The 72089-nt window shown below is 29.9% G+C and overlaps 5 protein-coding genes and 1 non-coding gene across 7 annotated transcripts; 1 reads left to right on the top strand and 5 right to left on the bottom strand.

Moving 5' to 3' along the window:
• Positions 1 to 12928: 12928 nt before the first annotated feature.
• LOC110652453 (UDP-xylose transporter 1-like) lies at positions 12929 to 16352 on the bottom strand. The gene is made up of 9 exons (XM_058148242.1): positions 16177 to 16352; positions 16040 to 16087; positions 14973 to 15121; positions 14588 to 14772; positions 14162 to 14229; positions 13900 to 14032; positions 13640 to 13801; positions 13255 to 13527; positions 12929 to 13141 (listed from the first exon to the last, which is right to left on the bottom strand). Exons 3-9 carry the CDS (start codon positions 15091 to 15093, stop codon positions 13064 to 13066), a joined length of 1020 nt encoding a protein of 339 aa, XP_058004225.1. The 5' UTR covers positions 15094 to 15121; positions 16040 to 16087; positions 16177 to 16352; the 3' UTR covers positions 12929 to 13063.
• A 3249-nt stretch (positions 16353 to 19601) lies between these two features.
• Positions 19602 to 24983, bottom strand: LOC110642340 (uncharacterized). The gene is made up of 14 exons (XM_021794341.2): positions 24979 to 24983; positions 24681 to 24780; positions 23763 to 23846; positions 23513 to 23617; positions 23096 to 23179; positions 22891 to 23006; positions 22650 to 22751; positions 22454 to 22567; positions 22300 to 22356; positions 22144 to 22210; positions 21819 to 21872; positions 21593 to 21667; positions 20911 to 20946; positions 19602 to 20789 (listed from the first exon to the last, which is right to left on the bottom strand). The coding sequence occupies exons 1-14, from the start codon at positions 24981 to 24983 to the stop codon at positions 20697 to 20699; spliced, it is 1092 nt and encodes a 363-aa protein (XP_021650033.2). The 3' UTR covers positions 19602 to 20696.
• Positions 24984 to 28305: 3322 nt separating this feature from the next.
• On the bottom strand, positions 28306 to 34876 carry LOC110642343 (uncharacterized). 2 transcript variants are annotated; one of them, XM_058148241.1, is made up of 4 exons: positions 34695 to 34876; positions 32149 to 33282; positions 30018 to 30688; positions 28306 to 29616 (listed from the first exon to the last, which is right to left on the bottom strand). In XM_058148241.1, exons 2-4 carry the CDS (start codon positions 33249 to 33251, stop codon positions 28595 to 28597), a joined length of 2796 nt encoding a protein of 931 aa, XP_058004224.1. In that variant the 5' UTR covers positions 33252 to 33282; positions 34695 to 34876; the 3' UTR covers positions 28306 to 28594. The 2 variants fall into 2 exon arrangements, with proteins under 2 accessions (XP_058004224.1, XP_058004223.1); XM_058148240.1 differs by lacking the exon at positions 34695 to 34876 and adding an exon at positions 33397 to 33665.
• Positions 34877 to 45365: 10489 nt separating this feature from the next.
• LOC131181070 (small nucleolar RNA R71) lies at positions 45366 to 45472 on the bottom strand. Its single transcript, XR_009149697.1, has one exon. It is a non-coding gene; the product is annotated as a small nucleolar RNA R71 (small nucleolar RNA).
• A 721-nt stretch (positions 45473 to 46193) lies between these two features.
• Positions 46194 to 47329, top strand: LOC110635006 (uncharacterized). The gene is made up of 3 exons (XM_058149251.1): positions 46194 to 46482; positions 46614 to 47090; positions 47187 to 47329. The coding sequence occupies exons 1-3, from the start codon at positions 46194 to 46196 to the stop codon at positions 47327 to 47329; spliced, it is 909 nt and encodes a 302-aa protein (XP_058005234.1).
• A 10922-nt stretch (positions 47330 to 58251) lies between these two features.
• Positions 58252 to 61621, bottom strand: LOC110642331 (cytokinin riboside 5'-monophosphate phosphoribohydrolase LOG1). The gene is made up of 7 exons (XM_021794329.2): positions 61359 to 61621; positions 60631 to 60728; positions 60494 to 60524; positions 59906 to 60005; positions 59068 to 59138; positions 58620 to 58763; positions 58252 to 58519 (listed from the first exon to the last, which is right to left on the bottom strand). The coding sequence occupies exons 1-7, from the start codon at positions 61590 to 61592 to the stop codon at positions 58439 to 58441; spliced, it is 759 nt and encodes a 252-aa protein (XP_021650021.1). The 5' UTR covers positions 61593 to 61621; the 3' UTR covers positions 58252 to 58438.
• Between the last annotated feature and the right edge of the window lie 10468 nt (positions 61622 to 72089).

The raw sequence follows: 72089 nt of genomic DNA, 5'->3' as shown, positions 1-72089 counted from the left end.
GACTCTAGTTATCACCCAACTGTGACCTTTCAATATTCTAACTCTAGACCCCTAACAAAGAGTTCTCAACTCCTCTGCAGATATAGAACTCTATTTTGGCATAACTGTACCAAAACAGAGGCCATCTGCAAACACCCTCATTATGAAGCACCACGGGGATGCACGCAGCTCTACACAATAATCTCATGTTGGTACTATAATTTGCAACTTATAGAGCAGACATCGAGAACATTGTATAGTTACTACGATACGTCCTGACATACTAGGTCTTCCAATCTCTTATCTCTCTTGAATATACTGATATTATAAACTTACTCTGACTGGGTCATCCACTGACGACTGCCAGTAGTGGTATCCTCACCCTTATATAGGGCAACTGTACTATCAAAACTCACCTTTATGTACTCGTGCCTAGCACCAGATAGGCACAACAGTTAGACCCATACTGATAGGAACATAGCATTTCTTGGAGTATGTATTTCCATGACAGACCTAAACACGTCTGCTAAATCTATTTCACATCTCTATGTACTCTACAAAAATCAAGATACTAACTAAAGCACTCTTATATTACCCGGGGTATAACGTAGAAGCTAGAAACAAGGAGTTACAAAAGAAGACGAAATAGGATCCTATACTCCGCATGTGACAACTCTAGGTGCACATTTTCCCATGAATCTAAAGCCTAAGCTCTGATACCAACTTTGTCATGACCCGATCCTATGGGCCCGATCAGCACTAGGATTTGGGCCAGCATAAAGCCCCCGAGGCTCATAGTAAGCCTTACTGTTCTCAAATCCATAACCAAGGCCCAAAAACTTAGGCCCAACATGTAAATAAAATAAAATAAAATAAAATAAAATATTTTTATTCGGGTCAACCCAACCCGATAACCATAAAAAACTGAAGTAAGGGGAGCCCCGCTCAACCCTGATACCATTACTTACAAATTGTTTAAATATTATATAAATCTTCATTTATTAATATCAAGAATTTAAATTAACATGATTTCTAATAAGGTCCATACTACTACTAACACATGCGGAGTTCTAGATTTCAAATTTAGAAAAATAATAAAATAATTAAATAACCTACGTTAAACCTGCAAGGAAGAAAGCAGGTTATTCTGTAAAAGAACTCCTCCTGTAGCCTGGAAAAATAGGTAAATAGGAGTGAGCGTTTGACTCAGAGAGTAAAATACTAATTTTAACAACAATTTCTATAGCTACTTAGAGCTAATGCATCATAAGGAGTGGAATGCAACAGCATCAAAATTTTCATACACATCACATCATAACAGTAAAAAGGCAATTTGGAGCACTCACACACCCAATAATATTCAAACAGTACATATATGGGAGCTGATCCCCTATACAGTTCTTTTAATCCAACCTCTGCCAGCGAGTGTCTCTCAAGCCAGACTTTCGCTTAATAAACCAAATGCGGGGGTCAGCGAGATCATCTCGAGTCGTGCCTACCCCGACTTATCCATAAAGGACCGGGTCCCAGTGAGTGTCTCTCAAATTGCGTATACTCATCCTATCCATATCTAATACCACACACCACACGCACGCATGCACACTGATCTAAATTACTATAAATAGCATCCATGACACTTCATCAATTAAGAATGCAATATAAAATATGCCTAGTGTTTAAGTACATAGATATATATTTATAAGTGATACATGGGCATACCTAAACGTATAATAATATTGAAATTATAATTAAAATTAATATTTTACTCACAGACTTAAACCGAGGTCACTGTGGTGGCTAGACGGAGGAGGAAAGCTGTCCCAGCTCACCTGACAATTTCATTATAATTATTTAATATAGCTGACTCAATACAAGTTTAAAAGAACCAAAGAAACCCTAAGTCGTGCCGAAAATCCGACAGAGTTCCTCCTATACCTAAGACCTACCCAACTTGCAAAAGGGTTCAAAATACACTTCTATATCTACAAATCACACAATCACAACTCAATCATATCACATGGCCCCTCCTGGGCCCATCCAAACAATCAACAACCACAATTTGAAAAATTACAATTTAGTCCATACAACTAATCCTTTTGCAAAAACTACCCAAATGAGCTCTAAAAATTCTAAAATGCCGCCTCGCTGTCCTTAATAGGGTTATAAGACAATTGCAAAAAGAATTATAATTTTATAATCACCCACGAATATTTTATAAATTTTTATTCTAAATCGGTATTAGCCAAATGAGCAACTTGGAGTTCGGGTTTACCTATGCCAAATCTAACACCTGAAAAGCGTCCAGAATGTCTAAGAATGCTAAGATTGACTATAATATCAACCACGTCCTAAGACGGGCCACCGAACAGCCGGATCTGGCTAAAAATGCGGTTCCGGTGCCGATGACCTATCCTCAATTCGATTGCACCTAAATTAAGTCCAAATTTTGTTAATAATTATCATAAAATTATTTTTAAATTTTGGAAATCGAAAAAGTTCAAAAATCTCACCAACATATCTGGACCGTCCGATTATTGCCTTTTTCAAATGGTGCCCAATCATAGCGAGACCGATTCTATCTCAAAGATTTCGCCATCCTGAGTCCATCGGTAGCCTCGGATTTTGGATCCGACAGTCTGATCGACCGAAAACTTGCCGGAAAGTCCACTGTCTCAACTTTCTCTCTCCCCTTTCTCTCTCTTTGAAATTCGTCGGAACCTCCATGGAACGGAACAACACCGGTCGGGATGGGAAGCCCGTAGTCCCAGGAGTCGAGCGCCACCCTTCCCTCATCGAACGGTCACCGGAACTGGCCAAAAATGGCCTTAGAAGTCCTTGCCGTCACTCTCTCTCTTTTCAATTCTCGTTGCCGTCGCCTTCATCCTTCTTCGTTTCCTGTCCACTGGTGGTCGCCCTGTCACGCTGAAGCCACTAGGGTGGTCATTGGCAGGGGATCTCTCGCCGGCAAGAAGAAAAAGGGGAGGAAGGATGTCACGACCCAACCTATGGGCCAGACTGGCACTAGGACCTAGGCCTACATAAAGCCCCCGAGGCCCATAGTAAGCCTTACTATTCTCAAACCCATGACCAGACCCACAATTTAGGCCTAATATGCATATAAAATAATTTAAATTAAACTGTTATAATTTTATTTTAGGCCAATTTAGCCCAGTAATTATCAGAAACTAAAATTAGGGGAGCCCAGCTCAACCCTATTACATCATTTACAAACTATTTAAAACTCATAAAAAATTTTCATTTGTTAATACAAAAACTTAAATTCATGTAGTCCCTGACAGGATTAATACTACTACTAGTACATGCGGAGTTCTAAATTACAAATTTAGATAATAATAATACAGTTAAGTAATTTTCTCCATAACCTACGAGGAAAGGAATAGGTTATTCTGAAAAAGGTCTCCTCCTGTAGCCTAGAAAAAATAGGTGAACAGGAGTGAGCGTTCGAAGAGAGTAAAATATCAATTTTAACCGTAATCTCTATAGCTATCTAAAGCTAATGCACCTTGTGGAGTGAAATACAACATCGTCATAAATTTCATACAAATCACATCAAAAAGGCAATTTGGAGCACTCACACATCCGATAATGTCAAATAATACATATATGGGAGCTGATCCCCTATACAGCCCTCTTAATCCAACCTCTGCCAGCGAAGATCTCAAGCCGGATTTTCACTTAATAAACCAAATACGGGGTCCTAGCGAAGATCTCAAGCCGTGTCTACCCCGAAGGACCGGGTCCCAGCGAATCTCTCAAGCCGAGTCTACCCGTCCTGTCCATATCCAACACCATACTACACGCACGCCAATGCATGCACACTACTCCAAATTATCACAAACAACACCCATGGCAATTTATCAATTTAGAATGCAATATAAAACGTGCCTAGTATTTAACTATATATATATATATATATATAAGTGATGCATGGGCATGCTTAAACATATAATAATATCGAAATTATAATTAAAATTAATATTTTACTCACAGACTTAACCGAAGTCATTGTGGCTGCTAGGCGAAGGAGAAAGGCTATCCCAGCTCATCTGATAATTTTTATTATAATTATTTAATACATTTGACTCAATACAAATAAAAAAAAGACCAAAGATGTCCTAAGTTGTGCCGAAAATCCGATAGAGTCTCCCCTATACCTAGGACCTACTCAACCTGCAAAAGACTTCAAAATACACTTCTATATCCGCCAATCACATAATCACAACTCAATCACATCACAAGGCCCCTCCTGCGCCCACCCAAACAGTCAACAACAACAATTTGAAAAATTACAATTTAGCTCCTATAACTAACCCTTTTTCAAACACTATTCAAACGAGCTCTAAAAATTCTAAAATTTTTCTCCGCGATCCTTAATAATATTATAAGGCTATTGCAAAAGAAATTATAATTTTCTGATTATTCACGAATATTTTATGAATTTTATTCTAAATCGGTATTAGACGAAAATGAGTAACTTGGAGTTCGGGTTTACCTATGCCAATTCTGACACCTGAAATGCGTCCAGACCGTCTGAAAATGCTAGGATTGACTATAATATCGATCACGTTCTGAGACGGGCTGCCGGACAGCAGGATCTGGCTGAAAATGCGGTCTCAATGCCGGTGAGCTATCCTCGATCCGATAGCACCTAAATTAAGTCCAAATTTAGTTAATAGTTATCATAAAATTATTTTTAAATTTTTGGGAATCGAAAAAGTTTAAAAATCTCACCAAGCGATCTGGACCTTCTGATTATCGCCTTTTTCAAACGGTGTCTGATTGGAGCGAGACCGGTCCTATCTCGAAGATCTCGTCGTCCTGAGTCCATCGGTGGCCTCGGATTTCCTATTCGACTGTCGGATCGCTGAAAAGGTGGCCGGAAAGCCACTACCGTCACTTTCTCTCTCCTCTTTCTCTCTCTTCGAAACTCACCGGAAACTCCACCATTCCGAGCATGGATGATCGGAAAATGGAGCTAGGTTCGTGAGGAGTTGGTGGTAGCTTGGATCGCCGGCGTTGGTGGCCGGAATCGGCCAGAAAACAGTCGACTTCTCTCTCTCTCTCTCTCTCTGCTTTTTCCTTCCTTTTCTTCTCTCTCTTTCTCTTCCTCCCTGCGCTGCCGCCACCTCTCGCCGTTTGGAGCAGCTCCGGTGGCCACTGGGTGGTTGTCCTGCCGACCAGTTTGGGCCCTTGCCGGAGGAGAAGGGAAAGAAAAGAATGGGGAGGGGGAAGTCGAGAAGGATAGGTGGAAGGGGGGGGGGGGGGAGGGCTGCTGCTTGTGTTTTTAATTTTTTTGTTTTGCTTTTTTTTTTAACTTCTAATTTCACTATTAGTCCCTCAACTTTTTAGGGGTTTACAATTAGGTCCAAAATTATTTTATTATGTTAAAGTTTAATAAAACTCTAGAAATGATAAAAATAAATATAGTTTAAGAAAATTTAATTATTTTATTCTCATTTAATAAATCAACTTTAATTAAATTATTTATTATTATTATCTTTCTTTATTTTAAAATCAATTCAAATAAATCCTAGAATATTAATAACATAATATTTTCTTTTTATTTTATTTATAATTTAAAAATTTTGAGTTGTTACAGGAGAGAGAGTCGGGGAGAAAGGAGAGTGAGGGGGGAGGGGGGCTGTATACTGCGTTTTGGATTTCATTTTTTTTTATATAAAATAATATAATATAAAATTAACTCAATAACTAATATTAAAATATTCAATTAATATATTTAATTCAATGAAATAATTAAATTAAATTAAATTAAATTTAATTTAATAATAAATAAAGCCTTCAAATTTAGTTTTGATATGCAAAAACAAGAAAATAATAATAATAATAATAATAATAATAATAATAATAATCAAGTTAGATAATATTAAAAAAACAATATTAAAATACTATATATAAAAAAAAATTTTAAATTTATATTTTAAAAATTGGGTTATTACACTTTGCTTCTTTATCTCTATGGTGGTTGTGATTTCCTCGTTTGGTAGTGCCGGCTACGCATGGTAATGGAGTCCGAGTTAGGGACTCAAATCCCTAATTCATTTGTTAGTTCTCCGCTTGCTCTTATGATGTAAGGCTTTGACCTTTTTCTTTATGAGCTTGGATTTAGGTAGTGTATTTGCTTTGATAAGGAAGTATGGCCTGAAGTTTGTGACTTGATTTATCTTTAATGATATATCTCGATAAAAAAAAAAAAAAATCCCTATAACACTCTCTAACCCTCAATTCCTTTCTCTTTTTCGGTTCTCTTTCCCCTCTCGACATATTAATACCTCTAAAGCCACCACTTTAATCTTTAACCATTCTTTTCTATAATAACCTTATTGCTCATACTTTTTCTTCTTCAATACTAATAGAAGGACCTTCTGACCCACCACCATTCTCACCGTTCTCTCTCTCTCTCTAATGACCTTTATTTAGTGAAGAAAAGGAAGAAAAAAAAATTCCTTTATTCCAATAGAAGGAAAAAGAAAGAATGAAAAGTTGAAAGTCAAATTCCCTATTTTGTAAGAAAAAAAAAAGGGCAAAGGAGAAAAAAGTTGTGAGGATTTGTATAGAGTTATTTTGTCTTCTGCACAAATTGGGCAAAAAAGTATGGATTAAGGAAAACAATTTCAATTTTTCTATTTTCACTCTATGCAATTTTTCCCTTTAATAGTTATTTTTAATATAATTTTATTTACTTAATATAGATATAATATAAAAATACAATAATTTTCTCTTCTCACTTTTCTTTCCATCCAAACATGAAAATAAACAAATAATTTTTTTATTTCCTTTTCTTATAGAAAAAATTATGAGAAAAATAATAATTTTTCTTTTCGATAAAAATTTTATTTTTCTTATAATTCTACTCACTCTTTTATAAACAGGCCTTAAATCTCATACCATCTACTATTTCTCCACAACCCAACAAAATTATTTTTTCCCCCTATTTCCTTTATCTCTAAACAAATAAGAGAGAAAAAGGACAAAAAAAAAAAAACTAGGATAAAGAGAGGAAATGAATTGGGTATTTAAGAATTACAATATCTTCTCTTTCATTAAATCATACAAAGAATTTTAACTAACAAAATATTTTATTTAAATTGGACTGAATAACTTGATTATTGATGAATACAAATTACTGTAACTAATTTTTTTTTTTTATAATATATGGATTAAAATTATTAACTATATATGTATATTAAATTATTTTTTTACAGGAACTATATTTTAAGTTATATTATTATTATGATTATTATTATATTGAAATTTACTTATTTATTTCATTACAATTGCAAGTTGATGCATTGAAGTTGTGATGCATTGAAGTTGTAAGTTCAGTTTTCATAGTTTGTGTGGCTGAGCTAAATCTCTTGTTTTCTCAAATGATGACATGCAACATTTTTTTTTTAAGGGTAGATTATAATTTAGTCTATAAAATTTGATAAATTTATAATTTAGTCTTTATATTTTTAAAATCATGTAATTTAATTTTTAAAATTTGACAAAACTTATAACTTTGTTTTGTCATTAGAATTTCAATTAAATTATCTTTAATTCTAACAAAAATAGCCAAATATTCTTAATTTTATTTCTAATTTAAAAATAACTTAGTCTTTAAATTATAGATTTTATCAAATTTTAGAGACTATATTATAGTTTATTAGAATTAAACTATTTATTAGTATTTAAATTTTATTATAATTTGATTTTTTTTTTAAAAAAAAAAGAGATATAGAGTATGCAGTATGAATGAGATTTATTCTTTAGGAAATATAAAGACTTATGATTGTAAGAGGGAATTTAAGTTTATAGCATGTACATATGACATTTCCTTTTTTTTTTTTTTTTTTCTTTTTTAAGCATCGCTTAGAAAACGACATTACTTGATATGTCTTTTCTAAAAAAAGAAAATTTGAAATTTTTATTTATAGAAATAATAATAATAATATTTTTTAATTTTAAAAATATATAATATATGAAAATATAATATACATATATTGAAAAAAAAAAGAAAAAAAATGAAACCGTAAGGTTAAATATTGATTTTATAAAAATGTTTAATTTAATTTATAAAAATAAATTTATAAATATTTATAAATAATTAAAATTTTCAATAGTTATTTATTTAATTAAAGTACTTAAAAATGGCTAACAAGCAGTTGACATATTTAATATAATATATAAATATATTTATTATTATAATAATAAAAAAGTGTATAAAATTAATTTTTAAATAATAAATTATATTAATTTAATATTTTATTATAATATTATCTAAATATATTTCAATTATATTATATATAATTTAAATTAAATAAAAAAATATTTTAAAGATAAATATTTTATTAAAAATAATAAAAATAATTTTCAAATTTATTAAAATTAATGTAAATAATTTTTTTTTCTTATAATTACAATTTATAAGCTCAACAAAATTTTAAATAAATAGACAAACTTAAAATTACGGTGATAAATTGATTTAATTAGCTTATAAGTTAAGTTAAGTTAAATGTATTAAAATATTTTATTTTAAAAATATTTAAAATTTCTGTTTTTTATATAATAATTATCTCTTTATATAAAATTTGACCCCTTATTTTATTTTATATGAACATTTAAAAATAAAAATTTAAAAATAAAAATGATGGGAATAGAATATTTTGGTAAAATTGGTCTCTCCCGTGGGAGACCTGATAAATGACTGCAGTTTAAAATAATAAAAATATTTTAAATATTTTTAATACAATTTTTCAAAAAAATAAAATAAATAGAAAATATTGATTAATGTTGGAGAATTTAAATTTAGTTTATTTTTAAATTTTTATTCAATTTAACACAAAAGTTTAAATTTAAATTTAATTTTATTTAAAAATTAAAAAATTAAATTTCCTAATTTTTGAGTTTAAATAAAAAAAAATTTAATCTCAAAATTAATAAATTAAATTTTTTTAATTTTTAATTTAAATCAAAAAATTTAGTTCATAAATTTTAATTTTTGCATAAAATTGAATTTAAATTGAAATTTTAGACTAAATTAGATAAAAATTAAAAATAATTAAATTAAAATTTTCTAATAAATATGAGAATAAATTAAATATTTTGTTTTTTTAAATATATATATTTAAATGATAAAATAAAAAAAAATATCTATTGGTTTTATGAGATGAGCTACGTTATATATTTGATAATTAAATATATTAAAATTTTTTTGAAAATAGTTATTATTGGAGGGTGACAACAAAATAAGCTGTTTGCATATGGAAGAAAGGGAAGGGGAGATCCTACCTTTCGGCTCTGAAACGTCCACGTGGGCGGCGTCCCTCACAATTCCTGAAAGTTGCAGAAAAATATATATTTAATCCTTTTACTTTAATGAGATTAACTAGTCTATCCTTACTTTTAAAAAATATATTAATTAATATCTATATTTTTATTATATTTATTTTTAAACCCTTCAATTATTTTAAAAGTAAATTTAAATTTCTTTTAGCTTTTATAATTTGAAAAATATAATAATTTAATTTTTCTATTTTCTCTTTTGAATATATTAATTAATAAAAAATTTAATTTATGAGAAATTAAAAAATAAATATAATAAAAATATAAATATTAATTAATATATTTTTTAAAATAAATAATTAAATAATTAATTTTATTACAATATAAAATTAAATAATAAAAAATTAAATAATTAAATTTTAAGAATTATATAGTGCTCAGCAGTAGTTGACTGAAGGCTGCATTGATATATTTTTAGAGGTTTTGACATACTAAAATATTTGAATATTTATTTTCCAAAATGAAAGGAAATAATTAAAAAAAAAGGTCAACCCTCCTTTTTATGAGGTTGTTCCACTTCTTTGTGAAGTTGGAATCATTTCATTAACAGTTATACAATTATATTATTAATTAAAAGGAAAAAAAATGGCAAATGGTCATTTTTGGAAAGCAGAAATCACCCATCCCATCACATCTCAAACCCTCAAATCATTTTTCAAATTCTTTTAGGAGGCAAATCATTGTTTAAATCTATTTTTGTTTTGTGAGAAAATGTTTTTTTTTAATATTTAAAATATATAAAAATAAATTAATGAAAAAATATTTTAATAAAAAAATAAATTATTTTTTAAATTTTAATTATCTCATTAAAATGTACAAATAATTATATATATATATATATTATCAATTTAATATTGTAATTAAATAAAAAATGTTTTTTTATAAAAAATATTTTCTCATAAAACATTTTTCATAAAAAATATTTTTATAAATAAATTATTTTTTATGAAATAAATAAACTATTAATATTTAATAAATTTGCCTAATAATTGCTTTATATTCAACTACATTAATTATTAAAAATATAATTATTTTTTTAAAAATAATTCATATATAAAAAATAAAATTCACAAAATGTCCAAATTTTTAAATAAAATGTTTTAACTATTTTAAAAAATTAAGATTTTAATCAATGCTTTTCTTTTTGTTAGAATCATTGATTGAATTAGTTAGACCATGTTCATGGCTATAAAATAAAATTATAATAACACAAAATATGTAAAATAATTTTGTTTTTTTTTCCTCCTTGGTTTTGCCCATGAACAACAACATTTTTATTCCTATTTTGCCCTTCAACTTTAAGAATTTTATTTTCTTTCTTCAGATTGTCAATCAACATTTATTTTTTGAAAAAAAAAATTAATACCACTAAAATTAGGCATGGATGCAAAATCAAAGCCAAAGTTGATGATGCTTTTATTATGGTTGATGAAGGTGTTGTGAGTTGGGAAACAACATCAAAAGGCATGCCTCTTGTGTATCATTTATCAATTCACCACCCATGTATCCAATGTATTTGAAAATTTGTTATATATATTTATTTAAAAAAAAATAAAAATCAACATTGAAAAAAAATTATTAATAATTTGTTTGAATTGACTTGCTAATCATGCCCATTTCTATATTGTTCTTATTTTCTCTATTTTGAAGCTAGGAAGTTCTTTTAATCTAACAAAAAAGATATTAGGTGAGTAATTAGTGCCCATGTTATTATTGTAAATAAAAATGCACAATTGTAAAAAAAAAAAGGATTTATTCATTTCATCAATTTATGATTTAAATATTTAATAAAATTAATAATTTACTTTATTAGTATGTTAATTTGAATTATCAAATTATTTTTATTTTATAATTTTATACATTAAAAATATATAAATTTTTTATGCCTGTTTTTTTATAAAATTTTAAATTTTCAATTAAATATTCAACATAATTTTTAAAGAAATATTGCATGTTAAAATTTAGTTATTTAAAAAAAAATAAATTATTATCTTATGATATTTTTAATTTTATAATATATAATTAATATTTATTTAATAATATATCAATTAAACTTTAATTTGACTTAAATTCTTAATTATCAATTGCCTTTGTTATAGAGCCTTGTATTATGTGAATACTATAATAATCCCAATATCTTGTACAAAAAGCAATGTCATTCTCACAAATATCACCAAAAAAATTCCTACCTAATCAAAATGTGTTCTTTAGGAATCTCACTGGCTACAATGTGACAAAAATTCAACAAATCCTTCTAAAAATCAATTCAAGCAAAATCTTTGAGTGGAACCTCCAAGCTTACCTACCCATGACTATGATATATTTGTTAATCTTGTGAATCACCTTTAATACATATAAAAATCATTTTCTAACTTAGAATATCCTATGCATGCAGGAATTATTTATTTATTAAATATTATTATTTTTATTTTTTTCTACACCTTGCCTAACAACTTTATATTTTACCATATAAAGTTATGAGGATTTTTATTGTCTAGAAATCAAGGTCAAGTCAAGGCTAATGCCATTTTTAAGGAGCTTAACTAAGATTTGTGTATTAATTGTTGAACTTTTGTAAAAGAGAAATTATAACCAGCTTCTTCTATCCTATGGTAAACATAATCCCTTGAAAGGAATAGAGGCATTGATTAGCTATGTGCATATATGTCATCTATGTTACAACATTTTCTGCCCTTGTCAATGTGTTATGGATTTGATGAAATTTGTGTGTATATTTTTAAATAATTTTGATTTGGATTTGAAGTTGAAATCTCATAATTTTAGAAATAATTTTAGTAATATTGAAATTCTCTTAAAATAATAAATTAAAATTATTCAATTAAAATAAAGTCATAAATTATGGCCCAATTAAAATTTTAAAAAAGTATAAAATTAAAAATTTTTCAACATTTATCTTATCCAATACTTAAAATTTCATTCTTATATTTTTAATATTTAATTTTTAGTTTTATCAAATACCACCTAATATTAAGGCATGTTAGGGTCCACTTATCCACCATTTATGGCCCAATTGTCTTTTGGGCTTTGCCAGGTTTCACTTTTCCAAGTCTCAACATTGCTTCCTTTTTATTATTATTATTAAAAAAAATACACTTAAGTACCTTATGGTTTACACGTTCTACCGAAAGGTGACTTGAGATTTTTTTTTTGTATATAAAAATATGTAGTCTAATATTGTTAGCACTTAAAAAATAAGATGACTAACAATATTAGATATTTGCTAATGCAGTAAATATGCGTTGAGATAGCACTGATATAATAAATATGGTGCTGACGTGGCATGACATTAGCGCTATGTCAATAACAAGTCAGCACTACATCAATAATTTATTATTATTAATATGATTATTATTATTAATTTATTTAATTTGCAAGTTTCAATAATAAAACATTATAAGCTCATTTTTATATAAGCATGAGTTTAATAGTTCTTAAAATTAAATATTTACTATAAAATTTATATAAAGTTAATTGATATATATACATGATTAAAATAATAGGTATGATAATTTATTTGATTTAATAAGATTGTTAAATTACTTTTGTAATTGAACTGAAAAAATAAAAAAAGAATATAAAGAGGGTTTATTTGAAAGAATCAAAATCATTTACTTACACCCAACAAAATGTCTTAGACCAAACAACACCCTGCAGATACATAGAACCTTTTTATAACAAAAAGAAGAAGCCTATTTACTTAGACCAGAGATTTCTTTGCCTCATGACTTTCTTTGTCTTGCATTGCTATGAGTGGTGTGCTATCCTTCTCTTTCATCTGAAACAATATATGCTAATTTTCAGTTCACATACATATAAAGTGGGTGATTTTAATACTGATTTATTATCTTCTAGAGGAGAGGGAGAGGGAGAGGGACAGAGAGAGAGTACCTGAGTTCCCAATGAAAGGTCAACAGATTGTTTTTTCTTGTTCTCTTGGGTGCAGAAATAAGAGTACAAGCCCATGCCAAAGATGGCAACAAGAATTCCAAAGATATTTCTAATAGTGAAAGGGTCATGCAAAAGGGTATAGCCAAAGGCAAGAACAAGGCAAGTCTTGAGGTGGCCAAGAACTTGATATGTAACTGGTGATGTCTTGCCTATCACCATAAAGGTGCTGAAGTTCACAGCTACTGATATGAAGCATGAGAGGATGATGAAAGCCTGCAAATTAAAATATGAAATTATTCATAAATTTATAATTTGAGCAAGAAAACATGAGAGAGAGAGAGAGAGAGAGAGAGAGAGAGATGGGAATATATATGTATAAATATACCAAGACTATTGCAGAATATTTGTAAGCAAAAACATTCCTTTTGGTGAGGAATTGATCAACCAAAGGGCCTGAGACAAAAAGAATAGCAGCCTGAAATGGGGCGGACTGATAAAGCAGCTGAGTTGAAGACACATTGAGCTTCTTTTGTATTGTATTTGTCAGCTGAATTAAGCATTCGAGTTAAGAATGAATTTCACTTGTTGTGATTGATTCCATCCATAAAAGAGAGAATTAAATAAAATCTCCTAAGAAAAGGATACAATTTGGCCCACACAGGTTGTTACAATGGCTAGCATAGAGAGAATTGTTCCAACAAAATTGAGCTGGAGATCTGTCACAGAGGCTATGCCAACTCCAACAAGCAAAAGGAGGAGAGAAAATTTAATCTTCTGGCTGCAAGAATTTATCCACAAAAAAGAAAAAAGTATAATAAGATTTTAGAAATTTCTGTTAACCGGAATTTGGCCAACTATATAGCAGGTATTAAATATGTATATTTCATTTCAGAAGCACATTGCTAACCTAAATTGTTTTTTCAGGAAAAGAGTTTCCAATAGAACAGTGAAGGGTATGATTGCAAGTTTGGTCATCTGCAATAATATAAAAAGCATCCCAAGAAAAGTAAGTACATCTACAAGATAAGCCAAAAGAATAATAATAATAAAAACTTCCATTTAAGGTTCAGTTTGACATTATTGTATAAAAAACTCGATTTATTCTAAAAGCAAATCTCTTTTATTTAAGAAATTCTTGCATAGATGTGATCTATGGTGTATTCAAAACATAATATATATAGTAGATTCACATATAAAACAGGTATGATTCCTATATTTATGTCTTAAATTAACAATGAAGAGTTTTTCATTTTTTTTAAAATTGCGTTTTAGAGTATGATGTGGATAAGCAATCCATCCGCAATCCCAAATGAGAGTAAAAGGAGATGTATACCTGGTAAAATCCAATGGAATTGAATCCCAGGCTGAGGTTGAGCAGTCCAATAGAAACACCATTAAGAATGCCAAAGAGCATTACAGTCTTCGTGTCAATGGACTTGGACTCAAACATGTTGAAACGTTGAGCACAATGAAGGGTGCAGAAAGTTACCATGAGGTGCCAGCTAGTGAGGGTTGTAGCTAAAGAGCCAAAAACAATAAATAATAATAATAAAAAGCCAAAAAAAAAAAAAAGAAAAAGGTTTAAAATATACACTTCTTAGAGTTAAAAACCAAAAATAATTCATTTTTAATTCTTACCAAATAAAAGGAAATCTTCAAAGAATGCCAATGAACTGGTGAAAAAAGGGGATAGATTTAAAACTAATTAATTTAATTACCAAAAGGGAAGCCAAGATTGCTCATCAAAGCTTTGTTGCATATGACAATGGAGACAGATGATGCCACTGAAAGAAACAGTGCACCAATAACACCCAACTGGAAGCTTGACATTTCTCCCATCTTCCACCAAAATTATACCAGAAAATAACTGAACAAAAAAAAAAAATTAAGAAGTTTAGACAGAAACCATGCATTATATCCGCTATAAAGAAAGTAAATTTATTAAAATTTGAAAGGTTGCTTGAAGGTTTAGCTCTATGAAATTGTAAACATATATATATATATATATATATATATATATATATATATATATATATATATATATATATATATATCTTATTGATATATAAGACCAGTATATTGTCAATGATAAAGTAGTCAATTGATAAGCTGTAGGGTAGATTATGCTTCACCCTTTTTTACGTTGCATGGGTCCATCCTATTTATTGTGAAGTACTTAGACTCCATTTGGGATTGAGAATGAGAAGCCGAAAAATTAAAAAAAAAATCATTTTTTTAAATAAAATTTAATTAGATGATTGATTATATAAAAATTAATGAAAACCCAATTCATGTTGCTGCATTATAAACATTTTTTATTATGAGATATCGCAACATGTGAACCAATTCTTTTTTTTTTTTTTTGGTTGTATTGATTTTTTCAATAAGAGTAGGTGTAAGAATTTAAATATTAAATTTCTATAAGAACAGCAATATGTGAACTAATATTTAATAGTGAGACTAGCTACTAGCACAATGGCAGTCAATTAACTCTGAATTCTCAGCACAAGATTGAGCACTGGTATTTGACGTGAGTATTGATATATATTTGAACAAATGAGAAAATGTATTTAAAAATGAAGAATAGTTTATTTAAAAGAAAAAGAAGAAGAAAACCTGCTACAATGTATATATCTTATAATTTTCTGACAAAACTACAGGATAATACATGAAATAATTGGCCATGCCCATATATGTCATGTAAAAGAAAAGTTCATACTATGAAAGAGATATAGAGAGAGTATTTATAGACTGGAAAGAAAAAGAAAGAAGAACTAAACTATACCTTCAAAGCTTCAAAGAAAGAAAAGGATCCTTGGAGTGGTAAAGAGACCTGAAAATAAAACCAAAGTGATTTTTTTCTCATAAAAACATGCATACATATATAGCTAGAGAGCTTTAGAATATACATATATTACATACCTTTGAAACTATTTACTATATACTGAAATTAATATTGTTATGCAAAATGAGGTTAGGTCTCCTACAACTCCATGCAAAATCCAGAATCCGGCAAGGGTAAGCAAGCTAGCTAGATATAAATGAGAGTTTTGAGCTTAAGACTCAGAAGGTGTTGGGAAGGTAGGGGGGGTAGTGTGGGGGTGGGGTGTGGCCGGGGGTGTGGTTGTGTAGAGAGAGAGAGAGAGAGAGAGATGAGGTGATCGTGGCTTGTGTGAGAATGCAAATTTAGCAGCCTTATATGTTTATGGAACGAGGGGTTTGGTGCTTAACTCTGATATATTAGTTATTTGTTTGGTTTTTAAAATCTCGCAGAACATGTGCTTCTCACTTCCAGAAGGAAGTTGGTGGAGGCAATATTACAGTCAAAAAGAGGGTAAGAGCTCTATATCAAATGGTAAAACAATCATTTTCTTATATAACCCTTTGTGTTTATTCATCTAAAATTATTTTTTTTACCTGCAAATGAAAGGCCTCAAATTAAGTTTTGGCTTGACGTTGACGTAGTGGACAGAATACTTTCTCCTCTATATGTAATGGGGATTGGAGTTTGGAGAGTGGAGATTCGAATATGACTTTATCATGTGAATAATATATCTTTATCTACTAAACTTAATCCGATTAGATTAAATATGCATGATATTAAAAGTTTAATTAATAAATAAAGACGACTACGATTCAAATTTTAATATTAAAATAATTTTGTATATTTAACAAATGAAAACAATCATATAAATTTTTAAAACCTAATAACATGATGATTTAACCCTTGAGTCATTAAATTGTGTGGCTTTATGATTAACCCATGAAGCCATGTGAGGATTTGAGAAAGATATTAGTGGTTTGAAATTGTAATCAATTATCCCTCAGGAATGGTGTTCCTTTTCTTTTTTTCTTTTATCTGATAAATTTGCAATATATATTGGAATGTGTTCTTGAAACATTTCCCCCTTTCTCCTTTGTGGAATAGAAAGTGGAGAAACCAGCTTTTGCTTAAATGTTTTGGTCCAATAGGTGATATTGCTAATGATTTTAGCTATTAATATTTTACCAGCTTACCTATATCTCTTAGCACTATGAGGAGATCTTAAATGAGTCTTAGCGCACAAGCCAGGAAGGTGAGATTTACATTTCTTAAATGGAGAGTGAGGTATCTGCCAATGCAAGCAAAAAGCTTTGCCATCCTCAAACTCAATTAGTGTTTGGTGTGATAAGAAAACTTCATTTTCACTCCAATGCCCCCTCTTTTGGGTCTCCTTGAAATGTCACAATAACCAACCAGGAAAAATTAGGAAAAAGCCATTCTCACATCAACAATCCCTTGATTTGACCTTTAATTTTGCACCAAAAACCATAGTGTTAGGTTTATATATATATATATATATAATTTAAGTAATAGTGATAATATTCAGGTGACTCTATATAATAGTGTATTTATGGAATTCATCAACATTGTATAAGTTTGTATTCTTGAGTGAAAAGGATAATTTCCCCTTTTCTTTCCCAAATAAATGCACTAACACCAAATAAGGTCATGTTAATTACGAGGGCTTGCTCATTGTGAGCATGGGATCCTAGGTGACCCAAAGGGAGTTTTTTTTTTTTTTTTTATTTATTTAAATATATCTCATTTAAAAGATAATATGTTCATAGGGATTAAAATTATAATATCTATAGAAGACATTGCTGGGATACCAGCTTTATATTTTTTTCTAATAGCTTGAGTGAATTTCTTGTAATTCTGCTGTTATAGTAGCTTCTTGATTGTCGGTTGTCTTCTATTTTAAGTTTTCAGTTTTTTTATTTAGCATACCACATCTTACATTGAGTGTAATAGGTGGTTTATTGATCTGGTTTAGTTGGATATGATCTTGCTAAGTTTTTTATGACTTATCTTAATAAAATAATCTGCTTATAGAAAAAGATATTATTAAAGAAAGCAACCACAAATATGAAATGATCAAGTTCAACTAGCTAATTAGTTAATTTTAATCTTTTAGTAATGTTTAATCCAAACCCAAATAAGCCGATTCTTATTCTTCATGAACTCTTGCTTTTGCTCTAAAGCCCTTTCAAGGTTTAAAGGAATGTTAAAGCCAATTAACTAGTTGGTTATGGTTTAAGCTCAAATAAGTTCAATCTTTATTCTTAAATATGATGCGTTAGAGCCAACTAATTGATTGATTATGATTTAAGTTCAACAGTTTAAATTTAATATTAATCAAATAAAAAAAAATTATCATGCATGTTTCAGTCAAATCTTTTAAATGTTAAAATATCTCATACTGAGGGCTCTTGAAAAATATTGAAAATCGACCACTTGCATCTTCATCTAGCTGTTCTGATAACGATGACTTACCAGTTACCTCAATGTCTTAAAATATTGATTTTCCAGGGACCTTTATTAAAAAAAAGTAGAGACCATATTTACTACTGAAGTTCCATCGGTTACAAGATCAGAAAACTCTTTCCTGCAATGTTTTTCTTCGTGACCATGAACATTCTTCCCACATGATCATGTTTTTTTCCTTAACTTAAATTCTCAACTAAACCCCAAATGATAGATTTTCTTGAAAAATCTAATATAAAGTAAGAAACATTAGGCATATGTTTGACATTACTATTGAAACCGTAATTGAGAAAAAAAACTTTTTAAAATATATTAGTTAAAGAATATTAAAAAATAATCTAAAATTAAATTTGACAAATTTTACTCACAAAAATATTACAATAATAAAATAATTCTTTATATTTTTTAAGCAGTTTTAAGCCTCTAAACTTAGTACCAAGCAGGTGCTAAGCAAAAAAAACTACCAGAATTAAAGAAAAAAAGAGATTGCCAAGAACAAGGCTAAAAAGAAAAAAAAATTATTTATTGATTTTTTAAGTCTTTAAATACATTACACAATGGGAAGAGATAAAGTAAATTTTTTCATGGTTTTAACTTTTCTGTTGGTTGAGAGGAAGGGAGGATTATAATGATTTTAATTAAAAAAAAAAAACTCGATTCATCAATTTGATGAATTAAAAAATAACAGTTGTTGGTAACACCAAACCCTAAGCATCCCAACTATCTCCATGTTAAATATTCAAAAATCTCTAAAAGCTATGTTTTTATAAAATCACGAGTTCCCCCAAAAATAAATTTATAATTTTAAAATCTTAAAAAACCAACATTTTTCTTGGTTTACCTGAAAAATAAATTTATAATCTTCTGGACGCAACAACTCAGTAACAGGAAAACGAATATAGAAGCTTCCAATGCGCCTAGAAGCTGGACAACAGCAAACAAAGCAAGCACATATGCAGAAAATAGAATAGCAGGCAATAAGGGAAGCAGAGTAAGGTCCCTCATATGCCTAACCAATCAATTTTTTTGTCGTCAAATGGCATAGAGAATTTCATTAGTTTCATTGATCATAAAAAGACAAGCTTTAGAATGTTATACTAAAAGGGCTGTGAAAATGCCTAGAAAACTAAAGCCCACACAAAAGCTCATAGGCCCACAAAATAGAAAACCCAAGAAATAAGGAAAAGAAAGTTGAGAAGACCAACTCCTGAGTGAAGGCCAGGGCCATGCATATTCAGCTGTGAAACAAGCAGGGCCAAAAACTGGAGTATGAAAATGGCAACTTGCTTAAGAGTCCAAGTCGTGGTCCAGGAAAATAGTGATACCCAAAGCTAGACTTCTCCCCGTCTAGTTCTTGACCTTCATAGCCCATGAAGCAGAGAAAAATGGCAGCCTTTGGAGTGGTGATACACGACAAAGCTCACTGCGTTGCACTCGCCTTGAGGGTCGGCTACCGGACAAGCAGTGGTCAGTTAGCCAAGTGGTCCTAGAGATGCCATTCACAGAAAAAACTAACAAACCCTCCATAGCCCACGTTAAGATGAAGCACAGATTTCATACCCAGCGGAAAAGGGCAAGTTAAAGAGGAGCTCTCTCAAAGTACCGCCAAACTTGCAACTTAAGTTGACACAATTAAACGAGCATATACAGTCCAACCTAGAGATGGGGAAAGCGAAACCAATATTTGGGCTAGGGAGGAGACGTCCCCTGCCAGGAAGGGGCAGGTGACAGCCACAGGTAGTTGCAAAAGGCGAAGAAAAAGGACCCTAAGAAGACTCTACAAAAGGAGAGAAATTACTCTCACTAGAACAACTAGAAAGAGACAGTAGTTTTGTGCTTGTGTAGGTAAGAATTTTCCAGAGGAAACCACGCTTCTAAGCAGGAAATTAAAATTTTTACAGATATCGTAAGCAAGTAAAAAGTAAAAAAGAGAGGGGGAAAAAATTAAAGAAGAATAAAAATATTAACCAGAAGGGACTGCATATTAAGAGAAAAGCAAAAGATTTCTTCCATACATCTGTGACTGCATATCCTGCCAATTTCATCACATGCCCACAGAGAGGACAACTTTATATATATAACACATCCCTCAAGGCTAACTCTGGGAGAAGGATGGCAAGGATCGATGCAAGAGTCACTCCTTACTAGCCTGAGAAAAGTATGCCCGGTCAGCATTGGCGAGACGTTTCACGAACATAGACCACTCCTTTAAGCACCTTGCCTTCACCTGTGAATAGAAGATGAGGAGAAGGAGGAGAGGGGTGAACAGCTACTACTTCAGACCTTTGTTGATATTACCAACAGAAAAAAAGGGGTTCTAATAGAATTGCTAGAGTACTCATACATACCCCAACCCAGGGAGCTACCCCATTCTGTGACTCTCCCTGAACATTTGGCAGAAGAATTCAACATTAGTGAGATTATAAACAAGACAGAAACAGGGAGAACATCGTAAAAATAAAGTATGCAAGGAAAATGATGCTTATGCTGCTCTCTTTACAAAGGAAACACTGCTTCTACTAACAATAGTGAGACTACAGCCAAGTTCTCGACTTCTGGTGAGAGTTGGTCTCATTAGTGATTGTAAAAGTCAATAATTCACGCTTATCCAAAATGCATAGCTTGATAAACTTTCAGGAGAAAGGGTGCACCAAACACCCACACCTGTGAGTTTTGGGAAGGATTGATATATATAGCCTTATCTCTTATCCCTGTTTTGTAGAGAAGCTGTTTCTCTCGAGCTTGTGATCTCCAGGTCAAAAATGGAGTAACTTCACCACTACATCAAAGCCACTTTTCAAAATGAGAAAATAAACCTTTCCAGTCTTTTAGCTTCATGCTCAGGCTTCACCAAGTGAAACCTTGGTCTCATCATTCATGGACTACATTCTGTTCACAACAGAATAGACTGAAGAAGTACTATCCTTTTCAGTCCCTTTCTTGTACTTCTCTCTTCAATGATTTTTCATTAATACATAAAAAATGTAATCAATTAATCTGACACTATTTTGCAAGTGGATGATGGCTCACCTGGTTCCCAAGGGATGGAATTGATTGATGAATAATCCATTGTGAATCAACCACTCCAATTTTTTCATGCGCAGGCTGTTGTGTGAAACAAAAACAACTGAAACTCAACTCAAAATGGAGGTTATCATCTACATGATAGTTATCATCTCTTACATAGGCAGGTTCACAAGAAAGTAATGAAAACATATCCTGTCAATATCCCATCAATTAGATGAAGACCACTCACCTCTACACATCTTCCAAGAGAGAAATCCAGTCCCCATCCATGCACCAAATCATTCTACAAGCACATTATTCAAGCATTATTTTAAAAGAGCGGATAAAAAAATGAAAATTGGTGAAAAGAACACATGATGTGCTCATGCATCTTTGTCTCTTTTTATCTTCATATATCCACTGAACTACTGAAGAAGTTAGAGATTAAAGGACAGCAAATTTTGTCTTCAAAAAGGATGAAGAACTTGGTTTTGTTTTAAAATTTCTGAAATTCTTTGTACATTAATGTAAACAATTACATTGCTACACAATTAATCCTATAGTACAACATATACCTGAATCATATGCCACACACAACGCCAAGCCTCTGGAGAAAACACCGGGGCCATGATTTCCACAAAGCTGAGTGAACACAATAAACAATTAGAACATTAACTTGCATCTGTGGATGCAGACAGACAAAAGCACAGAGGGAGAGAGTGAAAGTGTACGCAGCACATGGAGGCGAAAGTGGGTCCTTACACCACTTTGGTTTCTTCTCTGCATCCCTGCCCAATCCAAAGACATGTGAATCGTAAATGGCAAAGAAAATGATTTTTTCAAGGTACCATGAAACCTCATCCAAGTTTATGAGAGAGGGAACACTTGTGAACTTCTCTGTCATATCTCCTCTTTGTCATCGGCCATGCATATCCATTTTTGGGATCAAGAGCGGGTTGAGAGATCTCCAAACCATGTTTTTTAACCAACTCAATGTACCTAAAAATTCATAAGAAAAAGTTGAAATGAAGATTGAAACAGTCGAGTTCAGCCACGAAGAGCATGACGAGTTAGAACTTACTTCTCTGCATTAAAATTCTCCACTCCTAGATCTTCATCCCATATGAAAATATATTCATAAGCAGCAACAATATCAGGATGCAAAAACCTCTTTGCGTACCACCTGAAAAATATATATAGCATAAATGAAAGAGCAGGCTACAATATTATCATCTACCTGCATGACAATGATATATAGCAGCCTCAACAGCAAAGAGAGGAAACAGAAGAACAATGAAGCAAACAAATGAAAAAGAGTTTACCATTTTGTTTGTCTTCTTACACTGACATGGATTGCCCTTGTTGACCACTCAAATTGGTCCCATTCACTTGCCCGACCATCATAGTGAAAGAGCAAAATTGTGAAATTTTCAGAAAACTAACACAAAGTACAAGAAAATAAGCCTCAGTATCCATGGGAATGAGGAAAAATTAAAGAAAGGACAACAAATGGTTTGTCGATATAACCTTTTTAACAGCTGCATCAATGTTATTCCTCTGATCATAACCAACTGTAAATGTTACTAAGTACTTAGGCTTCTTCTTCAGATCCTGCAATTTTAATAACATCCATAAGACAAATATGTAAAAATTACATCTCTCAAAAACAAAGGATGCTCACCTAAAACCTTATGTTTCCAATTCATCAAGCATAGGTTTGGATCCATCGACTTGACAGTTCTTTGAAGAGCAGGATACATTATGAAGATATACTAGTAGAGATTATTTTAAATAATTAAACTTTGAGACCAAATTATTATTAAACAAAGACATCAAGAATTAATTTGTGAATTTTGATATACTTTAAAGACATAATTATAAATTATCCTAAAAATTATCATAAATATTTAATCATCATTAACACTAGTAGTTTGTACAACATACCTCACTAGGTTCACCCCATAACCTGCGCAGGTAAAAATCAGATTCTGACACAACTATTCCCGGAGGTAATGACTCTGCACCGCGAGGATTTGTTGGAACATCAATCTGGAAGCAAATAAACAAGTCGAGAGCTTATTCATTGCATTCGATGCATATTATGGTTTACCTTGGAGAATTTTTCCATCTATAAGCGTGCAGAAAATAAGTTTATGCAAGGGGCATGTCTGGATAACTTTTTCCATATAGATACCTTCGGAACACTGCTTGCACCAAGAGTATTTTTGCTTCTACTGTGTTGATCAGTGGAGTGGACAAGGCCTGAAGGTGCGTGAATCTGTAATATAACAATGAAAAACAGGCCAAGGTTATTCAGTATACTCGGTACATATACTCCCTCGTTCACGTAAAATTAAAGTTTACTTCCTCACTTTGTGAACAAGAGAGCACTAAATTAGATAAATTGCACCAATTATATCTAAACTTATTTTTAATTTATTAAAATAAAATCTTAATTTTATTATTATTTTAAAGAAGTCCACAGATTTTTATATTAAATATATATATATATATATATATATATATATATATATATATATATATATATATATATATATATATATATAATATTACCCTCTTACCCTCTTTTCATTCTTTCTCTCTTTTTTATCTTTATGGTTAAATTAATTAATAATTTTTATCAGTAAAATTATTTTATTTTAACTAAATTTATTAATAAAATTACTAATTACATATATTTTTATTTATTATTAATTAAAATTTAATTTGTAATAATCTGACAAAATAATAATATAATAATATATTTTAAAACAATATTTTATTAATATAGGATATTTTACCAATATTTTAGTTTTTATATAAAAATTAATAAATAATAAATAATTTATAGATTTATTTTGATAATATATTAATTTAAAATTAATAAAAAAAAGAGAGAATAAACCTAAAAATCTGTTATTGCAGATTAAAAAATAATATTTATAAAATAAAATTGAAGTTAAAAAATTTTATTTTAATAAATTAAAGTTAAATAATTAAAATAAAATAATCACTTAAATTAAGAAATAATCGATACAATTTGTCAACTAAAATTTATATGCTCTTAGTGTGCAAGAAGTAAAAAGGTTGGTCCAAGTGGAGGTCAACAGACCATTGTAAGGGAAGCTGACGGAAGTGAAATACCAATAAAATAACCAAATACAACTCCAAAAGTTGTTGCTACTATAAGACTGGCAGCATCGCTTGTTTTCCTAGAAAGTACACAGCAGGGCAAACAAGAAAGCAGTCAAGGTAGTTTAGCAAACTGATCTTAGTAATCTTGCAGATGCAGAGTAAAGGATAATGCTTGAACATTAGAAACAGAAAATCATGCTCACTACTTACCAAATGCAAACAAGAATAGAACAAAAAATATATAAAAATATAATCAAAACCTGTAGTGTATGCACCCCATCTTGGTATTTTTGTTTTCTTTTGACATTCAAGTCAGAAAGATCTGATGCTGAGGAAAAGAATAGAGATCTGCAAGCATCACACATGCTAGTCTATCATTAGAAAGGAATAAATTGGGGCCAATTATTGTTGAATTATTAAAAATCATGACATTATAATTCATATATTTGAGTATTTTAGATAGATTTTCCTTTGCTATATTGGCAATTAACAATTATATTATTTATAATATTTTGCCTTGTTCTCCTATTAATTAATTTTTATTTTATATTAAAATCAAAATGAATATTTAATTTGATAGTTGAATCAATAAATTTGGTTTAATATTCAAATTAATTGTTTGATAGTCAAATAATTTGATAGAAGACATTATATGATTTTACAATTAAGGGTATTTTCATTAGAAAGTAATGATAAGAGAATTTCTATATACAAATTTTTATCGAGTAAGAATTATATATAATTCAATTGAATTTCATATTTTAATAAATTTAATAAAATAAAGCTATAACTATAATTATTTAATTTTTTATTAAATTTTATTTTTTTATTTCACTCATTTAAGTACATATCTGTTCTTATATTTAAAATTTAAGACTTCCATATATTTTAATGCGTCTTGCACTTTTAATAACTATTATTAATAACTATTATTAACAATATAAAGACAAGAATCAATAACGAAACAGTAGAAATACATATAACTACAGACCAAAGGAGATTTTTAAAGTAATCAAACAATTAATTAAGGAGATAAAACAGATTGAAAACAAAGGGAAAATAAAAAAGAAAAAGAAAATTAGGTAACGTATAGTGAAATAAAATTCTAGAGATGCTAAGGCTTGAAACTTACGTGCTTCAATGGATTCCCAAATCCAATATTGCAGAAATATGGAGAGGGCGATAGACGAAGAGAGTCTTGTATGAGTTTATATATATGGGTAGAGACACAGCTGCTTTCTGCAAGACTGGAAAAAAAAAAAAGGAAAAAAGATAAAAATGGAAAACTTAAATTAAGTTTAGAATTATTTGTTGAATTAAAATAGAAAGTATTAATTTCCATATTTAAATAAAATTTATGTAAATTGAAATTTTAATATCGTAAATATTATGAAAAATTAAATATATTCTAATTAGTTCATAAGTTTACGCTCTCATAACCTGTGGTAGGGGTGTATATGGGTCGGCTTAATCGGGTTCAATGTATTTACTCAAATCAAATTGACTGAGTTGGTTTGGGAAGTGTTAGAACCGAAACTAATAAAACAAATTACTAAACCAACATTTCCGGTTTTACAATAAAACATATATATTGGGTTCGGTTTGATAATTTGAGTTGTGCTTTTTTTAATTTTTTTGATTCATATAATACTCGTTAAGATTTTTGTAACTCAACTCTTACTTATATATACATTAAATTGAGTAATTACCATTTATTAATTGAACAAATACAATTTAAAGCATTTAATTCAAATTAGACTTCTTCATAACAAGTTTTTACAAATTTCTTCATACATTATATAAAATATTTATTTATAGTTCGAGTGTTCATGGTCTCATTCTTCACTATCTTTGATAAGCATTAGTTTGGGTTGTATCGGTTTAGTAATTTCAAAACTGAAATCAAACCGAAATAGATCAATTTATATAATTTGTAACCTATTACCAATGTAATTCAAATGAAAACCATAAAAATTAGGTTAGATTATTATATTATATAATATTTTAATTTCTTAAATTATATATTTATTCCAGTCCCCACTCCTTCATCCCCTTATAAAAAAAAATTATAAGGCAAGTTTTGAATTTTTTTTACTAAAAAAAAATCTTACATTATAATATGGCTCCTCTTGAAAAGGTAGGTGCTTAAAATTGTTAACTTTATAAGGATATAAATATTCTAAGTTGGGTTGTCCAAATCAAATACTCATTTATTAATCTTTTATTTTTTTCTTAATTTTTTTTAAAAAAAATTATATTATTTATTTTTATGATGACTTAGCTTTTTATTGAAGTGGGTTGTAAATATTTGTATTACTTATTCTTTTAAGGAAGTAAATTTGAGGTGTATCTATAGAGTTTTTATTTATTGAATTATGTGCTATTATATTTATAAAATTTTCAATCTAATGAAAATTAGATTTTATTTAATAATAAAAATATAACATATAAAAACTTTGATGATAATTTAAAATTTTATTATTTAAAAAAATATTCTCTAATTAAAAAGATTCAGAAATTTATAAATAGAGTTTTCCTTTTATCTTACTCTAATAATTTTCCTGATTTTTAATTTTTTCAATCAATGTTAATGGAATTATTTTTAATAAAAATAATTAATTTCAACATGAAAGTTTGCGGGGTGGCTAGCACATAATTGAATAATAAAACCTTAATAGAAAAATAAATAAATAAATAAAAACCCTTGAAAAATTAGGGGGGTAGAAAATGGATTTTAACTTCCCATAATTTGCTCAAAATTTGGGATCCATATAAAGAACGGGCCACCCATTTTACCCAAGTGGGCTTTGAGACCCATACATGACAGTAATGATCAATGAAATACGTGAGATCCGTATATAAAATAAATAAACTCCATTATATATCTTGTATCTTGAGTTTATAATGATTTGATTTAAGCAAAAAAAATCCTGATGAATTAATGATCTTATTTAGACTACATTCATCATAAATTCGATATATAATGTGTGTAATGAAATTTAAATATAAAATAAATGAAATCCATATATTTATGTCTGTAGATTTCATTTATTTCACATAAAATAGTTTATATATGAAAAATATTTTTTAAGAATTTTCTGTTGTTTGATTGTAATATTAAAATAATAATATGTATTTGTGTCATATATAAGTGTTCACATTTTAATAAAATTATGAAAGTCAAAAAGATAAATTCCTCGTAAAACTTAATTACAAAAAAATATTTTATGCGTCACAGATATTAAAAAATTTACAAAAATATTTTCTATAGAGCAAATGGAGCTTGAATGCACATTTTATGGTGAAAATGCAAAGATTATATTCAGCGGGCACAGAAAAAAAAAAAAAATTGACAGGCGAAAATTTGGCTGGCCAAAGGGCAAAGCTTGCATGTACTACATAACAATCAAAATGTTTTATGTATAAAAAAATTGTTAAGGCTAGTTTGGTATCATCAATCTTAACCTTTGTCTGTTGAATAGTTCATTAGTTCCTTCAAAGCCAAGGCTTGCTTTGAACATGGCTGTTTTTTAAGATAAAACTGAATGGGATGAAATCCTAGTCACTTGAACATACAGCTAAGTTGTGTATAATGTTAGGAATTGACAAAGAACAGACAAAAACGTAAGAAGAAAACCAAATTTGTTTCTTTTTTCTTGTTCTGGAGACAATTAAGATAAGCCACTTTTGGCTTCTTAAAATGACAAATCTCATCTTCCTCTCCATATATGAATTCTTGTTCCGCTTCACTCGGTCAAGGAAGATATTGTTTCCTCCACTTAATCGCTCCAGAAATAGTGTATCAACAACGTAAAATCAAGAAGAACATTACGAGGAACATATCTTCTCAATGAAACAAAGAATTATCAAGCAGCATTTTTATACTACTTATCAGAATTTCGTGCACTGCATTGGCAGACCAGTTTCATGGTCAACACTCACAATTTCTGTGACATTGTTGCATCTGAGTACGTCTTGCCCCAACTTAGCTCCAGCTGCTTTAAGACCCTTAAGCGAAATGGCCTGATTAAACAGGTTTAGTGACGGCAATTTTGATGCTGGTGGCAACTTACCATTAGGCAAAAAGGTCCTGAAATCTTCCTTCAATAAAGGAACCTCAAAATCTGCTTTGTCATGCCTAACAACATTTTCCTTTGCACTAATGTGAGCCCCTGGTTCCATATGGTTTGTTGAAAAGCTTGCCTGGTTTGGAAAGTTTGGATAGAGACTAACATAGCCTCTGAGGTACATCATGTCAATGAGGAATTTTTTCCAGGAAGCTTGCCATCCATTTGTTCTAGACTTAGGAATTTGAACTGGGTTTTCCTTGGCATCTTCAGTGAACCTCATGTTCATGTAAACATAGAATTCTCTCCAATGTTTAGGGAAGAACACTGCACCCCAGCTGCAGGGCAGCTGGTGGAGATATGGTGTGTGAGGATGGATTCGCTTGAAGAACTCAGTTGGATTCCATTTAGGCCTTTCTTTCACCACCTCAACCAATTTGGGTGTGTATAGGGAGATGGAGGAGAGCTCAGGGAATGAAACTTGAGGATCATAGTGGTAGGCTAAGAGAGCATATTTAATCCATAGATAATAGTATGGAGAGACTTCAATATCGTCTTCGAGTAGGAGTCCATAATCATCATCAGATGCAGGATACCAACTTTCACTAACTGCACGGATTAGGCCTCCTTGGATGATTCTTCTTCTAAGGGTTTTAGGACCATGAGGCCAATTAAATGAATTTACAAGTCTTATAGTTGCTGCATCTACTTTACTATCCATGTTGAAGCTGATAGGTATTTCATCCCCAAGATAGTAAGCTTTGCTGAGGGAATTCAGGAGCCTTGACAAAGAATGAGCACGGTTTTGGGTGATTATGTTAACGGAAATGCGCATTTTATTCCAATCTGCACATGCAATTAATTTAATCATATGGTTAGCCATTAGATAAACACAGAACAATAAAGAAAAGGTAGCAGAATTTGTTATTAAATGAACCTAACTTTTGAGTCAGTTTTAAGAATAAAGAAAACAATTTGATTTATTAAGAAGAATGCTTGTTTGATAAACACTAATTGCTTTCTGTTCATCCATTAATAAAAATATGACCATGGTCCATGGCACCACTTCTGAGAATTGCTTAATCACACCTTTAGAAATGGAAAATTTGATCTAGGGCCATGGAAACTTCAGTTGGGATCAAAGAAATTCTCATATAATCTGAACCAAACTTGTTTACTGGAAGTTGAATTTTTCAGTTATAGATGAAACTGCCATTTAAGATGGAAAAATTAATATGCATTCTTACTTGGCAAAGCGGTTGATCTTAGGTCTGCCATCCAAAGAACCTTGGATATAGAAGGCCTTGGCAGGAGAATAATTGTTGTACCATTATCACTAGTCTCTGTTGCCATTTTTAGAGCTTTCTTCACATTAGGATCAATGTCAGACACCGTGATTACCACACTGGGGTTGTGAATTCTGATCAATCCTTTCATGCTAGAGTACACTGCTTGCACAACTGGCGCTTCAGAGTTCGATGTTCCTGACAGTGCTCCTACATCTAAATCGAATATCTTAAACCTTCTCTCCTTGCAGACCAACTTAGGCCATTTTAGAGCAATTGCAGCATCTTCACAAGGGCAAAAATTGCCTCCTGAAACAGCAATATAAGCCTTTTTGCCAACAGTAGACCTGAACTTTTCAAGAAGTGGTGCAAGTGCTGTAACTTCATCAACTGAGTGGGCATAGAAGAGTGCATCTATTTTCTGAGGGTACATTGCAGCCCACTGAGTCACATAACCAGTAGAAAGTGCTTTCCACCATTGGTCATCTCGGACTTGAATAATGTCTTTGAAAATTACAGTGGTCTCAGAAACATAAGCAAGCCTGTGCTCACTGTCACCCCATGTTTCCTTGTCATTCGGGTCAACAGGAAGAACAAATGATCCTGCATTTCTGTACTTCTGAAGCTGATAGCTGCATACATTTGAGAGAAATTATAATATCAGTAGCTCAATCAGGAATCAGACAAATTTACTGCAATTACTTATCAGGAGAATTTGTCATAATTCCACTGTCAAATACAAAGTCATAATGAAAGCAACTTCTGTTTCTGTTTCTTAGGTCAACTGCAAATTTGAAACTTGATTCAGTTATGGCACTGGCATATTACATTTAGTCAGGATCCTGATACAATTTTAGCTCTTCCTTTTTCTTTTTTAATCTTGATAATGATCATCAACAAAAGGAGTTCAAATGCCACTTGGGTATAGCTCACAACTAATATGGTTGGAGAGGTTGGGGGATTGAGTAGTCTAGGTTCCAGCAATAATGTTTTCTCTTTTTGTATTCAGCGAAAAAAAGAAAAGGAAATCATAGCATTTTAAATGATTAAGATCAAATTGACAACAAAGTCAGGTTATAAACAATAAATCTGATCTTTAGGATTGTTTCTAAATGGCCTTTTGAATAATAGGTGTTATTCTAAATGTATATTTGCTAATCAATATCATCTAATGGAGCATCTCCACTGAAGATATACTTGAAATTCTCTCCTACTCCTCACCCAACTAATGATCAATAATGTGCAGATAGTGCTACAGGGAATATCAAAAAGGAAGTGCCATTTCAACTAAGTTTTTTGCTCTATCCAGGAAATTAAGCATGCTATTATGTGCAGAAGTAAATAATTTAGAACAGACAAATTAGGGGATACAAAAATCTTTGTAGTGGAAACAGGATGCAAAGTGCCCATCTTGAGATAGGAAATATTATATTAACATTATTCATTTTGCGTTGTTAAGTATAATAATAAACAGAAAAGTTGACCACATTTTTTTTAAAAGGTCATGCTAAGAAGATTCCTGAATTAAATTTATCACATCAAATTAAAAATCATTTTGAGTACAAAATTAATACTTACAAATGCTCGCCAAGTCGATTTTCAACTTAAGCTGCATTTTAGATCAAGTCAATTGCTGTTCATTTTTCTATTTAACTGAACCATTATTCTAATATAGTTCCGTGAACCAATGATGGAGCCTTTAGCCCTATATAAATTTTTAAATTGAGATTGGCAAGTTCTAGTTTCCATGATTTCTGCCTAAAAATTATGATTAAGTTGTTTATATATTAATGAACAGGTTACCAACCCAATATAAATTCAATTATTGTCACAGTCAACCCAAGTAATGCAATCAGAAATAGCCTCTTCCAAATTTTTCATAAAATAGAATAAACTATTAACTAGCTGATGGCAATTGATTATTGAATTATGTATAGAATTCTAGTAGGGGAAAAAATTACTGGTGACTCCTACAGATATCATCAAGGTTCATGAAAATTATCATAGATAAAAATACTATAAACCATTTAATTTTCTTTGACTTGCTTAAATCTGATACTAGGACTAGCAAATGGAAGTAATCTGAACATACCTTAAATGCAGATCTTCTCCAGTCATGAAGGTCATTGGTGCCTCAATGAAAAGTGTCTTAACAAGTTCTGCAGATAGAAACCATGAACTGGAAAGGAAATCCACCTGCACAATTTTATCAACTGTTATATCGTAAGCAGGGTCAGGCAGGTATAGACCTGCCTCTTTTGATCGAAACTTTCGATAGCTTGGGAATGTGAAATCCTTTTGCCTGAAAGGCAGAATCCTCCCTATGCTGCCCAAAACTGAGTTCTGATACTTTTCAGTGCCTGCTACGTGCGATAAAATCTGTAGCATTTTCCTGCCAGGAATCATATCATCATCAAGAATATACACTAGATCGGCTTCAGTTTGCAAAGCCATTTGGAATCTTCCATAGTACTTAAAATCATAGCTTGAACTAATGAAGCTAATTCTTGAATCATTATAGCTATCTACAATTCTCTTAAGTGAAAGCTCATTTGGACTCCCAAATGATAGCACCCAAACATGGTGGAAAGGAAGGGTCTGTTGAAGCAAAGTATCAAGCTGTGAACAAAGTGTCTTTCTCTTGAAATGGTTCAAGATTACTGTGATCTTTGGTGTTTTTGGACCGCGAAAATCCCACTTAGATTTCATTGCCATTAGCTCGGACAAAGTTTCTGTACCAATAGACTTGCTCTGAAAACCCAATATCTCATCATACAGCTCTCTCTTCAACTTGATCATTTGAACATCATTAGACTTCTTCTGCTGGAAATCAATCTTTTCATGCTCACAAACTTCTGATGGAGTAATGGGTTGGATTTCTGTTCCAACAAGAGAAACAGCTTCTTGGTATCTACCAAGAACATGTGGTGGGACAATCAATTGTTTCCAGTGTTGTGCTATTCTTGTAGCCCATGTAAAGTCTGGTTTTGTTCTTAAATCTACTGCAGGACTCATGTAGTACAATAAGAGAGTAGCATAAATAGCAAAAGCAAATTGCAGACAAGTAAGAGCAGCAACAAGCCTCGCTGAGACACTCTTGTTAACCTTCAACTTGGTTCTTCCTCCAACATATTCACTGAGCATTCCTTCCAAGTAATCCCCACTTTTCAGCGTAGAATTCCGGATTAAACCCATTTCAAGATTTCAATGAGAAAGAATGTGACACCTGCAAGAAAGCGCAACATCAAACACATCATATTCAAATCAAAAGGTAGAGTTCTAGACATTAATTAAACCATAATGTCAAATTTGTAAAAGAATTTTTAAGCGTGACACTAACCAAACTCAAAACTATTATAATCTAATCTTTTTTGTGATACCAAATAATATACTTGTTTAATATCACAATCTTTCTTAATATCACAATCTTTCTTTAAGCACCAAAACTCCGCTACCAACCACACAGTGCAAAACCCCAAAAAACCAACTTTATGAAAGGAAAGCTTGAAAGAACTGCAGCCAAAATGAGAGGAATTGAGCCCAAGAAAGAAAGAAACAGAAAAGTTGGCGAATTTTTTGTTCAAAGTTTGAAGAGCAATGGATCTTGCGCCTATGTATTTATATAAAACAAAAGGTAGTGAAAAGTGCAAGAGAAGCACCCCATGAGAAATGCACCAAAGTTCACATGGGCTAAACGTTTTAGTATTAATAAAGTATCCTTATATAAAGCTGCATTTGTTCATTAAACGCGTGCCCTTCACTACTTCCCCTGCACCTCTCTGTCCATGAAGACACCATTTTAAGCCGTTTTTGATGCCGCAGAAAAGGGCTAACCTTGCGTTTTTGGCACTGCCCTCTTCCCCTACTTTGTGACCTACGAGGGTTTTGTTTAATTACTCTTTATCTCTACATTAACAAGATCAGAAACCAATAAGAAAAAAGAGAACAATTTTAAATTACTCTGAAATTTAGGTATTCCATAGTCATTTTTTTAACAGAAGAAATCACAACTCATTAAGAAACCCACATCCCAATAAATATTAACTAGACAAGGGAATAACATCTTTATACCAAACTTCAAAGTCAAGTCCCCATGTAGGAGTATCTTTTGCATAGCAGGGTATCAACAGCATAAGAGACTTCTTATATTGCTGGGTTCGGGTTACACTCTGAAAAAAATATTAGATTTAATACAGCCAATTTTATCATTATTAAATATTTAGTTAAAAATAATGATCAACAACATTTTATATATATGCATCACTGCCGATTCTCTTTATTATAGTATACTTGTTAAACACACACACACACAATCGCACAATACAAGATTTACTTATTTGGATTGTAAAATTTATGTCCAGGGCTAATATTAGAGAACAAGCTTCACAATAATAAATAAAGATACAATTACTGTTCTTAGAATATCTCACAAATATATAAATTTACTGTGCAAAGAATACAATATTTACATCGGTTTACTTTTTATTTTAATATGATCTAAATTTTCAGATCCGATCACAATTCAAGTTCATAAAAATATTTTTAAAATTTATGCCACATAAAATAACAGGGTTTTTTTTTTTTTTTTTCATATTAAACCCCATACAAAGGAAAAAAGAATAAGAAGATAGTACACACCTTGTTAGCAAAGAAATTGAAACAAAGAGAGTACTCAAGTTAGGAGACTTTTCTTCTTGAGCAAATGATGCAAAAGGCTTCAGAAAACCTCAAATTCACACAAAAACTTTGTATGAATCATGCCTTATAAGAGGCTGGCGGTGAGTTACAAAGGAAGAAAGCGAGTACCATAAAGATCAAAGACTTGAGTACAGGAGAAAACATTAGGAATAAATATATGGGTATATATGCAAGGTTGACTAAACATGTAGATACGTAGATGAACATGGCAGCAAAGTTCGCTAATGGGGTTTTGCCAAACTTGCGCAAGTTGCAGAAATGGCAAAGGAATCAATCATAGACTATTTTTTTTGCTTGCAGAAGGAAGAATTCAAATATGAGTTTGGTCACTTTCTCAAGGATGGATTGGAAATTAATGTGAACACTTTATTCTCATTTTCATTATGGTCAAGTCTATTTTTATTCAGGTGAGTTGCCATTAGAGTTGCAGAAGATGAGACATTTTAGAAAAACCGAGTTTGAGAAAACTGGTGAATGAATCATTAATGGAGGCATATTTGTTTCAATTTTTTTTTTTACTATTTCTAAATTTTAATGTAAAAATAATTCTCAAACTAATTACCTTGATATATGAACTCGTTTTCTACATTTTACTCGGCTAGCTGCTTATAGTAAATCTACATAGTTGCCATATATTTTCTGTCATTTCTTTTCATCTCAATTTTATGATGCATACTGTTGTCCCATAAGGTGTTTGTGCAATACCTTGGGTGGAGTTAGACCTATATCTTAAGTTAGCTTTTGGGGTGGATTTATACCTTGTTTCTTGCATAGTATCAAAGCCTACCACCAACCTGCAGATATGTTAAACTGTAATTTTCACAGTCCTAATGTTCACGTCAGAGCCTACCACCCACAACAGTAAACTTTACTCGCCCAATATTCATGTCTGGGCATGAGGGTTGAATTGTCTCAGTGTGACTGAGATAAATCTCATCCACTTGAACTAATTTTTGAATAAATTAGATTCTGTCTATTTTCTCTGCATATGCATATCAAGGTTTGAACATTTTTGTTTTTCACTTTTAAATTCTTAAAAGAAGATGTCGCTGCCTGTAGTTAAACCTCTAATCTGCTGTACTCTTTCTGATAAAAAAAATCTGCTACACTCTAATCACTAGACTACTGATCTAATGACATAAAGATTTGAACATTCACCTCTTATATACTAGAAAACAAATATTTGATTGTTAAATTATTAATCTAATTAGGTTCTTAATAAATTATGATATCTTTTTCTAATTTCTTTAATTATTCTCTCTTTTCATTATTTTTTTTTATTTTTCATTTGTTTTCACTCTTAGTGAGAGTTTTTTTTTTACATAATATCTGTTTAATTTTGTGAGATTTTTTTTAAATTGAGAGTAGCGTTTATTAAAATTATGTAGTTCAGTATAATTTCTTAAGGTTGATCTAATGTATCAAATGAATTTAAATTCTCAAAATAGTGTAATACTGATTGTGATTGTAATCTCCCTTCAATCAAAAGATATTGTCTCATCAAATAATTTTCATAAAAAAAACAAAAACATATTTTTTAAATCGAATAAGTTATAGAGGTAAAAAAAAAAATTTAATTATTATATTTTAAATTTAGGAGATAAATTTTAGTAAGTAGTGACCTATTCTTGTCCTTGAATCAGATGGGAACCAATCTGAGGAGGCTGGCTGCAGTTCTCCCTTTTCTTAACTAAAACTGAAATCGACCAGATTTATTTATTTTTTTAATTTTATTTTTTTATATTTTCCTTTTATTATATAAATGAGTTTGTGTATTAATTAATTCTTGAGCATTCTCAAATAAGTTAGAAAATAATTTTTTATAAATTTTTGAATTTAATTAACATATTTTAAATTTTTAGTTTTATTAAAATTTAATGAATTTAAAAATATGATATTGGGTGCATAAGATGTAAAAGTATGTAAATAATAATTTTTTTAATTGGTGTTATTGTTATGAATTTTATTATTATTATTATTATTATTATTATTATTATTATTATTATTTGTGGAGAAAATTTTATATGTGAATGAGTTCTTTTTTCTTAAAATAAATCAGTTTATTATGAGTTAAAATGTTATACTAATGCATGCATATTATGTAAGATATGTTGTGTGCAAATTGAATTTTTTATAGATTTATAAATTATTTATGAAAAATTATTTGTATTTTAAATTAAAAGAAATTGGGGATTGAGATGGAAGAATATTGAAACTAAATAACATATATTTTTTAATTGATTTAAAATGGATAATATTAGTATTTTATTGGAATTGGGATATGAATAAGGGTTTGTTAATTTTTTTGTAAAAGAAATTATTTTATGCATTGTGGTTTGGACTAACTAATGAATGGTTGGTTTAGAATTTTCAAGAATGTTAATTCAATACTAATATTTGAACCGGAATCGAAACCGTCTTGAACCAGACTAAATTGGGGCTTAATAAGAACAATAATAGTTAAAAATGAAAATCGAAATTGCTTCAAAATCAAACTGAAATCAACTCGGATTGAATTGTGAATGAACTTAAATTGATTCAAACCGACTACTCAATGGCTAATTTTAATTCAACCTAGCTAAGGGTCAGGAACTATCGATTCCAACCCAAAATCAGACCAAAATCGATCAATGACTAGGTCTACGATTGCCCACATTAGTCATTGTAATTCCTTTTACGAGGAGCACCCTTTCTCTCAAAGTTCTAAAATTATTTTGTGAAATTTGTTATCTAAATATGTTATAGATTTGGATTTAAGATATAAATATATGATATTCATATATTTAATAGATAAAATCTATCATCTTACTCTTATATATGGAAAAGAAGCTTATATGAAAAACTTTTTATAAAAAAATAAAGTTTATAGGGAAACAGAAACACCACTATAACTAAATAAATAATCGCACTAGTTTGAAGAAAATTGTGGGGATTTTTCCAAAATGGTTTGATCAACTTTGTCAGCTTTTGGCAAAGAAAGTGCAAGCTTACCTTTTAGACCCAAGATGACTTGTAGACCATCTGACCTTCCCAAAGTCCAATTAAGCCTCATGTTTACTATGCCTGTCAATTTCAAAATTTACCTAGTTGAAATGTATAATAGATATATTCTGATCATTAATAATGATAAGTTTTATATAAAATTTATTATAATTAATAATTATAATAATATAATTATTCTATATAAAATAATTATATTTTAAAATTTTCATGTCAATTCATATCATACTACCTTTTAATTAACTTAATAAAGATTGTTAATTAATCACCAACCGTTACTTGTTTTGATCTAGGAAAAAAATCATTTAAATTTTGATTGATTTGATTTAATTAGTTCTTTAATTACTAATGTTATCCATGATCAATATCTTATATGAAAATCATTCTCCTGCAGTCGTAGTCTAAAAAAGGAACCATAATGAATGGCATTGAGGATCAAATTTTCTAGTTAAGACTACCATATATAGTGGGCTTATATATGGTGGAACATCATTGTCAAAACAGAAAACGATTCAAATGCATGCATATCCTATAAATTAAGGGTCAAAGTTTTTAACTTGTCAAAATGTTGATGAAGATAATCATATAGATGTTATAGCAGTCATGCACATACACAATTATATAATCAATCAGTATGCAACAATAAAAAAGAATAATACAAAATTTACATAGTTTTACTTTAATATTTATATTTACCAGTAAGAAAAGAGAAAAAATTTTATAAAAAAAATAAGATATAATCACTCATAATTTTTAAACTCTAACTTCAATATATTTTTTCAATATCTCATAAATTTATCACAAAAGATAAAAATATTTATATTGATTTATACTGTTTTATATACCCTTCATTACCACAACAGACATCACTTTTTTATTTTATTTTAATCAAATTGTGAAACTTTCAGATCAAAATTATTTATTTTATTTTATAAAATTAAATCTAATTTTCTACTATTAATATTTTTAATTATAAATATCATGTTATTATTCATTGATTAATGACACTTTCTTTTTATAAAAGAAAAAATTAAACTTCCCAATGAATTTGATTTGATTAATTAATTAATTTGATTAATTTAAATTTTGATAAAAAAATAATTTTATAGTACTTTTTAAAATTTTTTTTTCTTAATACTTTTTAATATAAAAGATTTAAAAAAACAAATCATATCAAACGGAATCGATGATCAGTTGACTTACGATTTAAACTCTCTGATCCAATTATTAAAGCACCGTGACAAAGAAACCTTTCCTTCCTCTCCTTCACAGAGCCTAATTTTAATTTATGCGAAAGAATTTTATAACATAAAAATTGATATCAACTTATAGCTAGCTCAAATGCAAATCAATTTAATATTAATTATTAATAGAGACCTTTTTTTTTTCTCGTCAGGCTATTGATGATTTAACTCAAAATAGCTCTGCTGAAAAATATTTTTTTATATTTTTTAATATTTAGAGTATTAATAAAAAATATTTTTTAATTAAAAAAAATTAAATTATTTTAAAAAAATAATTTTTGTTTAAAAGATAAAATTATTTTTTTATTTTTTAAATTTTAATAATCTTAAATGAAAACACTTATTCATATATGATATAAACATATATAATTTATTTAACGTAAAAATCAAATAATAAAAAATATATTATTAAAAAATTTATATATTAAAATTATTTTTTATGAAATAAATAAAAAGTAAAAAAGAATTTCTTTTATTTTTTTGTGCTAAATCTTTGAATTTTTGAAGCCAGCCATATATAATTAAAGCTAGAATTTCCACTTGACGTGCCAATGGGGTGTGGGTTGAATATTAATTCCTACACTCGTGCATGCACATGCCTCTAATATCATTAGTAAAATCATTAAACCCATGATTAAAAGATATAATTATCTCAAAACTGACATTTATTTATGTATTTTCATTAAAATTAAACAAAGTCAACCTGCACTACAATTGGATATTGAAGGAAATCTTGATCCTTGAAGACCAAACGCACTTAGAGCTGGTTTGACTCGGGCGAGGTGGTGATCTTTGACACAAAGCCTAAACATGAATCTTAATCAAGTGGAAGCCGCATAAGATTGACGTAAGTTTTGGTGATAAATAATATAATTTTATATGACCTAACAAATTAAGAAAATGGGTTTTGATATCAAAGTGCTCTTTCCCTTTTGAAGGGTCCCCATGTGCACTTCCTCTTCTATTCTGTGTATTAAGTTACAGTTTGGAGGTTTAAATTATTTTTTAAATTATTTTAAATAATTTTAAACTTATTTTAATATTTTAATGACTAAAGCTCTGTCTGTTTTAAAAAAATAGTTTTTTGAAGAATAATTTTCAGATTTTCTAATATTTGGATACTAAAAAAATTAATCAATGAAAAATATTTTCTTAATTAAAGAAAAAATTAAGTTATTTTTAAATTTTGATAATTTTATTAAAATGTGAAAATATTTATATATATATTATATAAATACATACTATTATTTTAACATCGTAACTAAATAATAGAAAAATTTTTATAAAAAACTTTTTTTGAGAACAATTTTTATGAAAAATATTTTTTATATATAAATTATTTTTCATAAAATAAATAGAGCCTAAAACTTATTAAAATTATTTAAAATATTTTTTAATATTTTAAAATTAATATATTTTAAAAAATATTTTTTTAATAACAATTACAATAATAATGTGAAACATACACTAAATAATTTCTTTTTATTATATAAATTAGACATTAATTTGTTAATTTGCTCTCTCTTTCTTTTCTTCTTCATCTTCCCTCTGGTCAATCAATGAAGTTAGTCTTGTTAAGTGTGCGTCAATTGAATATTATTTCTAAGTGGGTTGATACCTAATAGGTCTTCTCGTGGCATCTCACATGGTTTTAATTATCATATGTAAGACTCTTTTGAGGAGGAAAAAAAAAAAAAAAAAATATATATATATATATATATATATATATATATATATATATATATATATATATATATATATTCAAAGGTTTTAAACCCTTTTCTTTTTTCCCCAAAGTCCCCTCATAACTTGACTTTAACCAATATTTTCTTTTAAAATAATTTATTTGGCTTTATTAATTTTTTTGTCATATTCAAAATTAAATAAAAATATTTTATGTTGTTTGAAATATATAAAAATATAAATTTTGTTTTTTTTTTAATTTAAGATTATAAATTATTATATAATTCCTAGTGTCATAAGTCAATGAAATTGAGAAAAAAAAAAAATCCTAGTGGATAATTGGAACATCAATTATATATGAAAAAATGAATCTGCTACTGTCTAGCTATTTCTAACTTCAAAAAAATGAGGTATTTACAAAAAATTTAGTAAAATCTTACAATGTTGGAATTTTTTAAAAAAATTAATTTAGACAAAAAGTACATTTTCTCTTTATTTAAATATTTAATAGTTCTTTTAGTCATTGAAATTTTTTTTAAGCCAAATAGACTCTTTAATTTTTAATTTTAACTAAATAAGTTGAAAATTAACAACATTAATTAATGGTATTAGAAAATTAATAAAGTTAATTTTTAATTAATAAAAAAAAAGTAAAAGATCTAAATCTATTCTTAACCTTAATATAATTATTAAATAAGCTATTAATTTTTAATTAAAATTTAAATTTCAATCGAAATCAATTAAACTTGATGTATATATATATATCATCCATTCTCATATAGAAGTATTTTTTCCATTTTCTTAATTATATTAATTATCTTTTCTCCTCAGATTATCAAAAAAATTTTAAAAAATAAAATTTAAATTCTTTAATCTTCTAAATTATGCAGTAGACATTTATTAAATATATGCGCTGTGTGAGCGCGGTGAGGAGAAGGAGAGAGTGCGCTGCCCCTAGACTCGTAAAATTGTGAGAGCACTATTCATTTACAGCCCCCTCCATACCAACCCAACTATTCATAAAGCCTAAAGGCCGCATTTCTATTTTTTGACCCTTTAATTTTTATAGCATATATTTAATACATAAAATTTTATAGAATTCTATGTTTTATGTATTTAATTTAAAAAAAATAAAATTCAATTTTAAAAATTGATTATAATTAAACCCAATTCCTATTGAATTTGATGGAAATATATTAGTTCTACTTAATATTAATCAATGTACTTGTATATGTCACAACAAAATATGTATAATTGTTATGCAGGGTAAATAATGTATTAATATTATTAATATAATTAAAAAATGATAAACTTTATGATTGTTTAAGAAAATAAAAAACCTTAATGCTAAAAAGGTAACAAAATAACATGAATTTTTGAATTTTGTAAAAAATATATATATTTTTAATTTTATTTTTAAGGATAGTTTAAAAAAGAGGACAAAATGAATTTTAATTTTAAAATTATACTAAACATAAATTCTCCTATGAAATTCAATTAAATTTTATATTTTAAATTGTGCCATACAAATAATAAAATTCATTTTAAATAAATTTTAACTAAAATTCATTTTAAATAAAATTTAAATTTTATAATAGAATTGACCAAACACTAATTAAGTAAAAGTCCATTATTATTTGTTAGTCTATTAGGCATTAGTAAAACATATGGACCTAGTGGACCATTGTCATTTAAAAGTCCATGGTAATTTTTCCAGCCTATATTTAAAAATCTATAGTAATTTGTTAGCCTATTTGTTAGCAAAACACATGGTGGTTTACTTTATTATAAATATCAAAATAAATCCTCTTAAACTCAAGAGAAAACTAATATAAATTAAATAAAAAAAATATTATATTATGTATATATAAAAAATATAAGAATATAATGATGAAGTAACTCATGGTTCCATTGATTTTGGTAACACAAAACAATGGGTTTCAAAAACCTTTCCCTATTGGTCAGTGCAATGGGTGGATAGAGAATGAAGTTCTATAATATCATTTAATATGTTAATTAAATTTTATTTAATAATTATAACTTATTTTTTAAATACACTATTTAATAATATATGAAAATAATATATAAAATTAATTTAATTAAACATTTTTATTAATTAGAGCTTTAACTTGATATTAATTAAATTGAAATCAATTATGAATATATCTAATATAAGTTTAACTTAATATAAAAATAAATTTAATGACCATTAAATTAAATATTTATCTCAAAATTTATATAAAAGTAATTAAAGTATATATCATATTATTCTCATATTAACTCGAATGCTTCATAGCCATGCCCTTCATTAAAATGGCACATTTTATGGTTGGTTTCTAATCTTAAGAGGGGCGATTTTCATTCATGTGGTGAGGGTTGTGGTAGGATATTTGGAGTTAATTGTTGGGTCCTATTGATAAACCCATTTTCTATAGGTATTTTAGGGTAGTTTTACATCTATTTTGCCATTTTTAATTTAGTAATTTTATGCTTTTAAAGCTTATTTTAGTTAATTTGTTAATTTTTATTTCATTATATTTGATTTTTGGAATTTTAATATTTTTTATAGGTTTTAATAAGGTTTAAAAGTAAAAAGGTCCATATAGAAGAAATTCAAAGTGATTTGGAAGCTTAAAGTAGTGTGAAAAATGAAGAAAATTTGCCTAAGGAAAAAGATCAGCCGAGATTTTCAAGGGCTTCAACATGCCCCGTGTGTGTGAAGATAAGAGTCAGCTAGCAGGAATCCACATGAGGCATGTAGATTCAACACTGGTTCGTATAGACAGAGATTTTGGAACAAAACTTGCCGAAAGTTTCAGGGACTTCAACATGCCCCGTGTAGCTGGTCGTGCAGGATCTAAAGGCTCCTCCTCCAAATCAACATGAGGTATGTTGAAAATAACTTAAATCCACATGAGGCATGTGGGATGATGCTGGTAGATTGCTGACATGAAAAATTTTTCTCTTCTCATACCTTTTACACCTTTTGTCTTTATCCCTTTAAAGACCATTTTTAGGGAAAAACTTGAGGGGATATATAAGCATCATATTCTCATTTTTACTATAAGGAGAAAGAGAAAGAAAAATTAGAAGAAGAAGGAAAGAAGGAACCACGCCATTTTCTGGAGAAAGGACACCTGCAGAGTGATGTTTTCAGCTTTCATTTCCAGAGATTTATATTTTTTTTTTCTGGGTTCTTTTATTTTTTGTCTTATTTTCATGTTTTCTTACTCTATTTCATATTTTCTACTTATAAATATAAGCATGAGTGAGTAGATACTTAAGATTTCAGAGTTGAGTGTAATGATTTAAGTTTTATTTGTGGATTTGAACTGGTTTTAACCAAATTTTAGTATATATAAGTTTTGATTCTTATCTTGTGTGCTTATTTACATATCCATTATTGGTACCCTTTGGATTTTATTTTTAATTTTAGATTGAAGGACCGAGAGGTGAAAATCTATGATAGATAATCAAGATAATAAACTTAATCACCTAGTGTTAGAAATAAACTAGTGGGTTAAGAGGAATTTCAAGTTGATTAAAGAGCTTAAAGGGTTTTGGGTAATTAAACATCGCATGAGAATGGGGTTTAGTTTCCTTTAAAACACTCTTTAGTTTGCTTGAAAGAGAAATTAAAGGAAATCATAATCAACTTCCTTCAAACTTGTATTTCCCTTAATTTTGGTTTTGCCTATCCAAATCCTAATGAAATTTACTTCATGAACCTCAACTTTGAAAGCAATTTTTGCCATTAATTAATTAAATCTTTAATTACTTGCTAAAATTTAGTAAATTAGTATAGTGCTTAGAAATTTAATTGCTTATTTTATTATAATTTCCTTATTTTTTCAATTTAATTTGCTGCATCCTTACTCTATTTTTGGCACAAATTATTGATAGCCCAAATAATCGTGACTTTTATAGTGTGGTACTCAAACAACAAATCTCTGTATGACGATATCTTTTTTTTACTACTTGAACGACCCGTATACTTGCGGAGTACGCATCAAGTTTTTGGCGCCGTTGTCGGGGATTTGTTTTTGTTTGATATTAGATGATTGATTGTTTGGTTAATTTGGGCATTTTATTTTTTATTTTAATTTCTTTTTTTATCATTTTACTTTGAGATTTTATTGTTTTGGTTTTTCAGGTACATATCTTTTATATAAGAAGAACAAAAAGTGTAGAAATTGATTTAATTTTTGATCCTGAGATTGAAAAGACAGCTAAAGCTTTGAGAGCAAAGTCTAAAAGAAGAAAAGCTAAACTTAGAATTCAAAGACAACAAGAGCAACATCAAGAGCAACAAGTGATAGAAGCTATGGCAAACAACAACAATATATCAATTAAGGATCATGTTTTTCCTAGTTTTGAAGATTTTAGACCAAGTATTACAAGGCCTAGAGTGGAAGTGAATAATTTTGAGATGAAGCCCTCACTTTATCAAATGGTTCAACAATCACAGTTTGGGGGAGGTCCTACTGAGAGTCTACATGTGCACCTCACACAATTTCTTGAGATTAGTGACATGTTGAAGATAAATGAAGTATCAGATGATGCCATCCGGCTGAGATTATTTTCTTTTTCTTTGAAGGATCGTGCTAGGGAGTAGTTGCATTCATTACCTCCGGGTTCAATAACTACTTGGGATGAGTTGTACTTTCCTCATAGCAAGATTGCAAAATTGAGAAATGAATTAACTTCTTTCAGACCAAGGGATGATGAGAGTCTCTATGAAGCATGGGAGAGATATAAGGATCTTCAAAGGAGATGTCCACATCACGGAATCCCTAAATGGATACTAGTTTAGCATTTTTACAATAGTGTTTCTCCAGCAATTAGAAGTATAATTGATGCATTTTCAGGAGGTGATCTTATGGAAAAGTTAGAAGATGAAGCTTATTCAGCATTGGATAAAATTGCTTACAACAATTATCAATGGAGCTATGAAAGGAATGAAATAAAGAAGCCATCAGCTAGTGTATATGATTTAGATGCCATGAGTATGTTCAATGCCAAATTTGATGCTTTGACAAGAAAAATGGATAAGCTAAGCATGAATGTTGATTCTTTAATTGGAGTATCTAGTCATATAGAAGATGTTGGTGTAGGAAATATGTATTGTATCAATGATTTTCCTTCTTATGGGCAAGAGTTTGGAAATGAGCAAGTTGATTTTGTTGGGAATTATAATCAGAAGCCAATTGGTAATCCTTTTTCTGCTACATATAATCCAGCATGGAGAAATCACCCTAACTTTTCTTGGGGAGGTTGACAAGGACAGCAGCAGCAGAACTATCAACAACCTCCTGATTTCCAGCAACAACAGCAGAATTTTCAGCAAAACAGTGTACCACCTAGATTTCCACCACAAAGGAATCAAAATGCACCTGTTCCACAACCACCAGTTTAGTCTTCAGACCAAGATTCAATTTTGAAGTCTATGATGGAGAATTTCTTAGTTGCTTAACAGAAACAGGGAGAAATGATTCAACAATTAACTTCAAGAATGGATCAGCTTGCCACTCATAACAGGATGTTAGAAAACCAAATAGCTCAACAAGCAAGTTCTTCTAGCAAAGCACAAGGGAAATTTCCAAGTCAACCAGAGAATCCTAGAGAACATTGCAAGGCAGTGATCCTAAGGAGTGGGAAAATTGTGGGAGATGAAAAGAAAGATGAAAAAGAAGAGAAAAAGAAGAAAAAAGATGAAGACAATAATGAATCTACTTCAAATCATGATGAAGTTAATGAGGAAGCAAACAAGAAGAAGGAAGCTGAAAAAAAGAAGAGGAAAAGTATGTGCCTCCACCACCATACAAGCTACCATTGCCATATTCTCAGAGGTTTCAGAAAGCAAAGCTAGATAAGCAATTTGGGAAATTTTTGGAAGTTTTGAAAAAGTTATACATCAACATTCCATTTACAGATGCAATTTCTCAAATGCCCTTATATGCTAAGTTCCTGAAAGAAATTTTGTCGAACATGAGGAGACTAGAAGATTATGAAACAATAGCATTAACACAGGAGTGTGGTGCTCTCTTACAGAATAAGCTCCCACCGAAGTTGAAGGATCCACGAAGTTTCTCTTTTCCTTGTCACATTGGGGATACTAATATTAATAAAGCATTGTGTAATCTTAGAGCTAGTGTAAGTTTGATGCCACTCTCCATTTGTGAAAAGTTGAAGGGTGGAGAATTGAAGCCAACAACCATTTCTTTGCAACTAGCTGATAGATCTATTAAATATACAGTAGGAATTTTGGAGAATGTACCCTTAAAAGTTGGGAAATTTTTCATTCCTGTGGATTTTGTGGTTCTTGAAATGGAAGAGGATATTCACATACCTATCATTTTAGGAAGGCCATTCTTATCCACAGCAGGGGCTATAATTGATGTGAAGAATGGTAAATTGACATTAAAAGTTGGATAAGAGGAGGTGGAATTTAATTTGAATCAAGCTTTGAAGAAACATCATGAAGTTGACCCTTGTTTAAGGGTAGATGTTATTGATGAGATTGTGGAAGAAGAATTTAGGAAAAGATATCCTGAAGACCCTTTGGTGAATTATTTGGTACATAGTAAAATAACAAAGGAAGAAAATCCTGAAGTTGCAGCCTTTGCTCAAATTTTGGATGCTACTTAAGAAGTTTTAGGAGATCAAGTTATGCAAGTTAAAGAGTTGAAATATGAAGTTGCACAACCACCCTTGCTAGATGAGAAGGAAGCAGCACAGGTAGACCTCAAACCACTTCCATCTACATTAAGGTATGTTTTTCTTGGACCTAATTCAACTTATCCTATCATTATTAGTGCAAGTCTGAGTGATGTACAAGTTGAAAAATTGTTGAGAGAGTTAAGAGCACAAAGGAAAGTCATTGGTTACACCATTGATGATATCAAGGGCATAAGCCCAATCTTGTGCATGCATAGGATTCTTTTAGAGGATAATTTTAAAGCCACCATAGAACATCAAAAAAGATTGAATCCTAATATGAAAGAGGTGGTGAAGAAAGAAGTCCTGAAATTGTTTGAAACTGGGATCATTTATCCTATTTCTAATAGTAGTTGGGTTAGCCCAGTTCATGTAGTCCCTAAGAAAGGAGGTGTGACTATTGTGAAAAATGAAAATAATGAGCTGATACCTACTAGAATAGTCATAAGATGGAAGATGTGCATAGACTACAGGAAGCTTAATAGTGCCACTAGGAAAGACTATTTTCCCTTGCCTTTTATTGATCAAATGTTAGAGAGGTTAGCAAAACATTCATATTTTTGTTATTTGGATGGGTATTCTGGTTTTTTCCAAATCCCAATACATCATAGTGATCAAGAGAAAACCTCATTCACATGTTCATATGGTACATTTGCATATAGAAGGATGCCTTTTGGCTTATGTAATGCACTAGTTACTTTTTAGCGGTGTATGATGGCTATTTTCTCTAATTTTATTGAGGAAATTATGGAAGTTTTTATGGATGATTTTTCTGTATATGATTTTTTTTATATATAATTGTCTATCTAACCTCTCTAAAGTGCTTAAAAGATGTGAAAAAACAGATTTGGTGCTAAATTAGGAGAAATGTCATTTTATGGTGCAAGAAGGCATTGTTCTTGGACATTTGGTGTTACATAGAGGAATTGAAGTGGACAAGGCCAAAGTAGAAGTGATTGAGAAGATGCCTCCACCAACTTTAGTGAAAGGAATTAGAAGTTTTCTTGGGTATGCTGGTTTCTACTGGAGATTTATAAAGGATTTTTTAAAAATTGCTAAACCTCTTACAAATTTGTTAAATCATCATGTTCCTTTTAATTTTGACCAAGTTTGTTTTGACTCTTTTAATAGGTTAAAGGAAGCTCTAACAACAGTACCTATTATACAACCTCCGGATTGGTCATTGCCATTTGAGGTTATGTGTGATGCAAGTGACTTTGTTGTGGGAGCTGTACTTGGTCAAAAAAAAGAGAAGAGGTCTTATGCAATTTATTATGCCAGCAAAACTTTAGATGATGCTCAAGTAAATTATGCCACCACTGAGAATGAATTTTTAGCTGTGGTATTTATTGTGGATAAGTTTAGGTCATATCTGGTTGGATCAAAAGTGATTGTCTGTACAGACCATGCTGCCATAAGATATTTGATGAATAAAAAGGAAGCAAAGCCAAGATTGATAAGATGAGTTTTATTGCTACAAGAATTTGATTTACAAATTAAAGATAAAAAGGGAGCTGAAAATGTTGTAGCAGATCATCTATGAAGGATTAAGCATGAGAGTAAAGATGGAAATGAAGAGGAATTGCAAATTGACGAGTTCTTCTCAAATAAGTAATTACTAGTTGTTGATGCATTGCCATGGTTTGTAGATTTTGTCAATTACCTGTCATGTGGAGTTCTCCCACCAGATTTGAGCTATCAACAGAGGAAGAAATTTTTGCATATGTGAAATTTTATACATGGGAGGATCCATTATTATTTAAGAGATATAATGATGGCCTAGTTAGAAGGTGCGTGCCTGAAGAGAAAATATGAAACATTTTAGAGCATTGTCATTCTTCTAACTATGGAGGTCATTTTAGTGTGGATAAAACAGTGGCTAAAGTACTTCAAGATGGATTTTATTGGCCACACATATTCAAAATTGTGAGAGAATTTATTTTGAGATGTGATAGATGTCAAAGAGTGGGGAATATTTCAAGGAAAAATGAAATGCCACAATAAGGAATTTTAGAGATTGAGTTATTTTATGTTTGGGGCATAAATTTCATGGGACCATTCCCATCATCTTTTGGGAGTAAATACATTTTGGTGGGTGTGGATTATGTGTCAAAATGGGTTGAGGCCATTGCTTCCCCTACAAATGATGCAAGGGTAGTAGTGAAATTTTTGAAGAAGTTTATTGTCACTAGATTTGGAGCTCCAAGAGCTATAATCAGTGATGGTGGATCTCATTTCTGCAATAAACAGTTTGAAAATCTTTTGAAGAAATATGGGGTTACTCATAAGGTAGCTATACCTTACCATCCTCAGACTAGTGGGCAAGTTGAAGTATCTAATAGGGAATTGAAGAGAATTTTGAAAAAAATTGTTAATCATTCAAGGAAGGATTGGTCATTGAGACTAAATGATACATTATGGGCATACAGGACAGCTTATAAGACACCCATTGGAACTATACCTTTTAAGTTAGTCAATGGGAAATCATGTCACTTGTCGGTTGAGCTGGAACACAACGTATATTGGACAATCCGAACTTTGAATTTTGACTTAAAAGGTGCTGGAGAGAAAAGATTGTTTCAATTAAATGAACTTGAAGAGATAAGGTTAGATGCTTATGAGAATGCTAGGATCTTTAAGGAAAGGACTAGATTTAGCATGATAAGAATATTAAAAGGAAGGAGTTTAAAGAGGGTGGTCTGGTTTTATTGTATAATTCTAGACTTAGACTCTTTCTAAGGAAGTTGAAATCAAGATGGTCTAGTTCTTTCAAGGTTGTGAAAGTTTATCCCCATGGAGTTGTGGATATTTGGAGTGAAAATTCTGGACTTTTTAAAGTTAATGGTCAAAGGCTCAAGATTTATATCACAGGCCCACCAATTGAGAAGGGAACAAGTTGTTTCCTTGATGATCCACCAATTCACTGAATTAAGGATGGTCAAGCAAATGACCTAAAATTAGCGCTCTTTGGGAGGCACCCAAAAATTCTTTTCTCATACTTATCTTTTGTTTTGTTTTGTTTTATTTTACACCCCATTGAACTCAAATTTGGCATAAAAATTTCTCTATGCAGGTTAATGGTGATTTTTAAGCAAATGTGTATGTTGAATTGAAGGAATAAGTGTTTGGGAAGTTGCTGAACCTTCTATTTGTTTTCCATGATGCATGCTGTCCTAACAAAGTTAAATCTGAACTAATTTGAGCTTTATGTCTGATTACAGCAATATGGTGGAGTGGAAGGTTGTTTTTGTTTCAAAATTTTAAGGAAATTGGTGAGAAATATATGAAATTTCATGGTAATCAATAGCAATATGTTCTTGATTTTACTTCTTGGGTAATTAATTTTGATGTATTGCACTGAGATTGACATATTTGCAATTGAATATTTTGTGAAATTTCATAGTACAATTCTGCAGAAATCTAGTCATGTGAACAGTGTCTGTAGCAGAATTTTATTCCTTGTTCATGAATTTTTAATGCTAAGTTTGGGGTTGAATTTAGGTGTTATTCCTTATGGTGTGACTGTTAATGTGAATAGTAGTTGAGTAATGTTTTAGTTTGTGTTTCGTGGATTGATGAATTTTAATTGTTCTTAGTGATTAATTGGGTTTTAATTGGATTTTGAGTGAAATTTTTATGCAAATTATGTCTTAGGTTAGGTTTAAGTGTGTTTAGGATCACATTTTTGAGTTGTACATCAGGTCATTTAGCACTAAGTTCAACATGATGTATGTTGGGGGTAGTGTCATCATCAAAACCTGTTCTTAGCGCTTTAAATTGCTAAATATGAAAAACCTGCTGAGAGTTTCAAGGGGTTTCGCATGCCTCATGTAGCACCTCATGTAAAACTCACTATAATCACGCGGGGCATGTCATTTTTCCCTTTTATCCTAACATGCCTCATGTCATTCATCTTTCACCCAACCACATGAGGCATGTCACCCTACAACTATTCCCAACATGCCTCATGTTAGACCCTAAGTATATCACCACTTAAACCTTTACCCTTGCTATCTTATTCTATTTTTTCTCATCAGCTGCACGATCAAAAACCTTCACTATTCCTTCCATGATGCACACTAAACAACCTTCCGCCCACATACCCAAACTTCGAGCCCTAAAAATGCCTAGAAACAGTAATTCTTCGACCTCAACACCAAATTCCACACCACCCAATGCTACACCCGAAGTTCCCATTTTGAACCCAAATCCCCAAATTCTCGATACGAACCCTAGTTCTCCTTTTCACCAACCCTCTGATTCTACCCCTAATCCCGACAATGCAACCTAAAATGCCACACCTTCCTCCTAAAAACACACAAAATCCACCCCTTTCGCTGTGCATGAGATGCAAAAAAGAAAAAAATCAGTCCCTAGCTCCTCTGCTCCATCGAAACAACCTAGGATTGTTTCTCCACAACCTGTCAGTGCCAGTATTCGCTCTACTGCCCAAGGTCCTATTTCTCTGCAGGTCTCTTCTGCTCTAACTAGGGTTCAATCACCTCTCCATCATTCCCCAACAGTGTCTCAAACTGCTCCAGTTATCCCTTAATTTGGCGAGAAGGTAAATTCATTTTACCCATGGACTTTTAGAGATTTTAATATGAGGAAAAATTATGAGACACTTTCTAAAAAGAAAATTTTAGCCACCAAGTATATTAATGAACATAGTCTCAGGGAGATAGGGTTATATGAGTCTGTTAGTGAATATTTGGAGAATGTAGGTTGGAGTGATTTTGCTAAAATTCAAGAACTTGCTTCTAAAGAATTGACATTTGAGTTTTTAAGCTCATTGAAATTGGATTTCCAGGCCATAACCAATAACCATAGGGACACCATTTCCTTTAGGTGTTTGAGTCAGGATAGGAAACTTGACACTACTCAAGTAAATACTTTATTTGGTTTATGTAATGATGGCGCAAAAGTGATTGAGTGGCAAAGGACTATTTATAACCCTCCCTTCCCCCTCCACCCCCCCCCCCCTCTTGATTTTGGAAGTCAATTGCACCATATGGAAAGTATTACAACCCTAGTTCTGCTAAGGCCTTAGCTATCCAAGACCATGCTCTTAGATGCTTGCAAATGTTCATGTCTTATACTATATTAGGCAGAGGGTACGGTAATGGAGTTGTAGGAAAAAATGATTTATTCTTTTTATGGTGCATGAAAGAGAAGAAAAAGATAAATGGTGCTTATTTTCTTTGCTCTCATATGGAACATATAGTATCTAAGCATTCAGCTGGCAGTATAGTTATTGGAGGGATGGTGACTGTGATTGCCAAATCATTTGGTTTTAACCCTCACCAATATGCTATGGTGTCTATGGTTGTCCAGTCCTTTCTAGATAGGATTATCATGACTCAAATTAAAATTTGTATGAAAAGATATGATGTTTATATGCTGGTAGATGGGGGACATGATGGTGAAGAGTAGCAACAATCATAGGGTATAGGACAACCACCTGATGCTGGTCCTTCTAGCTCTCACCCACCTACTGTTGGACAATCAGACTTCTTTTCTTTTTTTAAAAATTTGGAAGCCAAAATTGACAAATTGAGTGATACACAACAGCTTGCCTCTGATGATAATTCTGAAATGGTGGTTGCTCTGAAAGCTTTAGAGGCTAAGGTTGATGCACTTGATCAGAAGCAAGCCAAGCTTGAGAAAAAGATTAAAAAGAAGTTTTCCTCATTCAGGAAAAAGTAGAAAATTCATGACAGAGAAATGATTGACATTTATAACAAGCTGGTAGTTTCTTTTAACCAGTTGTACAAATGGGGCCAAAACATTTTTGAAGAGATGAAAGCTATGATAGAAAATCTGGATACTGTTTCTAAGAAATCCAATGAGCCAGCACCTGTAGCAGCACCAAATGAGCCAGTGCAGTCCACAAATGTAGAAGACCAACCAGCTGTCTAGTTTTCAAACTTTGTTTTTGTTTAGTTTCAGTCAAATTGTCAGACTTTAGTTTTTGATTGTATAATTTGGTCAGTGTGCTTTATGTTTTAGCTATTAATTTCCTAGTTATTGGAACTTTTAAATATTTTATCTGTTTGTGAATGGTTTAAACTTTTGTTTTGTTTTTGTTTTTTTTTTTTTTTTTTTTTTTTTTTTTTTTTCATGAATCTTAAGTTGGCTTGTTCATTATTGTTAGCTACATTAGTTTATTTTGCTGTGCTACATGCATTGTCTTTGTAATCCAGATTTCTATTGAATTGATCGTTTTCTTTAATCTAAGTTTCTATTGGCTATTGTAATAGCATTATTGATATTGCTTTTTGATAGTCATATAACTGGATTATTGAAAGTATAGCAACTGCTCTTCTATTAGCTATTGCAATACAGCATCTGAGGTAACTTATGGACATTCACATGCCACATGTTAAAACTACTTTCCTTTAACATGCCTCATACTAAGGGTTATGCTATCTTGTGAGCTATTTGAATTGCTTCAAATTGCAAGATTTTTGAAACCCACTGAAATTTTCAGGGGCCATGACATGCCCCATGCTGGTATCCAGTGTCAGTTGATCAGCATTCAGCACAGGGCATGCCAATTTACCTTTACTTCAACATGCCTTATGTTACTCAATCAGCACACATGTTCACCTAAAATCTAAAATTTTTTCATTTCACTTTTCCCTTTTTCACCTCACTTCTATTTACTTTGATATAATTGGGATACTTTTGCACATATTTTCTTTGAGCTACATTGTTCATATTATTTTGAGCTTAATTTTGAATTAATTATTCTTATTTAGCTTTAATTCCTAATTGTACATACTATATGAGCTGATTAGTTTATTCACTGTTTGTCCATCTTTGCATTCATTTTTGTTATTGAGGACAATGTCTCATTTGAGTTTGGGGGCAAAATTTTTGTAAAATTTTTAATCCTTTTTATTTGCATTACTTAAATTGCATTTCATTTATACTTAGTTACTTAGTTCACATACGCCATACACCTACACCATGTAAATATATACACTTGCATATAGATATAACATAGATTATGTATAGTTTTTATTTCATTTTTTTATTTTTATTTAATTTTTGCATTCATTTTAGAATATGAATACATAAAAATAAAAAATTTACCTAATTCTTAGAAGATTGAGAATTATTTTGAAAAGCAATTGAGCTTGCCTCTAGATGGGTTTGACGGATTGAAAGTTCTGGATTGGTATAAGGTAATAAGATTCTTATCTAGGTTTATATCTTTTTAGCCAATGGCTACCCAATTAATTACATTGAGTTTTGAGTACTTAGAGAAAACTCTAGAGTACTTAGAGAAAACTCTAGAGTAAGAAATAACTAATTATGTCTCACCAATCCTAGAACAAGCCTTCTAGACCTTTCGAGGCGAAATCTTGGCATTCACTTGAAAAAAGAAATGATCAAAGCATTCTTTGAATTTTAAACCCACATTTTTAACCTTAACCAACCTCACTTTAAAATTTCCCTTTGAAACGAATTTGAGCCTTCATTTATGCCCCTTATTTCCTTGGCACCCTTAACTTACCTAGCCATAAACCTAAATATTTGCCTACCATTCATGAGAATAATCTGTTTAAGTGATAGATACAAAAAAAAAGAGGGTATATAATAATCAAATGGGAGAAGTACTAAAGTAAAATTGGCTAGCAATCATATCATGTTATAAAAAAAAATTATTTACCACCCAAGTATATAAAGAAATGAGTTTGGGGGTCGATTAAAAAGGGACAATTGCAATGCAAAATTCAATGTTATTTACATAGTCCCTAAAAGACTCTAAAAATTGTATACTAGCATTGGTGATTTATTGTAAAGTTTTTCCTCCCATTTGATAATAATAATAATAATAATAATAATAATAATAATAATAATAATAATAATAATAATAATAATAATAATAACAATAATAAAAGCGAAGTGTATCTTGATCTTTTTAATAATTTAATTATTCTCATGTTTTGCTTCCTTTTACCTTTTCTTTGTTAGCCATATTATTACCCCTTAGCCCCATTACAATAATTAAAAGCCCTTTTGATCTCTTGATTGAGTTTTGCTATATTAGTGGAGATTAGATTAGTTGGTTTGCCTATGGGATTGGCACATTATTCCTCCATTTAACTATTTCTATCATTATTTGAGGTACATTAGTTTATGGATTGTTTTAGAGCTTATTTGAGCATGACTTCTCTATGTTATTGATTGGTATGGGTTTGATGGGATGAATAATTGACCCAAGGCTAAGCGGTGATAACTTTGGTGAGAATTGAATTCCTCATACCTTGAAGGTGGGTATATGGTTTGTTGATAACTAGAGGCAAGTTTGAAAGCTTGGATGAGTGATTTTCATAAATCTAAGAAAAATGTACCCCAATTGCATATAATTGTTTTTAATTTGCTTGAGGACAAGCAAATGTTTGAGTTTGGGGGAATTTGATAAATTCATTTTATATAGGTATTTTAGGATAATTTTGCATTCATTTTGTCCTTTTTAGTTTAGTAATTTTATGCTTTTAGAGCTTATTTTAGTTAATTTATTAATTTGAGTTTCATTATATTTGATTTTTAGAATTTTAATATTTTTGATAGGTTTTAATAAGGTTTAAAGGCAAAAAGGTCCATATAGAAGAAATTCAAAGTGATTTGAAAGTTTAAAGAAGTGTGAAAAATGAAAAAAATTTACCTAAGGAAGAAGACCAGCCAAGATTATCAAGGGTTTCAATATGCCCTGTGTTGAAGGTCATGTGAAGATAAGAGTCAGCCAGCAGGAATCCACATGAGGCATGTAGATTCAACACTGGGTCGTGTAGACAGAGATTTTAGAACAAAACTTGCTGAAAGTTTCAGGAACTTCAACATATCCCGTGTAGTTGGTCGTGCAGGATCTAAAGGCTTCTTCTCCAAATCAACATGAGGCATGTTGAAAATAACTTAAATCCACATGAGGCATGTGAGATGACGCTGGCAGATTGCTGACATGGAAAAATTTTATCTTCTCACACCTTTTACACATTTTGTCTTTATCCCTTTAGAGATCATTTTTAGAGCAAAGCTTGAGGGAATATATAAGCATCATAGTCTCATTTTTACTATAAGGAGAAAAAGAAAGAAAAATTAGAAGAAAAAGGAAAGAAGGAACCACACCATTTTCTGGAATAAGGACACCTGCAGAGTGATGTTTTCAACTTTCATTTTCAGAAATTTAGATTTTCTTCTTCTGGGTTCTTTTATTTTTAGTCTTATTTTCATGTTTTCTTGCTCTATTTCATATTTTCTACTTGTAAATATAAGCATGAGTGAGTAGATACTTAAGATTTCAGAGTTGAGTGTAATGATTTAAGTTTTATTTGTGGATTTGGACTGATTTTAACCAAATTTTAGTATATATAAGTTTTGATTATTATCTTGTGTGCTTATTTACATTCCCATTGTTAGTACCATTTGTGTTTTGTTCTTAATCTTAGATTGAAGGATCGAGAGGTGAAAATCTATGATAGATAATCAAGATAATGAACTTAATCACCTAGTGTTAGAAATAAACTAGTGGGTTAAGAGGAATTTCAAGTTGATTAAAGAGCTTAAAGGGTTTTGGGTAATTAAACATCGCATGAGAATGGGGTTTAGTTTCCTTTAAAAACTCTTTAGTTTGCTTGAAAGGAAAATTAAAGGAAATCAGAATCAACTTCCTTCAAACTTGTATTTCCCTTAATTTTGGTTTTACCTATTCAAATCCTAATGAAATTTACTTCATGAACCTCAACTCTAGAATTAATTTTTGCCATTAATTAATTAAATCTTTAATTACTTGCTGAAACTTAGTAAATTAGTATAGTGCTTAGAAATTTAATTGCTTATTTCATTATAATTTCCTTATTTTCTCAATTTAATTTGTTGCATCTCTTACTCTAATTTTGGCACAAATCATTGATAGCCCAAATAATCATGACTTTTATAGTTTGGTACTCAAACAATAAATCTCTGTGGGATAATATCTTTTCTTTACTATTTGAATGACCTGTATACTTGTGGAGGGTGAAGCGAAGAAATATGTTGGTCTTCAAGGAGAAGTTGGGTCAATTGAAGGAACTGTTGGTTTAATTTTAAATTTTGTCAAGAATTTGTCTTCTGTCATCTCTAAGGTTCCTTCGGGTGAGGTGAAGAAGAGAGCTAGAGTAATCAAATGGTGTAGATGGTCTCCTCCCCCTTTGTCTTGGTTAAAATTGAACACTGATGAGGTTGTTTCTAACAATTTCGGTCTTGCTTCAACTGGTGGGATCATTCAAAATGCTAAAGGTGTTTGGGTTTTAGGGTTTATAGCTAATTTTGGTAGATCTTCAACTGAGAGGGTGGAGTTGTAGGCATTGTTAGAAGGTTTAGATCAAGCCTAGAAGTTGGGTATCAAGCAGTTGTTTGTTGTGTGTGACAATGCCTCGGTGATTAAAGCCATTGTTTCGAATCATAATATTTCCCCTTGTATGCTACCTAATCTTAAGGCTATAAAAAGGATATTGAAATTGGATTTGGTGGTGCGGTTTGCTGTTATTCCTTGTGAAGCCAATTTGCTACTGATTGTATTGCTCATTTGGGTGCTTCTGTTTCTTAGGGTGTGCATGTGATTTTTGAGATCCCTAAGAAGTTGAGGAGCTAGTTGCTTCATGATCTTATCGGTGTAGCCTATCTTAAGATGTGTACTACTTAACTTGTTGTGTTTCTTTTCTGAAAAAAAAAGGGCACATTTTCTTGAAACAATGCAAACTCAGTATACCATAGAGAAATTGTTGCTACCTTAGATTTTCTCATCATTCACTTCACTTTTGTTTGGGGAATGGAAATAGTGCAATAAAAAAAGAAAAACATACTTGTTGCTAAAGAAAATGGTCAAGCTTCCAATTTCAAGGTCAATTTTCTCTAGTTTACATCAAAATTTAAAAAAAAAAAAAAGAGGGGCTAAAAAAAACCCACTTTGAAAACGTTTGGTCATGTAAAATTATAGCCCATTTCAATGCCAAAGTGCCTATTTTCTTTGGGCTCTTCCTTTTCAATGTCTCAAATCTCTTCAGAGTATCCTAATTGTTCATTCTCCCAACTGACCTTTGAGGCAACTATTTCATGCCTTGGAAAATACTCCTTAAAAAAGAAAAAAAAATTATAAATAACCATTCCTTGAAAAAAAAAATGAAATATGATTGATTTTTTTTTTTTTTTTTTTTTTAAAAAGGGTCTTTACCTCCATTTTCTTGACTAACTCTTTTGGGTTAGGGGCAGACACTGTGATATGTCGAGCACTTGGACTAATGAAGCCTTCCTCTACTGCTTTGTCAATAAATGACAATAAAGAGTTGTAGTAACCATCCACATTCAGCAATCCCACCTGCAACCATAAAATTTTTCTTAAAGCTATTTCAGATGTTAGAGTGTAAACCCCGGTTTAAAATTTATAATTTTACAAGAATTTAATTTAATTTTTTTAATTAATTTTTACGTTTGAAATAAAAGAATTCAATTTTTTCAATTTAAAAAAAATATATAAATAAATATTATTATGTGAGAACTGAATTGAATTCTTTTCCACAAATGATTTATTCTAAATGAAGCTAGAAGCTAAAATGTGAGATAGATTAGAATTAGAATCAATACTAAGGGGAAGATGTTAGAGGGAGGAAAAGTTGCTTTACCGGTTTGTCATGGATACCAAGTTGGGCCCAAGTTATCACTTCAAGAAGCTCCTCAAGGGTCCCATAGCCACCTTCAAAGAAATCCCAAGAAAAAATTTGAATCAATTATACTTCCAAGAGAACAAACTTGTACATTTTTTAAGGCTAATAGAGACAATTATGTAAGTTTTTGAGAGATTGTTCTTGGGATCACATGGGAATTCTGAAAAAGAAACATTAATGGGTATCATTTGTTTTAAGCCGTGAAGCTTCAATCAATGTAGCAATATGGACTTAGCCCATAAATGATGTCCTACAGTTTGGTCAGCCTCTTTTAGTACCAAAAACTAGTACCACATAAGGACCAACAAGACCAAACAAGGCTAACTTTTCCTTCCCAAAATTGAAGGTAGAAAACTGTAATCATTTGCATGCTATAGTCCTTTTCCTTCTCAAAAGGACCATTTGCAAGAAGAGTTCACAATTATTTTGCAGCTTGTTCCTTAGTGGGTGAATTTGAGGGTGAGGAGGTACAGTTATATCATCACATGGAAAGCCTATTAACCACAGAAAGTAAAGGCTCAAACAAAAAGCCTAATTTTCAGTGTCAGCAGCTGAACATAATAATGGAGGAATAGCGTCAGTGACTAGAGGTTTTCAAGCTTAGAAAATGCTCTCTAATCATGGGTCTTTGCTTGCTTTTTGTGGAGGTCGAGCAGTTCAAGGCTTGAGAAAAAATTGGCCTTGTTTCTTTGGTCAACTTATGCCATTTTTATAAACTCTTAATCATTTCTGACACAAACAATGAAACAAACACAAAAGATTTAAAATAATAAAAATTTGGAGGTGTTAAGCAGACCAGGTAAGGCAATGAATGCATCAGAATGTCTAGCCATCTCTGCTTTCCTTTGGTGCATATCAGCAACCGGCTTCACTTCACCTACTGTTTCACCAGTTATCTGAAAATGCAGAACCCAAGTCAACACAAAGGCAAAATCAATATTAAAAAAAAAAAAACTCTAATTTTGAGAGAGTTATCCACAGAGAAGCAATGATGGTGCAGCAGTGGTGGTGGGTCCGAAACAAAGTCATAAAGCTTAAAAAAGAAAAGAAAGAAAGGGAAAATTCAAGAAAAATATACACTTCACGTATTCTTAATTAATATATATATATATATATATATATCGTGTTTTTTGAAAATTAAAATTAAAAGAAAAGAAAGAACAAAACGTAATTAGAGAGGGCAAAATGGTGAAGACAAGTGGATTGATGGACATGTTCAAGAAACGTGTAAGCATAGAAATGAAAAAAAATGAACCGATAAAAGGTCTGAAATTGAAGATGTCTGAGCCTCAAATGAGACAAAGTATGAAATCCCATTCTTTAAGATAACAAAGGAGAGGTAGAAATTCATGCAAATAGCCACCACATGAGATTAAAAGAATACCTCTCTAGGCATGAGTGTCTTGGGGATAACTCTGCAGGCAAAAAAATTCTATTGTCAATTTCTGTATCTTCCTGTATATAGAGGAAAGAAAGAAGAAGAAGAGGAAAGAACCCATGGAATAGGGTTAGAAGCTTCACCCTATCACATGGCGGCCACCATTATAAACAGCTTGAGAAATCAACCCCATCAAACCAATACTCCCTCCTCCATAAACCAGATCAATATTTTTTGCTACCTGAAAAAGAAGAAAAAAGAGGAAAAAAATGTCAAAAGAAAAATATCAACGAGTGCATAGTGAAGTGCCCATTGAAGTACATTTTGGTTGTTGTATTTTAATAAAATACAAATAATAATTAAAGAAAAGAAAGAACTAGTTTTTCCAATGCTGATTCAATAAAGAATATAAAATATAGAGCTATTAAATTATCTAAAATGGACTAATGTGTAAAATGCGGCTCCAACAAAAAGAGAGAAGTCTTAAAACCCAAGTAAGGTACAAGAAGCCAAAGCAGACAAATTTATTTATTATCTTCATCAAACATTACTAGAAGTTCTTGAAAACCCATCAAGGAAAAGCAATAAGAATTACTGAACACATTTATTTTATTTGATTTTCTAAGCAAGAATTGAAAAGGTAAAAAGAAGAAAGCACAAGAAAACAAGAAACTATAACAGAGTAACAACAGGGGAACCAAACCAGAGTAGGAAATCAAAACAAGAAAGCAAGCTCTATATAAAGTAATTACAAAGGAGAAGCAAAAGGGGAAATCAAAAACACAGAGAAATAGTTTAAGAAGCTGAAAAAAGAAAGCAGAACTTGGAAAGTGAAAGCAGTTTCCAAGATGAAGTTACAAGCAGAGCTAACCAATTCTTTTCCAAGCTCAATAGCAGCATCCTTATAGCTACTTTTCTTTCCAGGACTACTACCACAAAACACACAAATTCTCTTGAATTTGGATTGTCTCATTTCCTTATCAATCTCCATATCTCTCTGTGTTTGAAGAAAAGAAAGGAAGAAAGAAAGGAGAAATGGTATGCAAATATCCTGGTTCACAAGTGACCCACCACCGGCTTTGGTGAAGATGGAGAGTGGGTTCATGCATATATAACGGTAGAACAGAGGCGTACATTAGCATGCGTAAAACTCCATACTCTATAGTCCATTCCTTTAAGGAACTTGACGAGAATGTGTTGTGTTACTTTGCTATTCTTCTATTTAGCTCACCGTCCAATCATATCTGCCTCCATTTTGCCCTCATTTATTCCATGCCAACCCCAGCTCTACTTTTTGTTCTTTTTTATATTTTGTTTTTATTTCCTTTTGTTAACATCAAATTTTCTTTTAGAAAAAGTGAACAATAGAGTTTGGATTTTCTTTTAATTTATTTAAATTAAGTCCATTGAACATGATATATATATATATATATATATATATATATATATATATATATATATATATATATAATCCCATACATAAATAATACATCAATTACCATTTAGAACAATTTCCCCCATATAAAATTTCTAATTTTCATTACAAATTTTGATTTCATATCAAGTAATGAAAGTTCAAAAAGAAAAAATATATTAAAAAAAAAATGACTCAACACTAAGCTTCGAAGTTGACATTCTCATTTAGTTCAAACTCTCTATTTATTGAGAATTTTATTTTCTGATAAGTGAACGAAGTGATTTCTTTGACTTTTTGAAAAATGAAGACAAAATACTAACCAGACAAATTGAATTCATTAATTTTTAGAGAATTTAAAGCTAGTGAGTGAATTTACCCCAACAAAACAACATCTTATTAGTTTAGAAAAATTTGTTATTTGTTAAATATATACATATATTAAAGTACTAAAAATTGAGCATATTTAATTATAAATTGTGAGGTAATTTCATAAAAACCAAATATACTACATGGAAAATTTATATAAATAGTGAAGACAATGCACATATATATTAATGTGTTAAAAAAATTTATAATTATTTGATTTTAATGAGTGTATTTATAATTTGTAGGGTAAATTTTATAAACATAAAATAAAATATGAAATTTTTATATGAACAATGAGGGAAACTATGCTAATTGCAAGATTAATTTTGTGAAATTAACTTCAGAAAAGTGAAGTATATACAATTTAAAGTGATTTGACAAAAGTTTATTCTACAAGCAATTCACCATTAAAAAGAATTATAAATATCAATTAAATCACTAATTATTAATTAGCCTCACAACTCATGGCCACAAATCACTAATTATTAGTGTAATTAGTTCAAGTACTCCTTAAACAATATGGCAAAGTCCTTGTATGTAAACCATAGGCAACTATTATCACATTAAAAAAAATGGTATTATATCTAAAACTATAAGAGTACATGAGAGTTAAATTTCAATTGAAATCTTAAAATATATATATATATAAAATTCAATTCACACGTTCAATATTTTATTTGCTATTTAATTATTATTTTTTTTATGAAATATCAAATGTTTAGTATTTTCAATCCTTTAATATAAAGAGGAGATGAATATTGCTGTAAGCATAAATATGAAAAGTATCCAAAAAAAAGTAAAAAAGTTTTTGACGAGAACATTCAAAAGAGTTTCTCTTGCTGAAAGTAATATGAAAAGGAACCCAATAGGCAGAGGCATATGGTTTCATTAGAATAAATCACTCGTAAGAAATGAATTCAATTAAATTCTCGTGCAATCATGCTTGATTTTTAATTTTTAAAAATAAATTATTTTTAAAATTAAAAAGAATTGAACTCTTTCATTTTAAACATGAGAATTGATAAAAAGAAATTAATTTAATTAAATTATTGTAAAATTTTAGTGATGCTTTATTATACAGAAGAGATACCCACCACCAAAATTTGCATAATCAACCATTCTTCTAGTGCCTATATTCCACAACTTAGACAATTGAAGGTATCAGCACAATACTTTTATTTCATTTTTCCCATTTAGTTCTCTCATATTCAATCTAACAACACAATGAATCTTATTGTAATATGGCGGTGGTAAAGGGACAATTCTTTACTTTTCCCATCGAATAAACTATCGTCATGTTAATTCTCATTGTTGAGTTCTCTTTTTATGTTTTTCACCTACGTTCAATGTATAAAATGCCATTAATTATTAATGAAGTGATTGAATATCTTTCTTATAATATAAATAATTAAAAATTTTCAATTTTAATAAAAAAGTCTGATGATATATGACATTTATATTAAAATATTTTATAATTTAGTTCTTGAAATTTGATAAAAGTTATAATTTAATTTTTTTATGAAAAATAATTAGTATTTGATATATGTTTTTATTAACAAAACAGTGATTCTGTTAGGGACTAAACTGTTATAAAAGTGAAATTTAATGAATTAAACTGTTACATTTTCTTTCGAGTAGGGGATTGGGAGGTGAAAACTCTATGAGTTATATGCATATTAGCCACTAAATTAAGTTAGACTAGGTAAATTATTGCAGCTTTTAACTATTATTAATTTTTAATTTTAACAAAATAACTATTTTGTTAATAGAAATATGATTCGAGTATTAATTTTTTTTAATAAAAAATAAAAAAAATTAAACTATAATATCTTATGAAGTAAATTATAAATACCCTTTATTGACCACATTTGGATTTATGAGCCCAAAATTATATTAGAATAAATGTAAATTTTTTATACGAAAAAATAAACGTAATTTAGTTTGTCAATATTAAAATTATCTCAAAAATTATGAAGTTATATGAATTTAAATTCTAACAAAACATTCATACAACTAAAATGAATGAAAGAATTGAGTGTCGAATTCTTAACTCCTCTAGAAATGAAGTGGATTATTGATTAATTTATCCAGAAAGCAGATTCTATAGAATCAACCACCTTCTGGAATGAGCTTCTTCCTTCTTTCAAGATCAAATACCGTGCATTGCGGGTAATCAAATTTTGTCCTTCCTGCTGGCCATCCATTGAAAATACTATTAATTAAAGAACAAATAAAAAAGTATCTGAAGTAAATAAGTAGGATACGATGAGATTGCAGTTGCAGACAATGGATTCACATGAGGGAGCTGTTATGCATCATGACCCATCTTAGTTGGATCCTCAATCGCCTCCCCTCACTAGACATTCTTGTTCTATGCATAGGAAACATATATATATATTTTATTAATTAAGAAACAAACTTCATTTCTTCTTGTTTCTCACCCTCAAGCAATATCAAACCTTGGTGTTATTTTGTCCCAAGCTCCCACCCAAGTGCTTGCTTTGCCCCTTCTCCAATCCCCTTTCTTCTTCCTTTGTACTACATTATTTTTTTTTAAAAAAAAAAGGAGATTCCAGCAAATCCATTGAATTAGTGGTATTTCAATCATCGAGTGCTTGTTTCATTATATAAAGTCTTTTGTTTTCTTTTCTTAAAAGAAATTTTTAAAATTTATATATTTTTTTAGAAAAAAGATGGATGTATTGTATTTTTCACACCCATATACGTCTGAAAGTATACCTACTGCACTTAGGTTATGTTTGGTAGAGTATAATATAATATAATATAATCAATTATGTAATGCAATCAAAGTTGTAATATAATATAATGTAATTATTATTACATTCTCATATATAATTGTAAAATAAAAATATAAGTAGTATAATGTAATGATAATTTTGATTTTAATATTTAATTTATTTATAGTTTTAATAATAAATAATAATAATTGCAGTGATTGGTAGTTGAATGGTAATGATGGCTAAGTGATGGTGGTCATGGCGACAACAATGGTTAGGTAGTGTTTGTGGCAAGATGAGATAGTGATAGTGATAATGGCTAAATTGTGATAGAGGTGGTAGTGATTAAGTGGTGATAAGATAGCCAAGTGATAGTGGTGATGATAGTAATATGGAGGTAACAGGATGGTGGTGGTGATGGTAGTGGTGACAAGATGGTAACAGTGGTGATGGTAACAGTGGTGGCCGAGTAATGGTAGTGATGATAGTGTTGACAATTAATAAAAAAAAATTAAAACAAGTAATCATGATTATATCAATTTTTGTATGTAATTATCATTATATTATTTAAGTATAATTGATTACATTGTATAATTATCATTTTATTACATCAAATTTTTTTATGTTATCAAATAAGTAATTAACAATTTAGTGTAATCACGATTATATTACAATTTTGATTACGTCATGCTAAATATGATATCATGTTAGAGTCAAAATTTAAGATATTTTGGATGAGATTAATTAAGCACGAATATGACACCACACCAAAAAAATGAGGGGCGAAATTTGAATCTAAAATCTCCCCAAGTTGAATAAATTTCTCTTACAGCTTGAATCAATATTTGGAACCTTAAATTTTTTATTTTTCATGGTACGAAACAAAGACTTGACCACTAGAATAATATTAAATGCCACGCGATATAAATCAAATTCATTCACTTAAAAGCCAATGATAATTCGTACATTTATTTGAAGGTAATAAATTTTGGTGAATTTCATGCACTCAGACATTTAGATCATCAATTAATTAATTTATTTATTTATCAAAGGCAGTGTCTTAATATAACATGTACCATATGCAAGGATGGTACAATATTATTGCAAGTATATATTTGTTGTTTTGCTAGAGAAAACATGGAGGTGTTAAAGCAAGGTGGGGGCTCAGTCATCAGCTCATCTCCATCTTTTTCATGCAATGTTGTTTTCCTTTCTTAAGTTGATCAAGGGATAGAAAGATACTTGTAGAGCCAAGAATTAAGAAGACCCAATGTACCTTACCCCCTCTCTTTTCCCAATGCCTTTAGGTTCTTATTAATTTCCATAGCTCACTATGGTGAATTTGATTTTGTTTTCATTTTGTTAATATATATATTTTTTTATTATTTGTGACAAAATAGTTTTTCCTTTTTGCATAATTCTATTTCATCTTTGAAACAATCTATATCATAATTTAATAAAATATATTATTTTAAAATAATAATTATTAAGTTTATATTTTTTTATTATAAAATAAATACTTAAATATTAAATTATTAGCTATTCATTAACTTTTTTTTTTAAGCAAGGGGAGTGAGATTGAACTTGAGTCTATCAAATGAGTGATATAGCTTCACCTACTGGACTAAGCTAAGTTAGCCTAGTAATTCATTAACTTTACCCATATTCAGCAACAATTTTTTAAGTAGTGTTTAGTGTTGTAACTAAGGTTAAAAAACTACTTCTCTTATTTATATTATTTTGTGGTATAAGTATTTATATTGATATTTAGAGGTTGAGGGATTTATACTATTTGGTGGTATAAGTATTTACATTAGCATTTAGAGGTTGAGAAAGTAATAATGAAACGTTACCCCTTCTGACTTTTGAGATGGTGTTTAATGTTTTGACAAAATTAAAAAGATGATACTACCATTTTTACACTTAATAGTTATTTTTTATCGAATACTTTTACTTTAAACCACTATATAAATTGTTATCCGCTAATAGTTAATATCTAATAACTAATAACTAGTAAAATAATTAACCGTGATTAGAATATCTAACAATGGTTAGAACAACTAATATTACCGAATAGAATGTTAATCATAATGTTTAGGGATGGACGGGATAAAGTAGTGATGGTCCCCCTTGGGTGACCCGTGAGGCTGCCCCAAAACCATAAGATGGACACATACGGTACAACAGCAACCTTTGGGAGTTTGTTTTGTCAAGAAAAACTCTTTAGTGGCAAGAGGCATATTTTTATCTACTTACCCTACTGTAAAGTGATACCTTATAGAAACCGTAGCCAAATTGGCTTCTCCAAATTTGGAAATGATAGCTCTTTCTCCTCTCTTCCAATCTCTTTCCCATTAATATTGATAAAAAAGCATGCAATGCTAAAAATCAGGATTTCAAATCCTATATTCCTACAAACAATAATTCAAATCCTGTAACAATTCCTTTATCATGTGCTTATCAAGTTGGTGGTTGATACATACACATGTATTTAGGAATAGAAGCGTGCCCAATTTAATTTAAATCGTTAATTTAATTTAAGTTAAAGTAATTTTAATAATTTAATTTGCTTTGATTTTTTAAAATGATTTGATTTGATTTAATAAAATTAAAAAAATAGTTTATGATAAGGTTAGAGTTTAAATTATGAAATCCTCATCACTGGGAAGATTTTATTTAAATACCACTCTAAATCCAAACATTAGAAAATCACGAACTTATATATATATATATATATATATATATATCAAACTGTAATATTTTAGTTTAATTAAAGACTGCTTATTTTCCAAAGAATGCTTTTGCATAAAATATATAATAGTCAATCCCACCAAAGAGGAAAAAAGGAAAATTAGTCAAATTTGGTTTGCTTAAATGACTTTTATTTATCTATTTATAATAGAGGTAGGATTAGGAAGCATGCACATAGTTAAGCTTTTCCTCTTACCATATTTCTTGGAGTTCCCATGAAAATGGTTTCAAAATTATTAATGGATTAATTAATATATATTAATATTGTTGAGTTTCCACTTTGAAATGGTGGAATTCCTACTCAGACAAAACTTGATATCCACAATTGTTTCACAACACTCCCACTATCCTTGTTTATGACAAAGGCTTAGCAATTGTGGGCATGTCCTTGATTATTGACCATTTTTCTTGCCCACTTAGACAACATCTACTAGCCTTTGATATCACTTCTTGTCCCTACTCATAGCAGCACCTATTCCAAGCTCATCATTTTCTTTTCTAGATCAATTCTACCTGATTCAACATTTTCCAACTTTTTCTTTCTTCATATATAATTGCTTAAGTACAAGGTCTCCTTTGACAATAACTTTTAAGATAGCGTTTAATTTTTTAACTTCTGTTAAAACACTATTTTTTTTATTTATATCGTATTAATTTTTAAAGATTAAGTGATTCATAAAAAGTTACTCATCTAATATTTAGAGATTGAAGAAACGTTTTTATTAAAGGAAATAAGATGATATAATGATTTTTTTATATTTAATAGTTAATTTAATAATTATTTTTACTAAATATTTTCATTATAAATTATTATATAAATAGTCAATCATTAACAACTAATATTTAGTAGCTAACAACCAGTAAAACAACTAGTAAAATAACTGACAACTACTAAACTAATGAACAATTATTAGAATAGTTAATATTACCGAATATAACCTTAGTATGACAAGTGCTTTTATCCAACCTTATTTTTTAGAGGGAAATATTTAAAATTATAAATTTTGATCTTATTAATATATGTGCATGTTTTCAATAATTAATTAGATTTATGAATGAATTTTTTTTAAGTGTTATTTTAAATATCTCTCAATAATTAAATAATTTTGATTTAATTAAATTAATAAATTATTTTTTAAAAAAATATAAATTAAAATTTTAATCTAGAATAATTTATAAATATCAAATTAATCTAAATATGTGTTGAAATTATTTTTATTTGTAAAATGATTCAACTCAAATACTTGAACAGACCAATTTTTCATATATATATATATATATATATATATATATATATATATATGTAATTCATTAAAAAAGAAATTGATTACTAATTTATTTAACTCTTTCCTTGTATATATAAAATAAAACCTAGATTGTGGCAACAAAAATTACACAATAGCTCATATGCATGAATGGATCCTTACCAAGGTACACCCAATGAGGTGATAAGGTAGACATCTCTTTCACCGTTTATGAATTGAGAGCCTATTTGATTGTCGTTTTTCATCTCAGGACCACTCTCTCTGCTACGCACCTACAACTTGTGACAGTCAGCCAAAAAAAATGAAGTCTAGGGTTAACTTATAAAAATTAATCTTTAATTAATAATCTAAAGTATTTATCATTTAACTAGTACTTAGTCCTTTGGAGAAGGAATATTCAAGAATCTATTTTTGACTTCTTCTTCTTCCACATTAATTAGACTACCATCCTTTTCTTCTTTGCTATGACTATTGTGGCTTGTGACTTGTATGTTCCATTGGGATATTCCTATCAAAGCAGCTGCCGGCATAGCTTTTCTGGCTATTCATTGGTCGTTCCATTAATTTTTTTGCAGAAAATTTGCTCTCTTTTTTCACTCACCGGCATTCCAAAAACCTTCAGAATCTTTTATCATTAATTCTTGAAGAACATATAGTTTTCTTCCATCGCCAGAACATACTTAACCTATTTTTAAATTCTTTATTAATTTATTTATTTGACTATTAAATTTAAATCCCATAACTTTATAAATAATTTCAATATCAACAATCAACTCATTATTTCATTGACCGTTATTGGAGTTTCTTCTGGGTGGACAATGCATAAATTCTGCTATAAATTTCAATGGTCTATGGGCTTTCTTTTGCTCTAGGATGAGAATACCTTCCTATCCCTAAACTTTATACTTAAAAAAAAAAAAAAAAAGCATTGTCTCTTTAGTCATAAATTGTAGATCATTTTCTTTTTGAAAATAACAATTTATTTATTAATTTACTAATATACACCTATTTAACATATATTAAAAAAAATAAACTTTATTAGTTTCAAGAATAATTTAGCATACGAGTTATTTAATTTTAAATTAAACAATATGAGGAGAGAGTATATTAGAAAAAGACTAAATAAAATTTATTGTTCTAACTATATGAATTATATTTTCTTAATCCATATGAAATAAAAAGTAAACTTATCTTTGTGTGACATAGGGAGTATAATTTTATTTTATTTTTTTAAAAATTACAAATTTTGTAATACTTTTTAATTTTAATAACTTAAATCTATTTAAAATGGTATTTGCTTTTAGGTCTAAATTGTAAGATTATCACTAGATTCTCTACACTTATTTTTTAGTGATATATTTATTTCTTTTGAAAAATATTGAAATATCTATTTTTATTTGCATCCCAATTTCAAGGGAGGCATAGCTACCACAAGTTTGGATATGTATATATGTAGTGTATTAAAATATGGATACATATAAGCATGTATTTGTTTCCAATAAGTGTCGGCACGTGGGCCCCTCCAATCAAGTTTAAGCAACATTATCAACTAATCAGTCACTCCTTTGATAGTTTGATGGGAAAACGATTGCAAAGTGTTTGATAATTTATTTTATGATCTTATCCAATAAATTCAACCAGAAATATTAACCCATTAATTAATTACTTGCAGGGAAATGCTTGTTAATTTCAATCATTATATATTTAATATTAATTATTGATTTTTAATTAGTAAATCCCTTAATAGTTTAGTCTCTTAAATTTTAAAAAAAATTATAAAAAAAATCATATAATTTTGCGCTTTGATATATAAAGGAGATTTTATGCTTTGACACATAAGAGATTTTTTGATTTGATGCATAAGTGATTGTTTATAATTTTTATCAGTTTAATACCTTATATTATGCTGGTTTACAAATGCAGTTTAAGTGGCACTGAGGCCATGTCTGCGCATTGTCATTGCCACGTCTGTAACGTGGCATACCTAACGATAAATGATGATTTTGATCACATTTACTAACCGAGCTTAACACAATGTATTAAATTAATAAAAATTAAAGTATAATCAATTAGAATTTTTAATATATATGTTCAAGTTGAGAAGAAACAAAGGAATAAGGTAAGATATTAAATTGTTAAAAATTAAAGCACAATCAATTAGAATTTTCAATATATATGTTCAAGTTGAGAAGGAAGATAAATATATGGCTAAATGTTCAATTTCACCTCTATGCTTATTAGGATGTTTAATTAGCTTATTTTCAACTTTTTGTTTAAATTAATTTAGAAGTTTCAATTTAAGTTAAATTTAGCTCAAAAATTAAAATTTTTGAGACAAATTTATTCATTTCTTAATTTAAACCAAAAATAAAAAATCAGAAGTTTAATTTTTTAATTTTTTTTAACTAAATTGAGCTTAGATTAAAATTCCAAAATTACTTTTAAATAAAAAATTGAAAATGGATTAAATTGAATATCTTCAATAAATTAGGAGTGAAATTGAGCATTATTCCATAATTTTATAGTAGTAAACATATATAATAAACTAGAGGTAGAGGGTAGAGACTAGAGAAGAGTCAGCAATTGCTCAAAGGAACAATAGCATATATCAAGGAAAATGGTCCATTGGTTTTGAAACTTTTGACAAACAGAGAGAAGAGTTGGGATCTTGAACAAAAGTGAACACCGACCTCCATTTTGTCCATTAAGAAGAATAAATGTCACGTTATTTTCTCATGCCAAGTCCCTTTCTTCTAATCTCAACATCAGTGCAATGTTCAACCATTTTAGTCAAAATATTAAATATAATAATTAATTAGATGGCCAACTTATGCACGCAATTGGATTACCAATACACCTCTCATTGCCTTATCTTTTGCATGTGATTCTATAGCTTCGTAACACTTACATATGTGTGACAAATGCAACTTCAAGGACAACAAATAAGATGAAAAAAACAAATTACAATTTTTAAGTGAATTTAGATCAAATCAAATCGATTCAAGTTCCTTCTCAAGTTGCTATATAAAAAGGATTTCATATCATATTTGGATTAATTTATTAAT

The sequence above is a fragment of the Hevea brasiliensis genome, chromosome 6 (assembly GCF_030052815.1).
Source record: "Hevea brasiliensis isolate MT/VB/25A 57/8 chromosome 6, ASM3005281v1, whole genome shotgun sequence".
NCBI lineage: Eukaryota > Viridiplantae > Streptophyta > Magnoliopsida > Malpighiales > Euphorbiaceae > Hevea > Hevea brasiliensis.
Note: the sequence above shows the minus strand (reverse complement) of the source record. Positions and strands in the feature narration are given on the sequence as shown.

Coding starts and splice junctions, on each gene's coding strand:
- LOC110652453 (XM_058148242.1), bottom strand. CDS start 15,093: ATGGGAGAAATGTCAAGCTTCCAGTTGGGTGTTATTGGTGCACTGTTT. Junction 14,230..14,587: donor ATTCCATTGGATTTTACCAG/GTATACATCTCC, acceptor ATATTATTGCAG/ATGACCAAACTTGCAATCAT. Junction 13,528..13,639: donor AATATTCTGCAATAGTCTTG/GTATATTTATAC, acceptor TTTAATTTGCAG/GCTTTCATCATCCTCTCATG.
- LOC110642343 (XM_058148241.1), bottom strand. CDS start 33,251: ATGGGTTTAATCCGGAATTCTACGCTGAAAAGTGGGGATTACTTGGAA. Junction 30,689..32,148: donor GGAGAAGATCTGCATTTAAG/GTATGTTCAGAT, acceptor AAATGTATGCAG/CTATCAGCTTCAGAAGTACA. Junction 29,617..30,017: donor AAGATCAACCGCTTTGCCAA/GTAAGAATGCAT, acceptor TTGCATGTGCAG/ATTGGAATAAAATGCGCATT.
- LOC110642331 (XM_021794329.2), bottom strand. CDS start 61,592: ATGAACCCACTCTCCATCTTCACCAAAGCCGGTGGTGGGTCACTTGTG. Junction 60,525..60,630: donor GGTGGCCGCCATGTGATAGG/GTGAAGCTTCTA, acceptor TTTTGCCTGCAG/AGTTATCCCCAAGACACTCA. Junction 58,520..58,619: donor AGTTAGTCAAGAAAATGGAG/GTAAAGACCCTT, acceptor TTCTTTTTTAAG/GAGTATTTTCCAAGGCATGA.
- LOC110635006 (XM_058149251.1), top strand. CDS start 46,194: ATGGATCAGCTTGCCACTCATAACAGGATGTTAGAAAACCAAATAGCT. Junction 46,483..46,613: donor TGAAAAAAAGAAGAGGAAAA/GTATGTGCCTCC, acceptor TTCCATTTACAG/ATGCAATTTCTCAAATGCCC. Junction 47,091..47,186: donor TATAATTGATGTGAAGAATG/GTAAATTGACAT, acceptor GTTTAAGGGTAG/ATGTTATTGATGAGATTGTG.
- LOC110642340 (XM_021794341.2), bottom strand. Junction 22,568..22,649: donor GAGAATTTTAATGCAGAGAA/GTAAGTTCTAAC, acceptor ATGAATTTTTAG/GTACATTGAGTTGGTTAAAA. Junction 21,668..21,818: donor CTCTTGGAAGATGTGTAGAG/GTGAGTGGTCTT, acceptor TTCACACAACAG/CCTGCGCATGAAAAAATTGG.